Here is a 72089-nt window from a genome sequence, read left to right as displayed (position 1 = left end):
GTGTCTGCAGAAATTCAAAATCTCCCTTATCCTCTAGTCACTTTGGTCATAGCTGTGCCATCGAGCCTGTGACATAGCGATCAGATATCAGTGGGCCTCACACAATCCAAAAGTGTCCAGTGTCCAAAAGTGTGTGCAGAGATTCAAAATCTCCCTTATCCTCTAGTCACTTTGGTCACAGCTGTGCCATCGAGCCTGTGACATAGCGCTCAGATATTCATTAGGCCTCACACAATCCAAAAGTGTCCAGTGTCCAAAAGTGTCTGCAGAAATTCAAAATCTCCCTTATCCTCTAGTCACTTTGGTCACAGCTGTGCCATCGAGCCTGTCATATAGCGCTCAGATATTCATTGGGCCTCACACAATCCAAAAGTGTCCAGTGTCCAAAAGTATGTGCAGAGATTCAAAATCTCCCTTATCCTCTAGTCACTTTGGTCACAGCTGTGCCATCGAGCCTGTCACATAGCGCTAGATATTCATTGGGCCTCACACAATCCAAAAGTGTCCAGTGTTCAAAAGTGTGTGCAGAGATTAAAAATCTCCCTTATCCTCTAGTCACTTTGGTCACAGCTGTGCCATTGAGCCTGTGACATAGCGCTCAGATATCAGTGGGCCTCACACAATCCAAAAGTGTCCAGTGTCCAAAAGTGTGTGCAGAGATTCAAAATCTCCCTTATCCTCTAGTCACTTTTGTCACAGCTGTGCCATCGAGCCTGTCACATAGCGCTCAGATATTCATTGGGCCTCACACAATCCAAAAGTGTCCAGTGTCCAAAAGTGTCTGCAGAAATTCAAAATCTCCCTTATCCTCTAGTCACTTTGGTCACAGCTGTGCCATCGAGCCTGTCACATAGCGCTCAGATATTCATTCGGCCTCATACAATCCAAAAGTGTCCAGTGTCCAAAAGTGTGTGCAGAGATTCAAAATCTCCCTTATCTTCTAGTCACTTTGGTCACAGCTGTGCCATCGAGCCTGTCACATAGCGCTCAGATATTCATTGGGCCTCACACAATCCAAAAGTGTCCAGTGTCCAAAAGTGTGTGCAGAGATTCAAAATCTCCCTTATCCTTTAGTCACTTTGGTCACAGCTGTGCCATCAAGCCTGTCACATAGCGCTCAGATATCAGTGGGCCTCACACAATCCAAAAGTGTCCAGTGTCCAAAAGTGTGTGCAGAGATTCAAAATCTCCCTTATCCTCTAGTCACTTTGGTCACAGCTGTGCCATCGAGCCTGTCACATAGCGCTCAGATATTCATTGGGCCTCACACAATCCAAAAGTGTCCAGTGTCCAAAAGTGTGTGCAGAGATTCAAAATCTCCCTTGTCCTCTAGTCACTTTGGTCACAGCTGTGCCATTGAGCCTGTCACATAGCGCTCAGATATTCATTGGGCCTCACATAATCCAAAAGTGTCCAGTGTCTAAAAGTGTGTGCAGAGATTCAAAATCTCCCTTATCCTCTAGTCACTTTGGTCACAGCTGTGCCATCGAGCCTGTCACATAGCGCTCAGATATCAGTGGGCCTCACACTATCCAAAAGTGTCCAGTGTCCAAAAGTGTGTGCAGAGATTCAAAATCTCCCTTATCCTCTAGTCACTTTGGTCACAGCTGTGCCATCGAGCCTGTCACATAGCGCTCAGATATTCATTGGGCCTCACACAATCCAAAAGTGTCCAGTGTCCAAAAGTGTGTGTAGAGATTCAAAATCTCCCTTATCCTCTAGTCACTTTGGTCACAGCTGTGCCATCGAGCCTGTGACATAGCGCTCAGATATCAGTGGGCCTCACACAATCCAAAAGTGTCCAGTGTCCAAAAGTGTGTGCAGAGATTCAAAATCTCCCTTATCCTCTAGTCACTTTGGTCACAGCTGTGCCATCGAGCCTGTGACATAGCGCTCAGATATCAGTGGGCCTCACACAATCCAAAAGTGTCCAGTGTCCAAAAGTGTGTGCAGAGATTCAAAATCTCCCTTATCCTCTAGTCACTTTGGTCACAGCTGTGCCATCGAGCCTGTGACATAGCGCTCAGATATCAGTGGGCCTCACACAATCCAAAAGTGTCCAGTGTCCAAAAGTGTGTGCAGAAATTCAAAATCTCCCTTATCCTCTAGTCACTTTGGTCACAGCTGTGCCATAGAGCCTGTCACATAGCGCTCAGATATTCATTGGGCCTCACACAATCCAAAAGTGTCCAGTGTCCAAAAGTGTGTGCAGAGATTCAAAATCTCCCTTATCCTCTAGTCACTTTGGTCACAGCTGTGCCATCGAGCCTGTCACATAGCGCTAAGATATGCATTGGGCCTCACACAATCCAAAAGTGTCCAGTGTCCAAAAGTGTGTGCAGAGTTTCAAAATCTCCCTTATCCTCTAGTCACTTTGGTCACAGCTGTGCCATCGAGCCTGTCACATAGCGATCAGATATCAGTGGGCCTCACACAATCCAAAAGTGTCCAGTGTCCAAAAGTGTGTGCAGAGATTCAAAATCTCCCTTATCCTCTAGTCACTTTGGTCACAGCTGTGCCATCGAGCCTGTCACATAGCGCTCAGATATCAGTGGGCCTCACACAATCCAAAAGTGTCCAGTGTCCACAAGTGTCTGCAGAAATTCAAAATCTCCCCTGTCCTATAGACACCTTGTACCTTGTTTTACATTACTATATAGTTTGTTGGATTTTGTCTACATTTCTACCAAAAATGAGGAAGGCTGGTGGAAGAGGCCGTGGAATTGGGCGGGGGTTGGCAGCTGGTAATGATGGTGTTGGTGGTGGATCTGATGGTAGTGGCAAGAGCAAAATAGGACCGAATGCAGGAGGTGTTGAGCCTGTGTCATCGTCTGGCTACATAAGGCCTCGAACGCTTAGTTTTCTAGGAGTTGGCAAACCGCTTTTAAAGCCAGAGCATCAGGAAAAAGTTTTGTCTTACATTGCTGACTCAGCCTCCAGCTCTATCGCCTCCTCTCCTTCAGTTGTAAAAAGTAAAAGCACTGAGTCGTCATTGGAGCCTCATGTTCATGAACCACACCTTTCCTTGTGTCCTTCACCCCAACCAAGATTGAAGGATGACGCAGGCCATACTACTGATTACTCCATGGAGCTGTTTTCACATACCATGCCTGGATTATCAAGTCAAATGGTGAATTACCCAGGCCAAGATGAATCTGACATGGAGTGCACTGATGCACAGCCGCTGATGGATGATTCTGCTGGTACATTCACTCAGAGCACTACATTGTCCTCGCAGTGTACAGAGCCAGATTCTGACCCTGATGAGACTCAGGTGCCCCTTCCCGCACACTATACCACCATACACGGTGACACAGAGGAAGGTGCACATGACATAGAAGAGGAGGTGATGGATGACCCAGTTGTTGACCCAGATTTTCATCCATTGGGGGAAGAGGGTGCTGCTTCCAATAGCTCAGATGAGGAGCATCCACAGCAGACATCGACATCGCAACAGCTGTTATCTGGCAGGCCCGTAGCACTCCAAAGACAGGTTCCAAACATCAAAATAGTTGCTGGACAGCTTGTCCAGAGGGTCAAAAGATCACAGCGTGCTAGGCCGCAAAATGTCTGCCAAAGTAGGAAGACTGCAGTGTGGCACTTTTTTGAACAAAATCCTCATGATCAGGCCAAGGTTATCTGTAAGAAGTGCGCAAAGACCTTTAGCCGAGGGAAAAATCTGAAAAATTTGAATACCAGTTGCATGCTTAGACATTTAACCAGCATGCACTTGCAAGCGTGGACACAACATCAAACCTCAAGTGCCACATGTGCAACTGATCACAACGAAGGTAGTCAGCAACGCTACATTGTTTCCCCCACTGTAAGCCCACCGGTTAGCACAGCAGCAAATGTTGAGGTGTCGTTGCAAGGCCACAGCAGTCAGGGAATCCCACTGTTATATCAACGAAAGACTGATTCTAGGCCATCAGAAAGAACACCAACTCCATCACCATCATCAACCCTCTCTCAGTCCGCCCTGTCCACCGCTACTTCCACCATATGCAGCTCTCAAGTCCAGCTCACCCTCCCAGACACTATGAGTAGGTCAAGAAAGTACTCAGTCTCTCATCCGCGTACACTGGGTTTGAACGCCCACATTGCCAAACTAATCTCGTTTGAGATGATGCCCTTTCGGTTGGTGGAAAGCACAGCTTTCCGCGAACTCATGGCCTATGCAGTACCACGCTATGACCTACCCAGTCGCCACTTCTTCTCTCGCAAAGCCATCCGAGCCCTCCACCATCATGTGAAAGACCGCATTGTCCATGCACTCAAGCAGTCAGTGAGCGGAAAGGTGCACCTCACAACTGATGCATGGTCCAGTCGGCATGGCCAGGGCCGTTACGTGTCCATCACTGCGCACTGGGTTAATGTGGTGGATGCAGGGTCCACAGGGGACAGCGGTGGTGGGACAGTGCTGCCTAGCCCACGGTATAGGAAATAGTTGGCTGTAGGCGTTCGACCCTCCTCCTCCTCCTCCTCCAGAAGCGAAAGCTCGTCCACAGAGCGCAGTCGTACGAGCACTCCATCTGCAGCTGCCACTGTTGCACACGATGTGTCCCCCTATCGAGCAGCTAGTGGAAAGCGTCAGCAGGCTGTGTTGCAGATGATGTGTTTGGGCAACAGACACACCGCCGAGGTGCTGGCCGAGTACTTGAAGCGACAAACTGAGTCATGGCTGGGCAGTGTACATCTTGAGGCAGGCAAGGTAGTTAGTGATAACGGCCGTAATTTTGTGGCAGCCATAGCCCTTTCAAAACTCAGCCACATACCTTGCTTGGCTCACACCTTGAACCTGGTGGTGCAGTGCTTCCTCAAAAATTATCCGGAGTTAACAGCCCTGCTCCAGAAGGTGCGAAGACTGTGCGTGCACATCCGCCTGTCACCTGTACACTCCGTTCGTATGCAGAAGCTGCAGCGATTGCTCCACCTTCCCAACCACCGCCTCATTATCGACATTGCAAAAAGGTGGAACTCCACCCTGCACATGGTGGAGAGGCTGTGCGAGCACAGGCAGGCCATAATGCATTTGTGGGAGGATACACGGCCAGGCACTTTGAGAGCAGACATGGAGTTGACAGGTGTGCAGTGGTCGAAGCTGAAAGACCTCTGTAAAGTCCTTCAGTGTTTTGAGGAATGCACACGGCTGGTAAGCACAGACGACGCCATCCTAAGCATGAGCATCCCACTTATGCGTCTGCTCATGCAAACTTTGACGCACCTTAAGGAGCAGGCGTCTGCAGCCAATGTTGATGAGGAGGAAGAGGAGGAGGGAATCCTTGATGACATTCAGCCATTGTCTGCTCAGGGACCTCTCCTGGACGAGGTGGAGGAAGAAGAGGAGGAGGAGGATGATGATGGGGATGATTACTTAGGGGAGGAGGATGCATCTCGTGGGGCAAGTGAAAATGTTGGCGTGGCAAGGTCTGGTACAGGGTTTGTGCGTGACTGGAAGGATGTGGATTTGCCAGAAAGTGCTCCTCCACCCAGCACTCGCAGTGCATCATTGACACCGGGAACATTGGCCCACATGTCAGATTATGCCTTGCAGATCCTAAAAAGGGACCCCCGCATTGCCAAAATGATGAACGATGATGACTACTGGTTGGCCAGCATCCTGGATCCACGCTATAAAGGCAAATTACAAAACATCATGCCACAGGAGAACCTTGACCTAATATTGGCTAATAAACAAGCAACTCTGGTAAATCGGTTGCTTGAGGCATTCCCAGCACACAGCAGCGGTGATGGTTCTCACACGAGCCGTACGGGCCAGGGGCAGCTTGCCAGAGGTGTTCGTGGTGCACACAGCAGAAGTGGCGTTGGAGACAGGGGTTTCATGACAATGTTGTGGACTGATTTTTCAAATACCGCTCACACAACTGGTAATACTGCATCGATGGAAAGTGACAGGAGACAGCAGTTGTCAACTATGGTTACAAACTTCTTTTCCTCCCATATCGATGTTCTCCCACACAGGTCATTCCCCTTTGACTATTGGGCCGCTAAACTGGACACCTGGCCTGAATTGGCCCAATATGCCTTACAGGAGCTCGCTTGCCCAGCTGCAAGTGTGCTATCGGAAAGAGTCTTCAGTGCAGCTGGATCAATCCTGACAGAAAAAAGGACCCGTCTGTCAACCCAAAATGTGGATGATCTAACCTTCATTAAAATGAACCATGCATGGGTTTCCAAGGATTTTGTCCCACCTTCCCCTGATGACACATAGGGTGACAGAAAAATGGCTTGCTTTGGTCCACCTCTTCCTGGGACTTCACCTATTTCGCCTTTTGCATCAGCTGAATGTCCAACATCAACATATGCCACTTTCTAAAACTCCCTAACTGTGCTGCCTCCCCCCCATGGCCGGGGTCACCACCTAGCGCACGACACCGTGCGAGTGCCGTTGCCCTGGACAGGTGGGTAGGCCGACTCTTGGGCGCGGGCACTGGCACAGGGACCCTCATAGTGCAATCAAGTGTCTCTGACGGTGGTGGTGCACACCCGCCGTCAGACACACTGCTGTACTATGAGGGGCCCAGTGCCAGTACCGACGCCCACGAGTGGGCCCCCCTCCTTGGCCAAGGCCCCAGCATTTGCAATCTTTACCTCTCCCTGCTCCTCCGCTGTGTAATCTGGGCCGTCAAATCCATACTGTGCCTGACACCGTCTGAGCCTGCCTCCTGATGTATAGACATATATTTTGAATGTGTACGCTATCCATACATGTTATCCAGGGATACGGTACCCTTTCTAACCTTTGTGCAATCACGTGCAATCCATACTGGGCCTAACACCGTCTGAGCCTGCCTCCTGAGACATATATTTTGAATGTGTACGCTATCCATACATGTTATCCGGGGAAACGGTACCCTTTCTAACCTTTGTGCAATCACGTGCAATCCATACTGGGCCTGACACGGTCTGAGCCTGCCTCCTGATGTATAGACATATATTTTGAATGTGTACGCTATCCATACATGTTATCTGGGGATACGGTACCCTTTCTAACCTTTGTGCAATCACGTGCAATCCATACTGGGCCTAACACCGTCTGAGCCTGCCTACTGAGACATATATTTTGAATGTGTACGCTATCCATACATGTTATCTATGGATACGGTACCCTTTCTAACCTTTGTGCAATCACGTGCAATCCATACTGGGCCTAACACCGTCTGAGCCTGCCTCCTGAGACATATATTTTGAATGTGTACGCTATCCATACATGTTATCCAGGGATACGGTACCCTTTCTAACCTTTGTGCAATCACGTGCAATCCATACTGGGCCTAACACCGTCTGAGCCTGCCTCCTGAGACATATATTTTGAATGTGTACGCTATCCATACATGTTATCTGGGGATACGGTACCCTTTCTAACATTTGTGCAATCACGTGTAATCCATACTGGGCGTGAGAACGGCTGGCGAGCTGTTAAGCAAGCTACAGCACCTGTGGTTTGCACACGTAAGTTTTTCATTTTTTCAGGAATGACGGTTAGGCCTAATTCCGGAACTGCGGTTGACCTGCACTTACTGGGAAATCATTGTTCGCGGGTAATAATTGTAATCAGTGATCCCCATCACTAACGTTGTTCAGCGGGTTATCTGCACCTGTAAGCGACAAACGCTGGCCTTTTCAGTGTAGCGCACATGCAGCCACGGACATGTAAGGGCATGACACACCAGTTATTGGCCAATCTCATGTGCCAGAGCCTCACGTGTCCCTCTAGTAAGCCAGACTCGGACCGCGGGGCATGACGGAGTCTCGTTCGTTAACAGAATTAAGCTTGCAATGTGTGCATCTGTTCTGTAGCTGGCATGGTTGAGGTTTCCCAGGTGGAGTCGGATTTAACCGTAGGCTCCACTCCTGGTGGTGCCCTTCTGGACATTCCTTTAAGGTTCAGCTTTGCAACCATACTGCCCACGAAAAACAAACACTTTGCCTTCATGAACGCTGTTTGGAGGGTCATGACTCGTGGGAATAACGCCGCCCAATCAGTTAACCTGCTAGAGAGATCCTTCGTTGCTCCCAAGCATGACATCACACTCCCTAGGAAGAAGGTAATGCCACTGTGGCGACCGTACTCCTGGGGGCGACACAAGTGCACTGATGCCCAGCCACTGCTCGATGAATCTGCTGGTACATTGACCCAGACCACTACATTCCCCTCGCACGCTACCCGGCCTGAATCTGACCCTGATGAAACTCAGGTTACCCTTCCCATATACAGTTCCATCTTACACGGTGACAAAGAGGAAGCTGCAGATGAAAGTGCAGGTTCGGCCCACCCGCCATCAGACACACCACCGTACTATCAGGGGCCCTGTGCCAGTGCCGTCGCCAACGAGTGGGCCCCCCTTGCTTGCCCAGGATCACAGCACTTGCAAAGTTGAAATACTGTACAGTGAGATGGAAGATGGGGACGACGAGGAGTCTAGACTAGTACAGGGATTCCCTAGCGAGGAGACTTATTTGATTGTTTTCAATGTTGGGACAGCAATTTTTGGGGAGCACTATACTCTGGAGAATGATAGATGGGGCCCACCATACACTGGAACATTCCAAAGGTGGACATCAGACACTGGAGCAGCATTTACAGGGCCCATTATACACTAGAGCATTAGAAATGGGGCCCATTATGTTTGGAGCATTATTTGGGCCCATAAGACAGTGGAGCTTCATCCATGGGGACCAACATATACTGTAGCATTATGTGGAGCTCATCATATACTGTTTCAAACATTGTATGGGACCAATGATTCTGTATGGAGAAATAGATGGGCCTCGTCATGAGATGTAAAAAGTGAGGTATTTTTCATTGTACTATACCGCTATTTCTCTGCCGTATCGGAGCATGATGAGTTGTGGTATGTGTTAAAGGGGCGCTCTTTCGCCCAGGGCACATGAAAACCTGCAGCCAGCCCTCCCCCCACAACTTTAGCCAAATAACCCCCATTTTTCAGTGCGTAACTTGTATTATGAAGTTAATTAAGGTTGACAAGCTTAAGTAAGAAGAATTGATGCTTTTGGCATTCAAATGGGCACTGTAGGTGTGTTTCTCTTTGTGCAGAGCTTCCTCCACTGCCTCTACCCACATGGCTGCTTTGAAAAGCACTACCAGCAACACTTGCGGGGGGAATGGAGAACATGATGGCCTGCACAAGTGTTTCTTGGTACTCCCGCATTTTTCGCTCCCGGTTCAACTGTGGTATGAGGCTTTGTAAGTTGTCCCTTTAGCGAGGATCTAGGAGGGTGTACACCCAATAATCAGCTGTGTGGAGAATGTTGGTGATGCGGCGGTCATTTAACAAGCACTGCAGCATGAAATCAACCATGTGCTGCAGACAGCCAACTGGACCGGAAACACTGTCCCCAGCTTGAGGCAGCATCTCTGCCTGCTCAGCATCACCCCACCCTCGCTGTACACACTGACTACTAGAGCCTTGTGTACCTCCCTCCTCTGGAGAGATGTGTTCCTCCTCCTCCATTGACTCCTCGTCATCCTCCTCACTAAGTGTCCCCTGCCTGGGCCTTTGTGTGGAAGCACGTTGCGCAGACTTGCCAGAAGCAGATGGCATTTCTGACTGCTCATCCTCAACCTCTTCAGAAACCTCCTCACTTAGTGCTTGTAAGGTTTTTTGAAGCAGACAGATGAGGGGGACAGTCATGCTGATTAGTGCATCATTTGCACTGGCCATCCGCGTGGAGTCATCGAAGGCACGCAAAACTTGGCAGATGTCCCTCATAGTGGCCCACTCAGTGGTGGTGAAGTGTGTCCGGCGCACAGTGCGACTTGTTTGCGCCTGATGCAGCTGGTACTCCATTACTGCTGCCTGCTGCTCACACAACCGCTCCAACATATGTAACGTTGAATTCCACCTGGTGGGGAGGTCACATATGATGCGATGTTCTGGCAGGCGGAATCGGCGTTGCAGAGATGCAATGCGCGATCTTGCCATGCTGGAACGCCGCAAGTGAGCACACTCTAGGCGAACCTTGTGCAGCAGTGCATCAAGATCAGGATAGTCCCTCAGAAAGCTCTGCACGACCAAATTGAGCACGTGTGCCAGACATGGTATGTGAGTGAGGTTGCCTAGGCCCAGAGCTGCCACTAGATTTCGGCCATTGTCACTCACTACCAAACCTGGCAGGAGATTCGCTGGCACAAACCACACATCGCCCTCCTGCTTGATGGCATTCCAGAGCTCCTGTGCTGTGTGGCTCCGATTCCCCAAAGAAATTAATTTAAGGACGGCCTGTTGACGTTTGGCCACACCTGTGCTCATATCTGGCCTAGCAGGCTCACGCAGTGCTGATTCCGAGGAACTAGAGTAGGAGGCGGACTCAATATGTACAGACTGCATTCCTGCAATCCTTGGAGTTGGCAGAATACGTACAGAGCCACTCTCCAGATCTGTACCCGGCTCCACAACATTGACCCAATGGGCAGTGAGGGAAAGGTATCATCCCTGTCAATGGCTACTGGTCCACGCATCAGTGGTCAGGTGGACCTTGCTACTGACGGCATTTAGTAGCGCATTTTTAATTTTTCCCTCCACATGCTTTTGCAGGGCAGGGACGGCTTGCCTGCTGAAATAAAAGTGGCTGGGCACATTGTATTGTGGAACTGCCAATGACATAAAGTTCCGGAAGGTGTCAGTCTCCACCAGCCTGAATGACAGCATCTCAAGGGCCAGTAGTTTGGAAATGCCGGCATTCAGAGCCAGTGCTCGGGGATGGTTTGCTGAGTATGGCCGCTTTTTCTCCCATGCCTGTGCTACCGATTGCTGGTGAGTGGCCTGGGAGTGTGCTGATGACTGCGAACGTGGTTCAGTGGGTGGAATTTCACTGGGTCTCTGGACAACAGTGGCAGTGGTTCTTCCATGGCGTTCCAGTGAGGAAGCCGAACCAGCTGTGTGTGAACTGGAGGAAGAGGCCCCAACACGAGCTGAAGAGGTGGTAGGTGCTGCTGAAGGTTGGCCTACATCTTCAGTGTGTCTGTAACTCCACCTCGTGCTTGGTACGCACATGTTTCCACATATTTGTGGTATTGAGGTTGCTCACTTTTTTCCCTCGTTTCACTTTCTGATGACACAGCTTGCATTTGACAAAGCAAATGTCATCTGCAACTGTGTCAAAAAAAGACCACGCACTGCAAGTCCTGGGAGCGCCCGTTTTGTGTTTTGGAAGAGGATTGCTCCTCACGGGTGCCAAAGTGGAGGCTACAGGCAACAAAGTCTGCCCCCGCCCTCTCCCTCCTCTTTTGGCCGTTCGGGAATCTCTTCCTCAGAGCTGCTCCCACCACCTTCCTGTGGCTGATGCCATGATGGGTCAAGGACCTCATCATCTCCTCTCCCCTCTTCAAGCACCGGCTGGTCCTGGGTTGTCTCGCCAGCACCGTACGCACCAGAAATTGGCAACTGAGTCTCATCATCATCAGATGAGCACTGAGGTGTGCTGACAATAGGCACTGGCCCACCCGCCTCTTCAGATTCAGAGTGACAAAGCAGTTGCGCATCACTGCATACTACCTCTTCTTCACGCTCTAGAATGCTGCTTGGCTGGCCACCTCTTTCCAAGCCAACAGATTCTGAGAACAGAAGTAAAGATTGAGATGGCTCCTGTCCAGGGCTCTCAGACTGCCTGGGCAATTTGGCAGGTGGTGAAGAGACAGATGGTTGCTCTTCAGTGCTCTGGCCTTGGGAGGATGCGGAAGTCATTGAAGTGGATGCGTTAGCTGCCATCCATCCGACAACGGCTTCAATTTGTTCGTCACGCAGCAGTGGGGTACGGCGAGGTCCTACAAAGCTGCGCATGAAGGACTGTTGCCTGGTAAAAGTGGGGGATCCTGGGTCACTGGTGGCCGCAGCAGACACCGAATCCCCACATCCTCTCCCTGCTGAATCCCCCCGTCCTCTCCCTGCTGAAACTCCACGGCCACGACCACGTGCCTTACTCCCTGCCTTCTTCATCTTGGTAGACTGATAAAGATAGGCAGAAAAGTAAAAAGGGGTGGCTTAGTGTTCTTATTCCTGAACACCTGCTAACCAGTATAAGAAACACTAATTTGGCTAAGAGTGTGTGTACTACACTTTAATATGATCTAATGTGGCCTAGACAACTGTAAAGTGGAGTGTTTGGTGAACTTTATTTCCTTTTTTTTTTGGGGGGGGGAAGAAAAGGATGTGACCAAAGTTTGAAAGCTATAGTATCACAAACTTTTTGGAGCGATTACAATGCAGGAAGCTAACCTACAATGCAATTGATGAGGCTCCAAAAAATAGGGTGATACTAGTCTGGCTGGCCCTGAAGGGCACAAGACACCAAAAAGGCTCCTCTATCTAATCCTATATAGTGTTTGCAACCAACCAATGACAATGGATGCGGTTGGAAGCACACTAATTTAGGAAAAAAAATCTGGCTATATTAGCTGCAAAAAAAGGACTATGTATGAGGCAGTGACGCACGCTGAGCAGACTACAGCTAGCGGTGGCTGTAGAACACACTGCAACGTGAGCTGCACTCACACACAGAGAGACCTATCAGACAGCCAAAAACAGTGCAGAGAAATGGGCTATAGCACTGAAAGGCTGCTGAAAGGCTCCGCTGTCCACTCCTTTAGTGTTTGCAACCAACGTATATGGATACATATGGAAGGACACTATACAGGAGAAAAAAAAGCAGCAATAAAAGAAAAGTGTGTATGAGGCAGAGACACACGCTGGGCGGCCTACAAGCAGACGTGCCTGCAGGACACACTACACAGCGTGGGTCTGCACTCACACAGCCCTTGCAGACAGCTATTAAAACAGCGCTGCTGGGCTACAAAAATGCTACAGTTGTGGATTATGTAGCCTGGGTATAGCAATAGATATTTTGGATGATCGCTATTTCTAACTGTCCCTCACAGTCTTCAACAGCAGCCTGTCCCTAACTGAATTCACAGCAGAGTGACCAGAAATGGCGGCTGCAGCGGTTTTTATAGTGCATCATGACATCATTTCAGCAGCCAATCACAGCCATGCCAGTAGTTAACATGCCTACATGCCTAACAGGATGTGCCCACACTTCTGAGGATCCCCATTGGCTGAATCAAATCGAGCGGGCTCCTAGCATTATGGGAACTTCCGATTCCGGTATTCAATATGAAAAAAGTATCGGAACTAAGTATCGGAATTCCGATACAGCTAATATCGGCCGATACCCAATACTTGCGGTAACGGAATGCTCAACACTAGTTATCATCAATGGGAACCATTCACGGTTCAAAGCTTTTCCCTCTTCATAATGTGGATTTGGAGTCAGTCAGCTCCAAAAACATCCTTAAAAATAATCTGAAAATGCTGAGAAGACTGAACATAATCATTTCCAATTAAAAAAGACTTGATGTTCTTTTGATCAGGCTTTGGAGCGTCTATTAACCATCTCAAATTTCCAAAAATGTCCAGCGGTTAACTGAAATTACCATATCAATCTTCAGTTGTTTTTCACTTTGAAAAGCTCCATATCTATAATACAAGTCAACGATAAGGTTCGAAAGACCCTATAAAGGGCCCTGATTGACTTTTGTGTGCTACAAAAAAAGCCACAAAACACATTCAAAAGACGCCGAAAAGAATTTTTAGAAAAACACCACCAAAAATGTTTACAAAGCACTTTGGGAAATTCTGAAAACATGAGAAAAGATGGCTTAGGCCTGTTTCACACTTCCGTTTTTGTGTCCGCCAAACGGATCCGTTTCCGTTTTTTTGACGGAAACTGATGCAAACGGATCCGTTTTTTTCAAAACGGATCCGTTTTTTTGACGGATCCGCGGTAACCGCTAATGGAAGTCTATGGGACAAAAAAAACGGATCCTGAAAAAAAATGGCGGATCCGTTTTTTTACGGAAATCAACGGATTTTGACGGATTTGAAAAAACGGAAGTGTGAAACAGGCCTTAGAGAGAAATCGAAAACACTTCCTGAATCCATTTTGGCTTCAAATCCTTGTCAGATTCACCCACTTGAAAAGAGTGTTATGTGAATATTGACTCAAGTCACAGAGTATGAGATGGCTTGGTATGACATAGACAATAAGTTATATTTCCTGAAGCTAATTTTAATTTTTGCTAGTACTACTTGATTGATAGCTTTGACCATGGGATTCAAAGTGGTCATTCCATGAATCCTTGAATTCTTTTTTTGTCTTTTATTATGTGGATTTTGAATTGCTTGTTTCATCATAAACATTGGGCAACATCGATCTGAGTGCAAGTGGAAAAATCGAAATGTGTGCCCAGGTTCCACTGAGATTTGAACTCAGATCACTGGATTCAAAGTCCAGAATGCTAACCATTACACCATGGAACCAACCATGACACAGTCATGGCTGCGGCTTGTTGTGCTGAATAAAGCATATTAAATCGTGAACGATGGCGAAAACAGGCTCCAAAGCTGCAGTGCAAATCTGCAATCATACACAATGGTAATTTGATATCTTATAACCTTTTATTCCACAAATTTACCAAGATTTCCACAATATCACAGCTAGGACAGTTTGAAATGTTGATGAACAGTGGCTAGTAAAAAGATTGCTGTATCTGTTACTTGCAAAAAGTGTGAAAAAAATAAATTGCAAGAATTATGCTGTTAGAAAACTGTTCATCCAGTAGACGATAAAGATTAGCATTGCATGGTAAAAGGCTTCATCTGAGAGATAATTTAAGGTTTGTGCAAATAAAAGTGCATGTCCCAGTCCATTAGCCAGGACAGCGGTCTGTGGCTGCTGGACAAGATCAAGAGAAAAACCTCTTACCTGATGGCACCCACGGTGCTTCTTTTGATTAGCGGCAAGTCGCACATGTAATGTTGCTCCAGAATAGATTATCTAAAGAACAATCAAAGATAAAGTCAGTTTTGTCCTAGAGACTCGCTCCATCACAGATCACTGACATGGGGAATAGACTAGTAAACATGCAACTTGAACATCAAAGATAACATGTCAAATAGTTATTGAAACTTAAACAGTAGGATTTGTACCTGCGCAAGGAGACCCCAATGGATTTCTAGTCTATCGCTTTAACCACTCGGCCACGACTACTTGGATATTAAACTGTTATGAGTTTCACACACATTTTCTAATAGCACCATGATCAAGCTCAGTGATCAACCCTTTGGAAGACATCTCAGAAAATGAAAAGAAAATACAAGGTCTCAGTAAAATGCAAAAATCTGATTTAAAGTCATCATCAGTGGGAACCACTCACAGTTCAAAGCTTTTCCCTCATCATAATGTGGATTTGAAGTCAGTCAACTCTAAAAACATCCTTAAAAATAATCTGAAAATGCTGAGAAGACTGAACATAATCATTTCCAAGTAAAAATAGCCTTGATGTTCGTTTGATCAGGCTTTGGAGCATCTATTAACCATCTCAAGTTTCCAAAAATGTCCAGCGGTTAACTGAAATTACCATATCAAACTTCAGCTGTTTTTCACTTTGAACAGCTCCATACCTATAATACAAGTCAATGGTAAGGTTCGAAAGACCCTATAAAGGGTCCTGATTGACTTTTGTGTGCTACAAAAAAGCCACAAAACATTCAAAAGACGCCGAAAAGAATTTTTAGAAAAACACCACCAAAAATGTTTGCAAAGCACTTTAGGAAATTCTGAAAAACACTAGAAAAATCAAAAAAACCTCATGAAGCCATTTTGGCTTCAAATCCTTGTCAGATTCACCCACTTGGAAAGAGTGTTATGTGAATATGGACTCAAGTCACAGAGTATGGGATTGCTTGGTATGACATAGACAATGAGTTTTGTTTCCTGAAGCTAATTTTAATTTTTGCTAATCCTTCTTGATTGATAGCTTTGACCATGGGATTCCATGAATCCCTGAACTCTTAATTTTGTCTTTTATTATGTGGATTTTAAATTGCTTGTTTCATCATAAACATTGGGCATCGTCGATCTCAATGGAAGGTGTAAAAAATCGAAATGTGTGCCCAGGTTCCACTGAGAGTTGAACTCAAATGACTGGATTCAAAGCCGAGAATGCTAACCATTACACCATGTAACCAACCATGACACAGTCATGGCTGCGGCTTGTTGTGCTGAATAAAGCATATTAAATCGTGAACGATGGCGAAAACAGGCTCCAAAGCTGCAGTGCAAATCTGCAATCATACACAATGGTAAATTGATATCTTATAACCTTTCATTTCACAAATTAACCAACATTTCCACGATATCACAGCTAGGACAGTTTGAAATGTTGATGAAAAGTGGCTAGTAAAAAGATTGCTGTATCTGTTACTTGGAAAAAGTGTGAAAATAATAAATTGCAAAACTTATACTGTTAGAAAACTGTTCATCCAGTAGTCGATAAAGATTAGCATTGCGTGGTAAAAGGCTTCATCTGAGAGATAATTTAACCCCTTCCTGACATCCGACGCACTATCCCATCCATGGGACCCGGGACCCTATGCCCATGGACGGGATAGTACGTCTACCGCGATCAGCGGCGCCCACGTGGTGAGCGCCGCTGATCGCAGCCGGGTGTCAGCTGATTATCAGAGCTGACACCCGGCACAATGTGTCAGGGGCGGTCACGGTCCGCCCCCGACACGATAACCCCTTGCACACCGCGATCAAACATGATCGCGGTGTACCGGGGGTTAAAGGGAAGTATCGGCAGGGAGGGGGCTCCCTCCGTGCTTCCCTGAGCCCCCCACGGCAGCGCAATGTGCAGCGCTGCTGCTGGGGGCTCCTTTCCTGCAGGCCCCCGAATCCAAGATGGCTACGGGGGCCTTCGGGGGCCTGCAAGAAACAAGCTGTGACACAGCATCATCAGCAAAAAAATAAAAAAGTTATAGCTCGCAGAATAAAGCGATGCAAAAATAATTATTTTTTATATAAAATAGTTTTCATTGCATAAAACCGACAAAACATAAAAAAAGACCTAAATGAGGTATCGCTGTAACCGTACTGACCCGAAGAATAAAACCGCTTTATCAATTTTACCGCACGCGGAACGGTGTAAACGCACCCCCCCAAAAGAAATTCATGAAACGCTGGTTTTTGTTCATTCTGCGTCCCAAAAATCGGAATAAAAAGCGATAAAAAAAGTCACGTGCCCGAAAATGGTACCAATAAAAACTTCAACTCGTCCCGCAAAAAATAAGACCTCACATGACTCGGTGGGTCAAAATACGGAAAAATTATAGTTCTCAATATGTAGTGATGCAAAAACTATTTTTACAATAAAAAGCGTCTTTTAGCGTGCGACAGCTGCCAAATATAAAAACCGCCATAAATAGTAAATCAAACCCCCCATTATCACCCCCTTAGTTAGGGAAAAATAATAAAATAAAAAAAAGTATTTATTTCCATTTTTCCATTAGGGTTAGGGCTAGGGTTAGGGTTAGGGCTAGGGGTAGGGTTAGGGTTAGGGTTAGGGTTAGGGCTAGGGCTAGGGTTAGGGCTAGGGTTAGGGCTGAGATTAGGGTTAGGGGTGTGTTGGGGTTCCGGTTGGAGTTAGAATTGGGGTTTCAACTGTTTGGGCACATCAGGGGCTCTCCAAATGCAACATGGCGTCTGATCTCAATTCCAGCCATTTCTGAGTTGAAAAAGTCAAATGGTGCTCCTTCCCTTCCAAGCTCTGCCATGCACCCAAACAGTGTTTTACCCCCACATGTAGGGTATCAGCCTACTCAGGACAAATTGCAAAAAAAATTTTCGGTCCAATTTCTCCTGTTACCCTTAGGAAAATAAAAAATTGGGGGCAAAAATATCATTTTTGTGGAAAAAAATGATTTTTTTTATTTTCACGTCCGAGCGTTATAAACTTCTGTGAAGCACTTGGGGGTTCAAAGTGCTCACCACACATCTAGATAAGTTCCGTGGGGGGTCTAGTGTCCAAAATGGGGTCACTTGTGGGGAGTTTCAATAGTTTAGGTAGATCAGGGGCTCTCCAAACGCACATGACACCCGCAGACCATTCCATCAAAGTCTGCATTCCAAAACGTCACTGCTTCCCTTCCGAGCCCCGACGTGTGTCCATACAGTAGTTTTCTCCCACATATGGGGTGTCAGCGTACGCATGACAAATTGGACAACAACTTTTGGGGTCCAATTTCTCCTGTTACCCTTGGGAAAATGAAAAAATTGGAGACTAATTGATCATGTTGTGGAAAAAATACGATTTTTTTATTTTCATGCCCGGGCATTATAAACTTCTGTGAAGCCCTTGGGGGTTCAAAGTGCTCACCACACATCTAGATAAGTTCCTTAGGGGGTCTCGTTTCCAAAATGGGGTTATTTGTGGGGGTTTCCACTGTTTAGGTACATTAGGGGCTCTCCAAAGGCAACATGACACCCGCAGACAATTCCATCAAAGTCTTCATTCCAAAATGTCACTACTTCCCTTCCGAGCCCCGACGTGTGCCCATACAGTAGTTTTCTCCCACATATTGGGTAACAGCATACTCAGGACAAATTGGACAACAACTTTTGGGGTCCAATTTCTCCTGGTACCCTTGGGAAAATAAAAAAATGGTGACTAAAAGATCATGTTTGTGGAAAAAATACAAATTTTTTATTTTCACGCCCTGACGTTATAAACTTCTGTGAAGCACTGGGGGGTTCAAAGTGCTCACCACACATCTAGATAAGTTACTTGGGGGGTCTAGTTTAAAAAATGGTGTCATTTGTGGGGGGTTTCCACTGTTTAGGTACATCAGGGGTTTTCCAATCGCGACAGGTGTCCGATCTCAATTCCAGCCAAAAACGTCAAATGGCGCTGCTTCCCTTCCGAGCTCTGCCATGCGCTCAAATAGTGGTTTACCCCCACATGTGGGGTATCAGCGTACTCAGGACAAATTGCACAATAACTTTTAGGGTCCTGTTACCCTTGGAAAAATAAGAATTGAGGGTGAAAAGATCATTTTTGTGGAAAAAATATGATTTTTTAATTGTACGGCTTTATGGCTTTATGTTATAAACTTCTGTGAAGCCGTTGGGGGTTCAAAGTTCTCACCACACATCTAGATAAGTTCCTTAGGGGGTCTAGTTTCCAAAATGGTGTCATTTGTGGGGGGTTTCCACTGTTTTGGTACATCAGGGGTTTTCCAATCGCGACATGGTGTCCGATCTCAATTCCAGGAAAAAACGTCAAATGGCTCTGCTTCCCTTCCGAGCTCTGCCATGCGCCCAAATAGTGGTTTACCCCCACATGTGGGGTATCAGCGTACTCAGGACAAATTGCACAATAACTTTCAGGGTCCTGTTACCCTTGGCAAAATAAAAATTGGGGTGAAAAGATCATTTTTGTGGAAAAAATATGATTTTTTAATTGCACCGCTGTACGTTATAAACTTCTGTGAAGCCCTTGTGGGTTCAAAGTTCTCACCACATATCTAGATAAGTTCCTTGGGGGGTCTAGTTTCCAAAATGGGGTCACTTGTAGGGGGTTTCCACTGTTTAGGTACATCAGGGACTCTCCAAACGTGACATGGCGTCCGATCTGAATTCCAGCCAATTTTGCATTGAAAAAGTAAAACGGCGCTCCTTCCATTCTGAGCTCTGCCATGCGCCGAAACAGTCATTCCCCCCCACATATCAGGTATCAGCGTACGCAGGACAAATTGCACAATAACTTTTGCAGTCCAATTTCTCCTGTTACCCTTGGTAAAATAAAAAAAATTGAACCTGAAGTATTTTTTTTTGTGAAAAAAGTTAGATGTTCATTTTTTATTAAATATTCAAAAAAATTCCTGTGATGCACCTAAAGGGTTAATAAACTTCTTGAATGTGGTTTTGAGCACCTTATGGGGTGCAGTTTTTAGAATGTTGTCATTTTTGGGTATTTTCTATCATATAAACCCCTCGAAGTGGCTTTAAATGTAATGTGGTCATAAAAATAAAATGGTGTTGTAAAAATGAGAAATCGCTGATCAACTTTTAACCCTTATAACTTCCTAACAAAAAAAAAATTTTTGTTCCAAAATTGTGCTGATGTAAAGTAAACATGAGGAAAATGTTAGTTATCAAGTTTTTTGCGAGCCGTATCTCTGTGATTTAAAGGCATAAAAATTCAAAGTTGGAAAATTTCAAAATTTTCAAAATTTTCGCCAAATTTCCATTTTTCTCACAAATAAACGCAAGTTATTTGAATGAATTTTACCACTAACATGAAGTACAATATGTCACGAGAAAACAATGTCAGAATCACCGGGATCCATGGAAGCGTTCCAGAGTTATGACCTCATAAAGGTACAGTGGTCAGAATTGTAAAAATTGGCCCGGTCATGAACGTGCAAACCACCCTTGGGGGTGAAGGGGTTAAGGTTTGTGCAAATCAAAGCAAATGTCCCAGTCCATCAGCCAGGACAGCGGTCTGTGGCTGCTGGACAAGATCAAGAGAAAAACCTCTTACCTGATGGCACCCACGGTGCTTCTTTTGATAAGCGGCAAGTCGCACATGTAATGTTGCTCCAGAATAGATTATCTAAAGAACAGTCAAAGATAAAGTCAGTTTGGTCCTAGAGACTCGCTCCATCACAGATCACTGTCATGGGGAATAGACTAGTAAACATGCAAATTGAACAACAAAGACAAAAGGTCAAAAAGATAATGAAACATAGACGTAGTCGGCAGGATTTGAACCTGTGCGGGGAGACCCCAATGGATTTCTAGTCCATCGCCTTAACCACTCGGCCACAACTACTCAGACGTCAAGCTGTTATGAGTTTCACACACGTTTTCTAATAGCTCCATGATCAAGCTCAGTGATCAACCCTCTGGAAGACATCTCAGAAAATGAAAAGAAAATACAAGGTCTCAGTAAAATGCAAAAATCTGATTTAAAGTTATCATCAATGGGAACCATTCACAGTTTAAAGCTTTTCCCTCTTCATAATGTGGATTTGGAGTCAGTCAGCTCCAAAAACATCTTTAAAAATAATCCAAAAATGCTGAGAAGACTGAACATAATCATTTCCAAGTAAAAAAGACTTGATGTTCATTTGATCAGGCTTTGGAGCATCTATTAACCATCTCAAGTTTCCAAAAATGTCCAGCGGTTAACTGAAATTACCATATCAATCTTCAGCTGTTTTTCACTTTGAACAGCTCCATACCTATAATACAAGTCAACGGTAAGGTTCGAAAGACCCTATAAAGGGTCCTGATTGACTTTTGTGTGCTACAAAAAAAGCCACAAAACACATTCAAAAGACGCCGAAAAGAATTTTTAGAAAAACACCACCAAAAATGTTTATAAGGCACTTTAGGAAATTCTGGAAAACACAAGAAAAGATGGCTTAGAGAAAAATGAAAAACACTTCCTGAAGCCATTTTGGCTTCAAATCCTTGTCAGATTCACCCACTTGGAAAGAGTGTTATGTGAATTTTGACTCAAGTCACAGAGTATGAAATTGCTTGGTATGACATAGACAATGAGTGATATAGACAATTTTAATTTTTGCTAATCCTCCTTGATTGACAGCTAAGACCATGGTATTCCACAAATCCTTGAACCCTTTTTTTGTCTTTTATTATGTGGATTTTAAATTGCTTGTTTCATCATAAACATTGGGCATCGTCGATCTGAGTGCAGATGGAAAAATCGAAATGTGTGCCCAGGTTCCACTGAGATTTGAACTCAGATCACTGGATTCAAAGTCCAGAGTGCTAACCATTACACCATGGAACCAACCATGACACAGTCATGGCTGCGGCTTGTTGTGCTGAATAAAGCATATGAAATCGTGAACGATGGCGAAAACAGGCTCCAAAGCTGCAGTGCAAATCTGCAATCATACACAATGGTAAATTGATATCTTATAACCTTTCATTCCACAAATTTACCAACATTTCCACGATATCAAAGCTAGCGCAGTTTGAAATGTTGATGAAAAGTGGCTAGTAAAAAGATTGCTGTATCTGTTACTTGGAAAAAGTGTGAAAAAAATAAATTGCAAAACTTATACTGTTAGAAAACTGTTCATCCAGTAGTCGATAAAGATTAGCATTGCATGGTAAAAGGCTTCATCTGAGAGATAATTTAATGTTTGTGCAAATCAAAGGGCATGTCCCAGTCCATTAGCCAGGACAGCGGTCTGTGGCTGCTGGACAAGATCAAGAGAAAAACCTCTTACCTGATGGCACCCACGGTGCTTCTTTTGATTAGCGGCAAGTCGCACATGTAATGTTGCTCCAGAATAGATTATCTAAAGAGCAGTCAAAGATAAAGTCAGTTTGGTCCTAGAAACTCGCTCCATCACAGATCACTGTCATGGGGAATAGACTAGTAAACATGCAAATTGAACAACAAAGATAAAAGGTCAAAAAGTAATTGAAACATAGAGGTAGTCGGCAGGATTTGAACCTGCGCGGGGAGACCCCAATGGATTTCAAGTCCATTGCCTTAACCACTCAGCCACAGCTACTCAGATGTCAAGCTGTTATGAGTTTCACACACGTTTTCTAATAGCACCATGATCACGCTCAGTGATCAACCCTCTGGAAGACATCTCAGAAAATGAAAAGAAAATACAAGGTCTCAGTAAAATGCAAAAATCTGATTTAAAGTCATCATCAATGGGAACCATTCACAGTTTAAAGCTTTTCCCTCTTCATAATGTGGATTTGGAGTCAGTCAGCTCCAAAAACATCCTCAAAAATAATCCGAAAATGCTGAGAAGACTGAACATAATCATTTCCAAGTAAAAAAGACTTGATGTTCATTTGATCAGGCTTTGGAGCGTCTATTAACCATCTCAAGTTTCCAAAAATGTCCAGCGGTTAACTGAAATTACCATATCAATCTTCAGCTGTTTTTCACTTTGAACAGCTCCATACCTATAATACAAGTCAAGGGTAAGGTTCGAAAGAACCTATAAAGGGTCCTGATTGACTTTTGTGTGCTACAAAAAAAGCCACAAAACACATTCAAAAGACGCCGAAAAGAATTTTTAGAAAAACACCACCAAAAATGTTTATAAGGCACTTTAGGAAATTCTGGAAAACACAAGAAAAGATGGCTTAGAGAAAAATCAAAAACACTTCCTGAAGCCATTTTGGCTTCAAATCCTTGTCAGATTCACCCACTTGGAAAGAGTGTTATGTGAATATTGACTCAAGTCACAGAGTATGAGATTGCTTGGTATGACATAGACAATGAGTTTTGTTTCCAGAAGCTAATTTTACATTTTGCTTATCCTACTTGATTGATAGCTTTTGCAAAAATCTGATTTAAAGTCATCATTAGTGTTGAGAGATACCGTTCGATACCCAAAAGTATCGTATCGGATGGTATCGCCCGATACGAAAAAAATATGGGGTATCGCCGATTCCAATACCGGAAGTCCCAATCAAGTCAATGGGACTTCTGGTATCGGAATTAAAAAAAGCCCTTTATTTCCTTGTTGGCTAATTCTACATAATTGAAAACAAATAAGAATCATGTAGAATGTATTGGTGGAGGAGACAATAAAGGCATAGTGGTTTATTCAAATTACATGGCATAGCATTAATTCCAATTTTTTTTTTCAAGACGTTCGGAGTTAAAAAGATATTGACTATGTTAACCTTTTTTTTATATTTTGTCAGATATGTATGTTTCACAACTTCCATGCTCTTCACCTTCTTTTGTACTTCTCCCACACTTTCTCCTTCATGATCCGCAGCAGTAGCATTTTTTCATCAACTTTTTCTTCACCTTATTCATCTTCTTCTTCTTCATCTTCTTCCCATTAATATTTTTTTCCATTCTTCATATTCTTCTTATTCAGCTATTATTAACTTTAATATGCTATTTCTTCATCTTCTTCCTATTCTTCTTTGTCTTCATTTTCTTATGATGACAGGCATTCCTGTAGTACTTATCTATAAAAGTTATAAGACTACACCTTACGTTCTGCCTGTCACTAAAGATTTACAACAGGATTTGTCCGCGTTCAGTTTGGCCTGCAGCAGCAGGCATTTTCCAGGGGCACCACGAGGAGGAACGGACTCACCCCCATTTGCTGCTTAGTCTTCTTCTGCTTATAATTTTGATTTCTTCTATGCTGATTTTTAGTCTTATGCTTAATGTTCTTCTGCTTTCTGTTCTTCTGCTTTTGCTTCTTCTGCTTCTTGTTCTTCTGTCTTTTGTTCTGTATCTTGGTGGTTGTCTTCATGTTCTTTGTCCTCTTGGTCTTATTATTTAGGGTCATATTTCTGGTCTTCTTTGGTGTGGTCTTCAGGGTCATCGTCATCAGGGTCGTCATCATGGAGATCAATAAGGATTACCAAAGACAATTTCACAAAGCTTGATCTTGGAAATGTAGCAGAAGGTACAAGAAGGCTGAGAAACTGGCGAGAACCAGCAGACAGTGCTGGCACCCGGATGGGTAGCAGAAGGAACAAGAGCCAATGGCACTACCGTGGACCAACTGATGGTGCTGGACCACGGTTACTAAGCAGAAGGTACCTGTGCTAAAAAGCACTACCAAGGACCAGCTGACGGTGCTGGACCTCGGATACCGAGATGGAGGCACCTAGGCCAAAGGCTGTGGCGAGAACCAGCAGACAGTGCTGGCACCCGGATGGGTAGCAGAAGGAACAAGAGCCAATGGCACTACCGAGGACCAACTGACGGTGCTGGACCACAGTTACTAAGCAGAAGGTACCTGTGCTAAAAAGCACTACCAAGGACCAGCTGATGGTGCTGGACCTCGGATACCGAGATCCGGCACCTAGGCCAAAGGCTGTGGCGAGAACCAGCAGACAGTGCTGGCACCCGGATGGGTAGTAGAAGGAACAAGAGCCAATGGCGCTACCGAGGACCAACTGACGGTGCTGGACCACGGTTACTAAGCAGAAGGTACCTGTGCTAAAAAGCACTACCAAGGACCAGCTGACGGTGCTGGACTTCGGATACCGAGATGGAGGCACCTAGGCCAAAGGCTCTGGCGAGAACCAGCAGATAGTGCTGGAACCCGGGTGGGTAGCAGGAGGTACCCATTCAAAGCAAAGTAGCCAGGCTGCAAGCCGGCCGCAGTTACCGAAACCCACAGTCCTACAGGGGGTCCATGTCCCATTGGCACTACGGATTCAGCCTTCAGTGCCAGTTCCCGCAGCCCACATAGGAGTCACCTAAACTGCAGGCACCGTAGAGTCGGCTAACCCGGCCGCAAGACGACAGGACAACGGATTGGTGGCATAGTGACCTTGACACTACCCGGAAACAGCAGGCATGCTGAAAATAGGCTGGGCAACAGGGAGTACCCGTGCCAAAGACACTGCTGAGAACCAGCTGACGGTGCTGGAACCCAGATGGGTAGCAAAAGCTACAAGAGCCAATGGCACTACCGAGGAACAGCTGACGTTGCGGGACCACGGTTACTAGGCAGGAGGTACCTGTGCTAGCAAGCACTACCAAGGACCAGCTGACGGTGCTGGACTTTGGATACCGAGATGGAGGCACCTAGGCCAAAGGCTGTGGCGAGAACCAGCAGACAGTGCTGGATCCCGGGTGGGTAGCAGAAGGTACCCATTCAAAGCAAAGTAGCCAGGCCGCAAGCCGGCCGCAGTTACCAAAAACCACAGTCCTACAGGGGGTCCATGTCCCATTGGCACTACAGATCCAGCCTTCAGTGCCAGTTCCCGCAGCCCACATAGGAGCCACCTAAACTGGAGGCACCGTAGAGTCGGCTAACCCGGCCGCAAGACGACAGGACAACGGATTGGTGGCATGGTGACCTTGACACTACCCGGAAACAGCAGGCGTGCTGAAAACAGGCTGGGCAACAGGGAGTACCCGTGTCAAAGACACTGCCGAGAACCAGCTGACAGTGCTGGAACCCAGATGGGTAGCAAAAGCTACAAGAGCCAATGGCACTACCGAGGAACAGCTGACGGTGCTGGACCACGGTTACTAGGCAGGAGGTACCTGTGCTAGAAAGCACTACCAAGGACCAGCTGACGGTGCTGGACTTCAGATACCGAGATGGAGGCAACTAGGCCAAAGGCTCTGGCGAGAACCAGCAGACAGTGCTGGAACCCGGGTGGGTAGCAGAAGGTACCCATTCAAAGCAAAGTAGCCAGGCCGCAAGCCGGCCGCAGTTACCGAAACCCACAGTCCTACAGGGGGTCCATGTCCCATTGGCACTACGGATCCAGCCTTCAGTGCCAGTTCCCGCAGCCCACATAGGAGTCACCTAAACTGCAGGCACCGTAGAGTCGGCAAACCCGGCCGCAAGACGACAGGACAACGGATTGGTGGCATAGTGACCTTGACACTACCCGGAAACAGCTGGCGTGCTGGAACCAGGCTGGGCAGCAGGGAGTACCCGTGCCAAAGACACTGCCAAGCACCAACTAGCGTTTTTGGAGCCCAGGGAGAACGAGGGTGCAGGCCGAGGCCTACTTGGTGGCAGTTTTTGATTGTTTGTAGGCTACAACAGACTGTCAACGTGCTCCAATTAGGCATCTGTCTTCCAGGATTTCACGTGACCACCAACACCGCCAGTTTATGCGTACAGCAGTCATCTGCCCAATCCACACGTGTTCCTGTGTTACTGGGGTTCTGTAATGTCAACAGATCCCCTGATGTGTGTCTGCCACTGTCTCCTGCTCTGTCCACATTCCCACCGCTTGCAGTGGGAAGGTGGACAGCACAGGAGACAGTGGTGGACACATATTGGGGGATCTGCTGATGTTACAGAACCCCAGTAACAGAGGAACACGTGTGGAATGCGTGGACGGCAACTGTGAGCAGGAACTGGCGGGGTTGGAGGTCAGGGGAAATACTAGAGACAGAGTGGAGACAGAGGCCAAATCAGAGAATGTTTAAATCTGAAGTAGTTACAATTTGGAGGCAGCAGCAGTTTGCCCTCCACACAGCAGGGGATCAGCTGACGTTACCGAACACCACTTACACATGAACGAGTGTGTTTTTCTGTGTGGACAGCACTTCCGAGCAACAACTGGCGTTGTTGGAGCCCAGAGACAATCATGGTGCAGGCCGAGGCCTACTAGGAGCCAGGTGTAAATCGGAGTTATTTTGACATTGGAGGCAGTAGGAGAGTTTGCCGTACACACAGCAGGGGATCAGCTGACGTTACTGACCCCCACTTTCACATGAACAAGTGTTTTTTTCTGTGTGGACAGCACTTCCGAGCAACAACTGACGATGTTGGAGCCCAGGGATAGTCATTTTGTAGGTTGAGGCCTACTTGGAGGCAGTTTAAGATAAGACGTTGTTTGAATTTGGAGGCAGCAGCAGTTTGCCCTCCACACAGCAGGGGATCAGCTGACGTTACCGAACCCCACTTTCACATGAACAAGTGTGTTTTTATGTTTGGACAGCACTTCCTATCACCAACTAGCGTTGTTGAAGCCCAGGGACAATCAGGGTGCAGGCCGAGGCCTACTAGGAGCCAGGTGTAAAGCTGAGGTATTTTGACTTTGGAGAGAGCAGGACACTTTGCCCTCCACACAGCAGGGGATCAGCTGATGTTACCGAACCCCACTTTCACATGAACGAGTGTTTTTTTTCTGTGTGGACAGCACTTCCGAACAACAACTGATGATGTTGGAGCCCAGGGATAGTCATTTTGTGGGCTGAGGCCTACATGGAGGCAGTTTAAGGTAAGACGTTGTTTGAATTTGGAGGCAGCAGGAGAGTTTGCCGTACACACAGCAGGGGATCAGCTGACGTTACCGAACCCCACTTACACATGAGCGAGTGTTTTGTCTGTGCGGACAGCACTTCTGAGCACCAACTGATGGTGTCTGAGCCCAGGGAAAATCAGGTAGTAGGCCGAGGCCTACTTGGTGGCAGTTTGCGATTGTTTCTAGACTACTACTAACTGTCAACGTACTCCAATTAGGCCTCTGTCTTCACTCTGTTTCAAGTATTTCCTCTGGCTTCCAACCACGCCAGTTGCTGCTCTGAAATGCCGTCTGCACAACCCACACTTGTTCCTGTGTTACTGGGGTTCTGTACCAGCAGCTTCTCCCTAGAGGTGAGTCAGGCAATGTCTCCTGCTCTGTCCACATTTCCACTAAAAGTAGTGGGAATGTAGACAAAGCAGGAGACATTGCCGTGCTCACCTCTGGAGATGAGCAGATGTTACAGGACCCAGGTAACACAGGAACAAGTGTGGATTGTGCAGACGGCACTTGATAGCAGAAACAGGCGGTGTAGGCCGGAGGAAATACTCAAAACAGAGTGGAGACAGAGGGCAAATCAGAGAACATATTAAATCAGAGGTAGTCAGAAGTTGTAGGCAGCAGAAGAGTTTGCCGTACACACAGCAGGGGATCAGCTGACGTTACCGAACCCCACTTACACATGAGCGAGTGTTTTGTCTGTGCGGACAGCACTTCTGAGCACCAACTGGCGGTGTCGGAGCCCAGGGAAAATCAGGTAGTAGGCCGAGGCCTACTTGGAGCCAGGTGTAAATCTGAGGTTGTTTGACTGTGGAGGGAGCAGGACACTTTGCCATACACACAGCAGGGGATTAGCTGACGTTACCGAACCCCACTTACACGTGAGCGAGTGTTTTGTCTGTGTGGACAGCACTTCTGAGCAACAACGGGCATTGCTGTAGCCCAGGAAATAAAGTTCAGGTCATAGAAACATGAACACAACAGGAGACCTGGATCCTGTTGCTAGCCAATTATTTATTCTGGAAGAGGACTGGCAAATTCAGGTGAGATCCAGGCCTTGTTCATTTTCAGAAAAGTGAGCCGGTCAACATTATCGGCGGATAGTTGCGTGCGACGGTCTGTTACCACACCACCTGCAGCACTAAAGACACGTTCCGATAATACACTGGCAGCAGGGCAAGCCAGCACCTCCAATGCATACTGGCTAAGCTCTGGCCATGTATCCAGCTTAGAGACCCAATACTTGAACGGGGAAGAGCCGTCTGGGAGAACACTAACAGGGCAAGACAAGTAGTCTGTCACCATCTGACGGAAACGTTGCCTCCTGCTGACTGGAGCCGTCTGTGATGGTGTAGCCATTTGTGGCGGTCCCACAAAACTTTTCCACATTTGGGCCATACTGGCCTTGCCTTGTCCTGCGGCACTGCCTTTGCTACCTCTTTGTGCAGAGCTTCCTCCACTGCCTCTACCCACATGGCTGCTTTGAAAAGCACTACCAGCAACACTTGCGGGGGGAATGGAGAACATGATGGCCTGCACAAGTGTTTCTTGGTACTCCCGCATTTTTCGCTCCCGGTTCAACTGTGGTATGAGGCTTTGTAAGTTGTCCCGGTAGCGAGGATCTAGGAGGGTGTACACCCAATAATCAGCTGTGTGGAGAATGTTGGCGATGCGGCGGTCATTTAACAAGCACTGCAGCATGAAATCAACCATGTGCTGCAGACTGCCAACTGGACCGGAAACACTGTCCCCAGCTTGAGGCAGCATCTCTGCCTGCTCAGCATCACCCCACCCTCGCTGTACACACTGACTACTAGAGCCTTGTGTACCTCCCTCCTCTGGAGAGATGTGTTCCTCCTCCTCCATTGACTCCTCGTCATCCTCCTCACTAAGTGTCCCCTGCCTGGGCCTTTGTGTGGAAGCACATTGCGCAGACTTGCCAGAAGCAGATGGCATTTCTGACTGCTCATCCTCGACCTCTTCAGAAACCTACTCACTTAGTGCTTGTAAGGTTTTTTGAAGCAGACAGATGAGGGGGACAGTCATGCTGATTAGTGCATCATCTGCACTGGCCATCTGCGTGGAGTCATCGAAGGCATGCAAAACTTGGCAGATGTCCCTCATAGTGGCCCACTCAGTGGTGGTGAAGTGTGTCCGGCGCACAGTGCGACTTGTTTGCGCCTGATGCAGCTGGTACTCCATTACTGCTGCCTGCTGCTCACACAACCGCTCCAACATATGTAACGTTGAATTCCACCTGGTGGGGAGGTCACATATGATGATTCTATGATGCGATGTTCTGGCAGGCGGAATCGGCGTTGCAGAGATGCAATGCGCGATCTTGCCATGCTGGAACGCCGCAAGTGAGCACACTCTAGGCGAACCTTGTGCAGCAGTGCATCAAGATCCGGATAGTCCCTCAGAAAGCTCTGCACGACCAAAATGAGCACGTGTGCCAGACATGGTATGTGAATGAGGTTGCCTAGGCCCAGAGCTGCCACTAGATTTCGGCCATTGTCACTCACTACCAAACCTGGCTGGAGATTCGCTGGCACAAACCACACATCGCCCTCCTGCTTGATGGCATTCCAGAGCTCCTGTGCTGTGTGGCTCCGATTCCCCAAAGAAATTAATTTAAGGATGGCCTGTTGACATTTGGCCACACCTGTGCTCATATCTGGCCTAGCAGGCTCACGCAGTGCTGATTCCGAGGAACTAGAATAGGAGGAGGACTCAATATGTACAGACTGCATTCCTGCAATCCTTGGAGTTGGCAGAATACGTACAGAGCCACTCTCCAGATCTGTACCCGGCTCCACAACATTGACCCAATGGGCAGTGAGGGAAAGGTATCGTCCCTGTCCATGGCTACTGGTCCACGCATCGGTGGTCAGGTGGACCTTGCTACTGACGGCATTTAGTAGCGCATTTTTAATTTTTCCCTCAACATGCTTTTGCAGGGCAGGGACGGCTTGCCTGCTGAAATAAAAGTGGCTGGGCACATTGTATTGTGGAACTGCCAATGACATAAAGTTCTGGAAGGTGTCAGTCTCCACCAGCCTGAATGACAGCATCTCAAGGGCCAGTATTTTGGCAATGCCGGCATTCAGAGCCAGTGCTCGGGGATGGTTTGCCGAGTATGGCCGCTTTTTCTCCCATGCCTGTGCTACCGATTGCTGGTGAGTGGCCTGGGAATGTGCTGATGACTGCGAACGTGGTTCAGTGGGTGGAATTTCACTGGGTCTCTGGACAACAGTGGCAGTGGTTCTTCCATGGCGATCCAGTGAGGAAGCCGAACCAGCTGTGTGTGAGCTGGAGGAAGAGGCCCCAACACGAGCTGAAGAGGTGGTAGGTGCTGCTGAGGTTGGCCTACATCTTCAGTGTGTCTGTGTAACTCCACCTCGTGCTTGGTACGCACATGTTTCCACATATTTGTGGTATTGAGGTTGCTCACATTTTTCCCTCGTTTCACTTTCTGATGACACAGCTTGCATTTGACAAAGCAAATGTCATCTGCAACTGTGTCAAAAAAAGACCACGCACTGCAAGTCCTGGGAGCGCCCGTTTTGTGTTTTGGAAGAGGATTGCTCGTCACGGGTGCCGAAGTGGAGGCTACAGGCAACCAAGTCTGCCCCCGCCCTCTCCCTCCTCTTTTGGCCGTTCGGGGAATCTCTTCCTCAGAGCTGCTCCCACCACCTTCCTGTGGCTGACGCCATGATGGGTCAAGGACCTCATCATCTCCTCTCCCCTCTTCAAGCACCGGCTGGTCCTGGGTTGTCTCACCAGCACCGTACGCACCAGAAATTGGCAACTGAGTCTCATCATCATCAGATGAGCACTGAGGTGTGCTGACAATAGGCACTGGCCCACCCGCCTCCCTCTTCAGATTCAGAGGGACAAAGCAGTTGCGCATCACTGCATACTCCCTCTTCTTCACGCTCTAGAATGCTGCTTGGCTGGCCACCTCTTTCCAAGCCAACAGATTCTGAGAACAGAAGTAAAGATTGAGATGGCTCCTGTCCAGGGCTCTCAGACTGCATGGGCAATTTGGCAGGTGGTGAAGAGACAGATGGTTGCTCTTCAGTGCTCTGGCCTTGGGAGGATGCGGAAGTCATTGAAGTGGATGCGTTAGCTGCCATCCATCCGACAACGGCTACAATTTGTTCGTCACGCAGCAGTGGGGTATGGCGAGGTCCTACAAAGCTGTGCATGAAGGACTGTTGCCTGGTAAAAGTGGGGGATGCCGGGTCACTGGTGGCCGCAGCAGGCACCGAATCCCCACGTTCTCTCCCTGCTGAATCCCCACGTCCTCTCCCTGCTGAAACTCCACGGCCACGACCACGTGCCTTACTCCCTGCCTTCTTCATCTTGGTAGACTGATAAAGATAGGCAGAAAAGTTAAAAACGGGGTGGCTTAGTGTTCTTATTCCTGAACACCTGCTAACCAGTATAAGAAACACTAATTTGGCTAAGAGTGTGTGTACTACATTTTAATATGATTTAATGTGGCCTAGACAACTGTAAAGTGGAGTGTTTAGTGAACTTTATTTCCTTTTTTTTTGGGGGGGAAGAAAAGGATGTGACCAAAGTTTGAAAGCTATAGTATCACAAACGTTTTGGAGCGATTACAATGCAGGAAGCTAACCTACAATGCAATTGATGAGGCTCCAAAAAATAGGGTGATACTAGTCTGGCTGGCCCTGAAGGGCACAAGCCAGCAAAAAGGCTCCTCTATCTAATCCTATATAGTGTTTGCAACCAACCAATGACAATGGATGCGGTTGGAAGCACACTAATATAGGAGCAAAAATCTGGCTACATTAGCTGCAAAAAAAGGACTATGTATGAGGCAGTGACGCACGCTGAGCGGACTACAGCTAGCGGTGGCTGTAGAACACACTGCAATGTGAGCTGCACTCACACACAGAGAGACCTATCAGACAGCCAAAAACAGTGCAGAGAAATGGGCTATAGCACTGAAAGGCTGCTGAAAGGCTCCGCTGTCCACTCCTTTAGTGTTTGCAACCAACGTATATGGATACGTATGGAAGGACACTATACAGGAGAAAAAAAAAGCAGCAATAAAAGAAAAGTGTGTATGAGGCAGAGACACACGCTGGTCGGCCTACAAGCAGACGTGCCTGCAGGACACACTACACAGCGTGGGTCTGCACTCACACAGCCCTTGCAGACAGCTATTAAAACAGCGCTGCTGGGCTACAAAAATGCTACAGTTGTGGATTATGTAGCCTGGGTATAGCAATAGATATTTTGGATGATCACTATTTCTAACTGTCCCTCACAGTCTTCAACAGCAGCCTGTCCCTAACTGAATTCACAGCAGAGTGACCAGAAATGGCGGCTGCAGCGGTTTTTATAGTGCATCATGACATCATTTCAGCAGCCAATCACAGCCATGACAGTAGTTAACATGCCTACATGCCTAACAGGATGTGCCCACACTTCTGAGGATCCCCATTGGCTGAATCAAATCGAGCGGGCTCCTAGCATTATGGGAACTTCCGATTCCGGTATTCGATATGAAAAAAGTATCGGAACTAAGTATCGGAATTCCGATACAGCTAATATCGGCCGATACCCAATACTTGCGGTATCGGAATGCTCAACACTAGTCATCATCAATGGAAACCATTCACGGTTCAAAGCTTTTCCCTCTTCATAATGTGGATTTGGAGTCAGTCAGCTCCAAAAACATCCTTAAAAATAATCTGAAAATGCTGAGAAGACTGAACATAATCATTTCCAATTAAAAAAGACTTGATGTTCATTTGATCAGGCTTTGGAGCGTCTATTAACCATCTCAAATTTCCAAAAATGTCCAGCGGTTAACTGAAATTATCATACCAATCTTAAGTTGTTTTTCACTTTGAAAAGCTCCATATCTATAATACAAGTAAGCGGTAAGGTTCGAAAGACCCTATAAAGGGCCCTGATTGACTTTTGTGTGCTACAAAAAAAGCCACAAAACACATTCAAAAGACGCCGAAAAGAATTTTTAGAAAAACACCACCAAAAATGTTTACAAAGCACTTTAGGAAATTCTGAAAACACGAGAAAAGATGGCTTAGAGAGAAATCGAAAACACTTCCTGAAGCCATTTTGGCTTCAAATCCTTGTCAGATTCACCCACTTGGAAAGAGTGTTATGTGAATATTGACTCAAGTCACAGAGTATGAGATGGCTTGGTATGACATAGACAATGAGTTTTGTTTCCTGAAGCTAATTTTAATTTTTGCTAATACTACTTGTTTGATAGCTTTGACCATGGGATTCAAAGTGGTCATTCCATGAATCCTTGAATTCTTTTTTTGTCTTTTATTATGTGGCTTTTAAATTGCTTGTTTCATCATAAACATTGGGCATCGTCGATCTGAGTGCAAGTGGAAAAATCGAAATGTGTGCCCAGGTTCCACTGAGATTTGAACTCAGATCACTGGATTCAAAGTCCAGAGTGCTAACCATTACACCATGGAACCAACCATGATACACAATCATGGTTGAGGCTTGTTTTGCTGAATAAAGCATATTAAATCGTGAACGATGGCGAAAACAGGCTCCAAAGCTGTAGTGCAAATCTGCAATCATACACAATGGTAAATTGTATCTTATAACCTTTTATTCCACAAATTTACCAAGATTTCCACGATATCACAGCTAGGACAGTTTGAAATGTTGATGAAAAGTGGCTAGTAAAAAGATTGCTGTATCTGTTACTTGCAAAAAGTGTGAAAAAAATAAATTGCAAGAATTATGCTGTTAGAAAACTGTTCATCCAGTAGACGATAAAGATTAGCATTGTGTGGTAAAAGGCTTCATCTGAGAGATAATTTAAGGTTTGTGCAAATCAAAGTGCATGTCCCAGTCCATTAGCCAGGACAGCGGTCTGTGGCTGCTGGACAAGATCAAGAGAAAAACCTCTTACCTGATGGCACCCACGGTGCTTCTTTTGATTAGCGGCAAGTCGCACATGTAATGTTGCTCCAGAATAGATTATCTAAAGAACAGTCAAAGATAAAGTCAGTTTGGTCCTAAAAACTCGCTCCATCACAGATCACTGTCATGGGGAATAGACTAGTAAACATGCAAATTGAACATCAAAGATAATAGGTCAAAAAGTTAGTGAAACATAGACGCAGTCAGCAGGATTTGTACCTGCGCGGAGAGACCCCAATGGATTTCTAGTCCATCGCTTTAACCACGCGGCCACGACTACTCAGACGTCAAGCTGTTATGAGTTTCACACACGTTTTCTAATAGCACCATGATCAAGCTCAGTGATCAACCCTCTGGAAGACATCTCAGAAAATGAAAAGAAAATACAAGGTCTCAGTAAAATGCAAAAATCTGATTTAAAGTCATCATCAGTGGGAACCACTCACAGTTCAAAGCTTTTCCCTCATCATAATGTGGATTTGAAGTCAGTCAACTCCAAAAACATCCTTAAAAATAATCTGAAAATGCTGAGAAGACTGACCATAATCATTTCCAAGTAAAAATAGCCTTGATGTTCGTTTGATCAGGCTTTGGAGCGTCTATTAACCATCTCAAGTTTCCAAAAATGTCCAGCGGTTAACTGAAATTACCATATCAAACTTCAGCTGTTTTTCACTTTGAACAGCTCCATACCTATAATACAAGTCAAGGGTAAGGTTCGAAAGACCCTATAAAGGGTCCTGATTGACTTTTGTGTGCTACAAAAAAGCCACAAAACACATTCAAAAGACGCCGAAAAGAATTTTTAGAAAAACACCACCAAAAATGTTTACAAAGCACTTTAGGAAATTCTGAAAAACACGAGAAAAATCAAAAAAACTTCATGAAGCCATTTTGGCTTCAAATCCTTGTCAGATTCACCCACTTGGAAAGAGTGTTATGTGAATATGGACTCAAGTCACAGAGTATGGGATTGCTTGGTATGACATAGACAATGAGTTTTGTTTCCTGAAGCTAAATTTAATTTTTGCTAATCCTTCTTGATTGATAGCTTTGACCATGGGATTCAAAGTGGTCATTCCATGAATCCCTGAACTCTTAATTTTGTCTTTTATTATGTGGATTTTAAATTGCTTGTTTCATCATAAACATTGGGCATCGTCGATCTCAATGGAAGGTGTAAAAAATCGAAATGTGTGCCCAGGTTCCACTGAGAGTTGAACTCAAATCACTGGATTCAAAGCCAAGAATGCTAACCATTACACCATGTAACCAACCATGACACAGTCATGGCTGCGGCTTGTTGTGCTGAATAAAGCATATTAAATCGTGAACGATGGCGAAAACAGGCTCCAAAGCTGCATTGCAAAACTGCAATCATACACAATGGTAAATTGATATCTTATAACCTTTCATTCCACAAATTTACCAACATTTCCACGATATCACAGCTAGGACAGTTTGAAATGTTGATGAAAAGTGGCTAGTAAAAAGATTGCTGTATCTGTTACTTGGAAAAAGTGTGAAAAAAATAAATTGCAAAACTTATACTGTTAGAAAACTGTTCATCCAGTAGTCGATAAAGATTAGCATTGCATGGTAAAAGGCTTCATCTGAGAGATAATTTAACCCCTTCCTGACATCCGACGCACTATCCCATCCATGGGACCCGGGACCCTATGCCCATGGACGGGATAGTACGTCTACCGCGATCAGCGGCGCCCACGTGGTGAGCGCCGCTGATCGCAGCCGGGTGTCAGCTGATTATCAGAGCTGACACCCGGCACAATGTGTCAGGGGTGGTCACGGACCGCCCCCGACACGATAACCCCTTGCACACCGCGATCAAACATGATCGCGGTGTACCGGGGGTTAAAGGGAAGTATCGGCAGGGAGGGGGCTCCCTCTGTGCTTCCCTGAGCCCCCCCACGGCAGCGCAATGTGCAGCGCTGCTGCTGAGGGCTCCTTTCCTGCAGGCCCCCGAATCCAAGATGGCGACGGGGGCCTTCGGGGGCCTGCAAGAAACAAGCCGTGACACAGCATCATCAGCAAAAAAATAAAAAAGTTATAGCTCGCAGAATAAAGCGATGCAAAAATAATTATTTTTTATATAAAATAGTTTTCATTGCATAAAACCGACAAAACATAAAAAAAGACCTAAATGAGGTATCGCTGTAACCGTACTGACCCGAAGAATAAAACCGCTTTATCAATTTTACCGCACGCGGAACGGTGTAAACGCACCCCCCCAAAAGAAATTCATGAAACGCTGGTTTTTGTTCATTCTGCGTCCCAAAAATCGGAATAAAAAGCGATAAAAAAGTCACATGCCCGAAAATGGTACCAATAAAAACGTTAACTCGTCCCGCAAAAAATAAGACCTCACATGACTCGGTGGGTCAAAATACGGAAAAATTATAGCTCTCAATATGTGGTGATGCAAAAACTATTTTTACAATAAAAAGCGTCTTTTAGCGTGCGACAGCTGCCAAATATAAAAACCGCCATAAATAGTAAATCAAACCCCCCATTATCACCCCCTTAGTTAGGGAAAAATAATAAAATAAAAAAAAGTATTTATTTCCATTTTTCCATTAGGGTTAGGGCTAGGGTTAGGGTTAGGGCTAGGGGTAGGGTTAGGGTTAGGGTTAGGGCTAGGGCTAGGGTTAGGGCTAGGGTTAGGGCTGAGATTAGGGTTAGGGGTGTGTTGGGGTTCCGGTTGGAGTTAGAATTGGGGGTTTCAACTGTTTGGGCACATCAGGGGCTCTCCAAATGCAACATGGCGTCTGATCTCAATTCCAGCCATTTCTGAGTTGAAAAAGTCAAATCGTGCTCCTTCCCTTCCAAGCTCTGCCATGCGCCCAAACAGTGTTTTACCCCCATATGTAGGGTATCAGCCTACTCAGGACAAATTGCAAAAAAAATTTTCGGTCCAATTTCTCCTGTTACCCTTAGGAAAATAAAAAATTGGGGGCAAAAATATCATTTTTGTGGAAAAAAATGATTTTTTTTATTTTCACGTCCGAGCGTTATAAACTTCTGTGAAGCACTTGGGGGTTCAAAGTGCTCACCACACATCTAGATAAGTTCCGTGGGGGGTCTAGTGTCCAAAATGGGGTCACTTGTGGGGAGTTTCAATAGTTTAGGTAGATCAGGGGCTCTCCAAACGCACATGACACCCGCAGACCATTCCATCAAAGTCTGCATTCCAAAACGTCACTGCTTCCCTTCCGAGCCCCGACGTGTGTCCATACAGTAGTTTTCTCCCACATATGGGGTGTTAGCGTACGCATGACAAATTGGACAACAACTTTTGGGGTCCAATTTCTCCTGTTACCCTTGGGAAAATGAAAAAATTGGGGACTAATTGATCATGTTGTGGAAAAAATACGATTTTTTTATTTTCATGCCCGGGCATTATAAACTTCTGTGAAGCCCTTGGGGGTGCAAAGTGCTCACCACACATCTAGAGAAGATCCTTAGGGGGTCTCATTTCCAAAATGGGGTCATTTGTAGGGGTTTCCACTGTTTAGGTACATTAGGAGCTCTCCAAAGGCAACATGACACCCGCAGACCATTCCATCAAAGTCTGCATTCCAAAACGTCACTACTTCCCTTCCGAGCCCCGACGTGTGCCCATACAGTAGTTTTCTCCCACATATGGGGTAACAGCATACTCAGGACAAATTGGACAACAACTTTTGGGGTCCAATTTCTCCTGGTACCCTTGGGAAAATAAAAAAATGGTGACTAAAAGATCATGTTTGTGGAAAAAATACAAATTTTTTATTTTCACGCCCTGGCGTTATAAACTTCTGTGAAGCACTGGGGGGTTCAAAGTGCTCACCACACATCTAGATAAGTTCCTTGGGGGGTCTAGTTTAAAAAATGGTGTCATTTGTGGGGGTTTCCACTGTTTAGGTACATCAGGGGTTTTCCAATCGCGACATGGTGTCCGATCTCAATTCCAGCCAAAAACGTCAAATGGCGCTGCTTCCCTTCCGAGCTCTGCCATGCGCACAAATAGTGGTTTACCCCCACATGTGGGGTATCAGCGTACTCAGGACAAATTGCACAATAACTTTTAGGGTTCTGTTACCCTTGGAAAAATAAGAATTGAGGGTGAAAAGATCATTTTTGTGGAAAAAATATGATTTTTTAATTGTACGGCTTTATGTTATAAACTTCTGTGAAGCCGTTGGGGGTTCAAAATTCTCACCACACATCTAGATAAGTTCCTTAGGGGTCTAGTTTCCAAAATGGTGTCATTTGTGGGGGGTTTCCACTGTTTTGGTACATCAGGGGTTTTCCAATCGCGACATGGTGTCCGATCTCAATTCCAGCCAAAAACGTCAAATGGCGCTGCTTCCCTTCCGAGCTCTGCCATGCGCCCAAATAGTGGTTTACCCCCACATGTGGGGTATCAGCGTACGCAGGACAAATTGCACAATAACTTTTAGGGTCCTGTTACCCTTGGCAAAATAAAAATTGGGGTGAAAAGATCATTTTTGTGGAAAAAATATGATTTTTTAATTGCACCGCTGTACGTTATAAACTTCTGTGAAGCCCTTGTGGGTTCAAAGTTCTTACCACATATCTAGATAAGTTCCTTGGGGGGGTCTAGTTTCCAAAATGGGGTCACTTGTAGGGGGTTTCCACTGTTTAGGTACATCAGGGACTCTCCAAACGTGACATGGCCTCCGATCTGAATTCCAGCCAATTTTGCATTGAAAAAGTCAAACGGCGCTCCTTCCATTCTGAGCTCTGCAATGCGCCGAAACAGTCATTCCCCCCCGATATATAAGGTATCAGCGTACTCAGGACAAATTGCACAATAACTTTTGCAGTCCAATTTCTCCTGTTACCCTTGGTAAAATAAAAAAAATTGAACCTGAAGTATTTTTTTTTGTGAAAAAAGTTAGATGTTCATTTTTTTTTAAATATTCAAAAAAATTCCTGTGATGCACCTAAAGGGTTAATAAACTTCTTGAATGTGGTTTTGAGCACCTTAAGGGGTGCAGTTTTTAGAATGGTGTCACTTTTGGGTATTTCCTATCATATAAACCCCTCAAAGTGGCTTTAAATGTAATGTGCTCATAAAAATAAAATGGTGTTGTAAAAATGAGAAATCGCTGGTCAACTTTTAACCCTTATAACTTCCTAACAAAAAAAAAATTTTGGTTCCAAAATTGGGCTGATGTAAAGTAAAAAAAAACCTCCAAAAAAATATTTTGGGATCAAAGACAAAAAAGAAACCAAGGTAGCGACAGAAAAAATGATCCCTAAAACTTCACTTTTAATCAATATTTAAAATCTGGACAATCCCAGTTCATAAGGACTAGGGTAATATTTAAACAGACACCAGACAAAAATAGCAATAGATACTCCAGGCCACTACACTCGCCCTAATGGGCCCTGGCAATCCCTGCCTAGCCGCGGAGGTTGGCACCCTAGTTGTAGACGATAGTGGCGTCCCCGCTCAACGTCGGTGACCCTAATACACCCTAAGAGACCCTAGTCCACGGCGAGGATACACAAAAAAACACAAACACACAGTAACCACCCGAAAAAACCCCTGGTGGAGAGACTGTATAACGTCTCTAAGATGTTTTACTTATCTCGTACTAGAATCATGGGCATATAGACCCATCCCAAATAATATCTCGTAGTCAAAAATACTGATATATAGCAGCTTATAATGACTTATCTCGTAATAAAAAAGGCTTATGCTGCAAGAAATGACAGACCTGATATAGCCCCCCCAAAAAAAGGGAAAAAAGAAAAAACGTTTATACAGTAAGAAGTGCAGCCACAAGGATGCACAATCCAAGCACTTCAGGTTACATAACCAGTATCTAGGAGGGAGAAACGCGTCGGGCTGGGCCTCATATCTTCTGATGGCTGATAAGTATTATTAATTTCATAACGCTGACAGACCTATTGTTTGATGGATGGCAAAATGTTTTTGTATTAGGGCAACCTGGCAATCAGGGATTGTTTTTTGTTGCCACCATTGTCTATATGTAGGACTATTATGTCCATTATTTAAAAAGCGTTGTGTATATTATTTTTATGCCACTAACTTTTATCTGGTGGATAATTCTTGTGGTTATGTAACCTGAAGTGCTTGGATTGTGCATCCTTGTGGCTGAACTTCTTACTGTATAAACGTTTTTTCTTTTTTCCTTTTTTTGGGGGGGGCTATATCAGGTCTGTCATTTCTTGCAGCATAAGCCTTTTTTATTACGAGATAAGTCATTATAAGCTGCTATATATCAGTATTTTTGACTACGAGATATTATTTGGGATGAGTCTATATGCCCATGATTCTAGTACGAGATAAGTAAAACATCTTAGAGACGTTATACAGTCTCTCCACCAGGGGTTTTTTCGGGTGGTTACTGTGTGTTTGTGTTTTTTTGTGTATCCTCGCCGTGGACTAGGGTCTCTTAGGGTGTATTAGGGTCACCGACGTTGAGCGGGGGCGCCACTATCGTCTACAACTAGGGTGCCAACCTCCGTGGCTAGGCAGGGATTGCCAGGGCCCATTAGGGCGAGTATAGTGGCCTGGAGTATCTATTACTATTTTTGTCTGGTGTCTGTTTAAATATTACCCTAGTCCTTATGAACTGGGATTGTCCAGATTTTAAATATTGATTAAAAGTGAAGTTTTAGGGATCATTTTTTCTGTCGCTGATGTAAAGTAAACATGTGGGAAATGTTAGTTATCAAGTTTTTTGCGAGCCGTATCTCTGTGATTTAAGGGCATAAAAATTCAAAGTTGGAAAATTGCGAAATTTTCAAAATTTTCGCCAAATTTCCGTTTTTCTCACAAATAAACGCAAGTTATTTGAATGAAATTTTACCACTAACATGAAGTACAATATGTCATGAGATAACAGTGTCAGAATCACTGGGATCCATGGAAGCGTTCCAGAGTCATGACCTCATAAAGGTACAGTGGTCAGAATTGTAAAAATTGGCCCGTCATCAACATGCAAACCACCCTTGGGGGTGAAGGGGTTAAGGTTTGTGCAAATCAAAGCACATGTCCCAGTCCATCAGCCAGGACAGCGGTCTGTGGCTGCTGGACAAGATCAAGAGAAAAACCTCTTACCTGATGGCACCCACGGTGCTTCTTTTGATTAGCGGCAGGTCGCACATGTAATGCTGCTCCAGAATAGATTATCTAAAGAACAGTCAAAGATAAAGTCAGTTTGGTCCTGGAAACTCGCTCCATAACAGATCACTGTCATGGGGAATAGACTAGTAAACATGCAAATTGAACAACAAAGATAAAAGGTCAAAAAGTTATTGAAACATAGACGTAGTCAGCAGGACTTGAACCTGCGCGGGGAGACCCCAAGGGATTGCAAGTCCATCGCCTTAACCACTCAGCCACGACTACTCAGATATCAAGCTCTTATGAGTTTCACACACGTTTTCTAATAGCACCATGATCAAGCTCAGTGATCAACCCTCTGGAAGACATCTCAGAAAATGAAAAGAAAATAAAAGGTCTCAGTAAAATGCAAAAATCTGATTTAAAGTCATCATCAATGGGAACCATTCACAGGTTAAAGCTTTTCCCTCTTCATAATGTGGATTTGGAGACAGTCAGCTCCAAAAACATCCTTAAAAATAATCTGAAAATGCTGAGAAGACTGAACATAATCATTTCCAAGTAAAAAAGACTTGATGTTCATTTGATCAGGCTTTGGAGCGTCTATTAACCATCTCAGGTTTCCAAAAATGTCCAGCGGTTAACTGAAATTACCATATCAATCTTCAGATGTTTTTCACTTTGAACAGCTCCATACCTATAATACAAGTTAACTGTAAGGTTCGAAAGACCCTATAAAGGGTCCTGATTGACTTTTGTGTGCTACAAAAAAAGCCACAAAACACATTCAAAAGACGGCGCAAAAAATTTTTTAGAAAAACACCACCAAAAATGTTTATAAGGCACTTTAGGAAATTCTGAAAAACACGAGAAAAGATGGCTTAGAGAAAAATCGAAAACACTTCCTGAAGCCATTTTGGCTTCAAATCCTTGTCAGATTCACCCACTTGGAAAGAGTGTTATGTGAGTATTGACTCAAGTCACAGAGTATGAGATTGCTTGGTATGACATAGACAATGAGTGATATAGACAATTTTAATTTTTGCTAATCCTACTTGATTGACAGCTTTGACCATGGTATTCCATGAATCCTTGAACTCTTTTTTTGTCTTTTATTATGTGGATTTTAAATGTGTTTCATTATTAGTGAACTATTATTCTTCTTCATATTCAACTTCTTCAGCTTCTTCCTTTTCTTCTTCATCATATTCTTATTTGTGTCAGGCATTCCTGCAGTTGTTATCTATAAAAGTTTGAAGATTCCGTTCAGCCTGTGACAACAGACTTACAACAGGATTTGTCCGCGTTCAGTTTGGCCTGCAGCAGCAGGCTTTTTCCAGGGGCACCACGAGGAGGAACGGACTCACCCCCATACACTGCTTAGTCTTCTTCTGCTTATAAATTAGATAATATAATTTGCTCTTATTTTTAGTCTTATGCTTAATGTTCTTCTGCTTTTGGTTTTTATGCTTCTTGGTCTTCTGTCTCTTGTTGTTCTGCATCTTGGTGGTTGTCTTCCTGTTCTTTGTCCTCTTGGTCATCTTCTTCAGGGTCATCTTTGAGGTATTCTTCTGTGGGGTCTTCAGGGTCGTCGCCTTCAGGGTCATTGTCAGGGAGATCCAGAGTGAGAATCAAAAACCATTTCCACAAGCTTGAACTTGGAAAAGCAGCAGAAAGTGCAAGAAGGCTGAGGAACTGCCGAGAACCAGCTGACGGTACTGGAACCCGGAGGGGCAGCAGAATGAACAAGAGCCAATGGCACAACCGTGGACCAGCTGACAGTGCTGGAACACGGTTACTAAGCAGGAGGTACCTGTGCTCCAAAGCACTACCAAGGACCAGCAGACGTTGCTGGAACTCGGATACCAAGAAGGAGGCACCTAGGCCAAAGGCACTGCCGAGAACCAGCTGATGGTGCTGGAACCCGGATGGGTAGCAGAAGCTGCAAGAGCAAGTGACATTAGCGAGGACCAGCTGACGGTGCTGGAACCCGGAGGGGCAGCTGAAGGAACAAGAGCCAATGGGACAACCGTGGACCAGCTGACGGTGCTGGAACACGGTTACTAAGCAGGAGGTACCTGTGCTCCAAAGCACTACCAAGGACCACCAGACGTTGCTGGAACTCGGATACCAAGAAGGAGGCACCTAGGCCAAAGGCACTGCCGAGAACCAGCTGACGGTACTGGAACCCGGAGGGGCAGCAGAATGAGCAAGAGTCAATGGCACAACCGTGGACCAGCTGATGGTGCTGGAACCCGGAGGGGCAGTTGAAGGATCAAGAGCCAATGGGACAACCGTGGATCAGCTGACGGTGCTGGAAGACGGTTTCTAAGCAGGAGGTACCTGTGCTAAAAAGCACTACCAAGGATCAGCAGACACTGCTGGGACTCGGACACTGAGAAGGAGGCACCTAGTCCAAAGGCACTGCCGAGAACCAGCTGACGGTGCTGGAACCAGGATGGGTAGCACAAGGTACCCATAATAAACAAAGTTGCAAGGCCGCGAGCAGGACGCAGTTACCGAAACCCACAGACCAACAGGGGGTGCCTGTCCTATTGGCACTACGGAACCAGCCTTTATTACCAGAACCCGCAGCCCACATAGGAAGTACCGAAACTGCAGGCACCATAGACTCAGCTAACCTGACCGCAACACGACAGGACAACGTATTGGTGGCAAAGTGACGTTGACACTACCCGGAAACAGTTGGCGTGATGGAACCAGGCTGGGCAGGAGGGAGTACCCGTGCCAAAGACACTGCCGAGAACCAGCTGACGGTGCTGGAACCCGGATGGGTAGCAGAAGCTACAATACTCTATGGCGCTACCGAGAACCAGCTGACGGTGCTGGAACCCAGAGTGGCAGCAGAAGGAACAAGAGCCAATGGCACAACTGTGGACCAGCTGACGGTGCTGGAACACGGTTTCTAAGCAGGAGGTACCTGTGCTAAAAAGCACTACCAAGGACCAGCAGACGTTGCTGGAACTCGGATACCGAGAAGGAGGCACCTAGGCCAAAGGCACTGCCGAGAACCAGCTGACGGAGCTTGAACCCGGATGGGTAGCGGAAGGTACCCATGAAAAAAACAAATTTGCAAGGCCGTGAGCCGGCCGCAGTTACCGAAACCCATAGTCCTACAGGGGGTGCTTGTCCTATTGGCACTACGGAACCAGCCTTTATTACCAGAACCTGCAGCCCACATAGGAAGCACCAAAACTGCAGGCACCATAGACTCAGCTAACCCGACCGCAACACGACAGGACAATGTATCGGTGGCAAAGTGACGTTGACACTACCCGGAAACAGCAGGCGGTCTGGAACCAGGTTGGGCAGGAGTGAGTACCCGTGCAAAAGACACTGCCGAGAACCAGCTGACGGTGCTGGAACCCGGATGGGTAGCAGAAGCTACAATACTCTATGATACTACTGAGAACCAGCTGACGGTGCTGGAACCCAGAGTGGCAGCAGAAGGAACAAGAGCCAATGGCACAACCGTGGACCAGCTGATGGTGCTGGAACACAGTTTCTAAGCAGGAGCTACCTGTGCTCCAAAGCACTACCAAAGACCAGCAGACGTTGCTGGAACTCAGATACCGAGAAGGAGGCTCCTCAGCCAAAGGCACTACCGAGAACCAGCTGACGGTGCTGGAACCCGGATGGGTAGCAGAAGCTGCAAGAGCCAATGGAACTAGCGAGGACCAGCTGATGGTGCTGGAACCCGGAGGGGCAGCAGAAGGAACAAGAGCCAATGGGACAACCGTGGACCAGCTGGCGGTGCTGGAACACGGTTACTAAGCAGGAGCTACCTGTGCTCCAAAGCACTACCAAGGACCGGCAGATGTTGCTGGAACTCGGATACCAAGAAGGAGTCACCTAGGCCAAAGGCACTGCCGAGAACCAGCTGACGGTACTGGAACCCGGAGGGGCAGAAGAATGAACAAGAGCCAATGGCACAACCGTGGACCAGCTGATGGTGCTGGAACCCGGAGGGGCAGCAGAAGGAACAAGAGCCAATGGCACAACCGTGGACCAGCTGGCGGTGCTGGAACACGGTTACTAAGCAGTAGGTACCTGTGCTCCAAAGCACTACCAAGGACCAGCAGACGTTGCTGGAACTCGGATACCAAGAAGGAGGCACCTAGGCCAAAGGCACTGCTGAGAACCAGCTGATGGTGCTGGAACCCGGATGGGTAGCAGAAGCTGCAAGAGCAAGTGACACTAAGGAGGACCAGCTGACGGTGCTGGAACCCGGAGGGGCAGCAGAAGGAACAAGAGCCAATGGCACAACCGTGGACCAGCTGACGGTGCTGGAACACGGTTACTAAGCAGGAGGTACCTGTGCTAAAAAGCACTACCAAGGATCAGCAGACACTGCTGGGACACGGACACTGCGAAGGAGGCACCTAGTCCAAAGGCACTACCGAGAACCAGCTGACGGTGCTGGAACCCGGATGGGTAGCAGAAGCTGCAAGAGCCAATGGAACTAGTGAGGACCAGCTGATGGTGCTGGAACCCGGAGGGGCAGCAGAAGGAACAAGAGCCAATGGGACAACCGTGGACCAGCTGGCGGTGCTGGAACACGGTTACTAAGCAGGAGGTACCTGTGCTCCAAAGCACTACCAAGGACCAGCAGACGTTGCTGGAACTCGGATACCAAGAAGGAGGCACCTAGGCCAAAGGCACAACCGTGGACCAGCTGACGGTGCTGGAACACGGTTACTAAGCAGGAGGTACCTGTGCTAAAAAGCACTACCAAGGATCAGCAGACACTGCTGGGACACGGACACTGCGAAGGAGGCACCTAGTCCAAAGGCACTACCGAGAACCAGCTGACGGTGCTGGAACCCGGATGGGTAGCAGAAGCTGCAAGAGCCAATGGAACTAGTGAGGACCAGCTGATGGTGCTGGAACCCGGAGGGGCAGCAGAAGGAACAAGAGCCAATGGGACAACCGTGGACCAGCTGGCGGTGCTGGAACACGGTTACTAAGCAGGAGGTACCTGTGCTCCAAAGCACTACCAAGGACCGGCAGACATTGCTGGAACTCGGATACCAAGAAGGAGTCACCTAGGCCAAAGGCACTGCCGAGAACCAGCTGACGGTACTGGAACCCGGAGGGGCAGCAGAATGAACAAGAGCCAATGGCACAACCGTGGACCAGCTGACGGTGTTGGAACACGGTTACTAAGCAGGAGGTACCTGTGCTCCAAAGCACTACCAAGGACCAGCAGACGTTGCTGGAACTCGGATACCAAGAAGGAGGCACCTAGGCCAAAGGCACAACCGTGGACCAGCTGACGGTGCTGGAACACGGTTACTAAGCAGGAGGTACCTGTGCTAAAAAGCACTACCAAGGATCAGCAGACACTGCTGGGACTCGGACACTGAGAAGGAGGCACCTAGTCCAAAGGCACTGCCGAGAACCAGCTGACGGTGCTGGAACCAGGATGAGTAGCACAAGGTACCCATAATAAACAAAGTTGCAAGGCCGCGAGCAGGACGCAGTTACCGAAACCCACAGACCAACAGGGGGTGCCTGTCCTATTGGCACTACGGAACCAGCCTTTATTACCAGAACCCGCAGCCCACATAGGAAGTACCGAAACTGCAGGCACTATAGACTCGGCTAACACGACCGCAACATGACAGGACAACGTATTGGTGGCAAAGTGACGTTGACACTACCCGGAAACAGTTGGCGTGATGGAACCAGGCTGGGCAGGAGGGAGTACCCGTGCCAAAGACACTGCCGAGAACCAGCTGACGGTGCTGGAACCCGGATGGGTAGCAGAAGCTACAATACTCTATGGCACTACCGAGAACCAGCTGACGGTGCTGGAACGCAGAGTGGCAGTAGAAGGAACAAGAGCCAATGGCACAACCGTGGACCAGCTGACGGTGCTGGAACATGGTTTCTAAGCAGGAGGTACCTGTGCTAAAAAGCACTACCAAGGACCAGCAGACGTTGCTGGAACTCGGATACCGAGAAGGAGGCACCTAGGCCAAAGGCACTGCCGAGAACCAGCTGACGGTGCTGGAACCCGGATGGGTAGTGGAAGGTACCCATGAAAAAAACAAAGTTGCAAGGCCGTGAGCCGGCCGCAGTTACCGAAACCCACAGTCCTACAGGGGGTGCTTGTCCTATTGGCATAACGGAACCAGCCTTTATTACCAGAACCCGCAGCCCACATAGGAAGCACCAAAACTGCAGACACCATAGACTCGGCTAACCCGACCGCAACACGACAGGACAACGTATCGGTGGCAAAGTGATGTTGACACTACCCGGAAACAGCAGGTGGGCTGGAACCAGGCTGGGCAGGAGGGAGTACCCATGCCAAAGACACTTCTGAGCTGCAACTGGCGATGTTGGAGCCCAGGGGTCAATCATGCAGCAGGCTGAGGCCTACTTGGAGCAAGTTTTATATTGGTTGCACACAACTACTGATTTTAACCGGGCTCCACTTAGGCCCTGGCTCTACTGTCTCTAGTATTTCCCCTGGCCTCCAACCCCGCCAGTCGCTGCTCTGAAGTGGCGTCTGAACAATCCACTCTTGTTCCTGTGTTACTGTGGCTCAGGCACGTCAGTTGATCCACTGATGTGTGTCCGGCAAGGTCTCCTGCTCTGTCCACATTCCCACTACTAGTAATGGGAATGGGGACAGAGCGGGAGACATTGCCGGACACACATCAGTGGATCAACTGACATGCCTGAGCCACAGTAACACAGGAACAAGAGTGGATTGTGCAGACACCACTTCAGAGCAGCGACTGGCGGGGTTGGAGGCCAGGGGAAATACTAGAGACAGTAGAGCCAGAGACCTAAGTGGAGCACGGTTAAAAATCAGTAGTAGTGTGACTGTGTAGGCAGCAGGAGACTTTGCCATCCACACAGCAGGGGAACAGCTGGCGTTACTGAACCCCACAGACACCGGAGCGAGTGTTTCAATCTGTGCGGACGGCACTTCCAAGCTACAACTGGCTGTGTTGTAGCCCAGGATCAATGCTCCGAGCAGGCTGAGGCCTACTTGGAGCGAGGAGAAACTACGATGTAGTGTGACTGTGTAGGCAGCAGGAGACTTTGCCATCCACACAGCAGGGGAACAGCTGACGTTACTGAACCCCACAGACACCGGAGCGAGAGTTTCAATCTGTGCGGACGGCACTTCCAGGCTACAACTGGCTGTGTTGTATCCCAGTATCAATGCTCCGAGCAGGCTGAGGCATCTACACAGCAGGGGAAAAGCTGGCATTACTGAACCCCACTAAGACAGGAGCTAGTGTGTTTTGCTCTGTGAAGACGGCACTTCTGAACACCAACTGGCATTGTTGGAGCCCAGGATGAAGCATGGAGCAGGCTGAGGCCTGATTGTGTTGGTGTAAAATAATGCTTATCCTGTAAAATACTCAGGACTAGTTACCAGATAAAAATATAGTGGTTTATTTGGATTCTTCCATCAAAGAAAGGTTATTACAGAAAAACAGGTGAATAAAAATAGGTGAAAGAGAGATTGTTCATTAGTTCATTGCAAAACAACATGTATTCTTCATTCTCTGAGATCCCACATGGCAAATGGCCTCTGTCTCTCTTAGGCTTCTTCGTAATAAAGTAACATACCAGCTGTTCAGTTATGTCATCTTGCGTCTGTGTCTCATGATGGTGAGGGAAGAAGACAGCGACCTCTACAGTTAGCCATGAATTATATACGTCTCTTGAAGCACGTGATCTCGGTATATATGGAGTTTGACATTTACCTCAAGGCTAAACTTAAATATGTAGTGAGCTGACATTTCTACCATGAGCCAAGCTTAAAAATAGCCTATGTCATATAAGCTAAAGCAATCTACAGAACTGGGTGTAATAAGAAATATTTAATGAATTATTAATATTTAACAGTTGGCAAGTGGAGGCAGCAGGAGACATTGCCGCCTACACAGCAGGGGAACAACCGGGATTTACTGAACCCCACTAACACAGGAGCAAGTGTGTTTTGCTCTGTGAAGACGGCACTTCTGAACACCAACTGGCGATGTTGGAGCCCAGGATGAAGCATGGAGCAGGCTGAGGCCTGATGGTGTTGGCATGTGGAGGCAGCAGGAGACATTTCCATCCACACAGCAGGGGAACAGCTGGCATTACTGAACCCCACTAACACAGGAGCTAGTGTGTTTTGCTCTGTGAAGACGGCACTTCTGAACACCAACTGGCGATGCTGAAGCCCAGGATGAGGCATGGAGCAGGCTGAGGCCTGATGGTGTTGGCATGTGGAGGCAGCAGGAGACTTTGCCGTCTACACAGCAGGGGAACACCTGGCATTACTGAACCCCATTATCACAGGAGCTAGTGTGTTTTGCTCTGTGAAGATGGCACTCCTGAACACCAACTGGCGTTGTTGGAGCCCAGGATGAGGCATGGAGCAGGCTGAGGCCTGATGATGTTGGCATGTGGAGGCAGCAGGAGACTTTGCCGTCTACACAGCAGGGGAACACCTGGCATTACTGAACCCCATTATCACAGGAGCTAGTGTGTTTTGCTCTGTGAAGACGGCACTTCTGAACACCAACTGGCGTTGATGGAGCCCAGGATCAATCATGCAGCAGGCAGAGGCCAACTTGCAGCAAGTTTTATATAGGTTGTAGACTACTACTGATTGTAACCGTGCTTCACTATGGCTTCTGGCTCCACTGTCTCTAGAATTTCCCCCGGCCTCCAACCCGGCCAGTTGCTGCTCTGAAGTGGCGTCTGCACAATCCACACTTGTTCCTGAGTTACTGAGGCTCAGTCACGTCAGTTAATCCCCTGATGTGTGTCCGGCAAGGTCTCCTGCTCTGTCCACATTCCCACTACTTGTGTACCTCCCTCCTCTGGAGAGATGTCTTCCTCCTCCATTGACTCCTCCTCATCCTCCTCACAAAGTGTCCCCTGCCTAGGCCTTTGTGAGGAAGCACGTAGCGCAGACTGTCCAGAAGCAGATGGCATTTGGGACTCCCCATCCTCCACCTCTTCCAAAACCACATCCCTTAGTGCTTGCAGTGTTTTTTGAAGCAGGTAGATAAGGGGTCAGTCATGCTGACTAGTGCATCATCTGCACTTGCCATCCGCGTGGAATCATCGAAGGCACGGAAAACGAGGCAGATGTCCTTCATAGATGCCCACTCAGTGGTGCTGAAGTGTGACAGGCGCACAGTGTGACTTGTTTGCGCCTGATGCAGCTGGTACTCCATGACTGCTGCCTGCTGCTCACACAACCGCTCCAACATATGTAACGTAGAAATCCACCTGGTGGGTAGGTCACATATGATGCGATGTTCCGGAAGGCGTAATCGGCGCTGCAGAGCAGCAAGGCGCGACCTTGCTGTGCTGGAACGCCGCAAGTGAGCGCACTCTATGCGGACCTCGTGCAGCAGTGCATCAAGATCCAGATAGTCCCTCAGAAAGCTCTGCACGACCAAGTTGAGCACATGTGCCAGACATGGGATGTGAGTGAGGTTGCCAAGTCCAAGTGCTGCCACCAGATTTCGGCCATTGTCACACACTACCAAGCCCGGCTGGAGATTCGCTGGCACAAACCACACGTCGCTCTCCTGCTTGATGGCATTCCAGAGCTCCTGCGCTGTGAAGCTTCAATTCCCCAAAGAAATTAATTTCAGTACGGCCTGTTGACGTTTGGCCACGGCTGTGCTCATATCGGTCATAACAGGCTCCTGCTGCACTGTTTCAGAGGAACTTGAGTAGGAGGAGGAGTCAATGTGTACAGACTGGATTCCTGCAATCCGTGGAGTTGGCAGAATACGTAGAGCGCCACTCTCCAGATCTGTACCCGGCTCCACAACATTGATCCAATGGGCAGTGAGGGAAAGGTATTGTCCCTGTCCATGGTTACTGGTCCACACATCGGTGGTTAGGTGGACCTTGCTACTGACGGCGTTTAGTAGCGCATGTTTTATGTTTGCCTCCACATGTTTCTGCAGGGCAGGGACGGCTCGCCTGCTGAAATAAAAGCGGCTGGGCACGGTGTATTGTGGGACTGCTAATGCCATGAAGTCCCGGAAGGTGTCAGTCTCCACCAGCCTGAATGACAGCATTTCAAGTGCCAGTAGTTTGGCAATGCCAGCATTCAGAGCCTGTGCTCGGGGATGGTTTGCCGAGTATGGCCGCCTTTTCTCCCATGCCTGTGCTACCAATGGCTGTCGAGTGGCCTGGGAGTGTGAGGATGACTTGGAACGTGGTGCTGTGGGTGGAATGTCACAGGGTCTCCGGACAACAGTGCCAGAGGTTGTTCCTTGGCAATCCTGTGAGGAAGCCGAACCAGCTGTGTGTGAGCTGGAGGAAGAGGCCCCAACACGAGCTGAAGAGGTGGTAGGTGGTGCTGTACGCACATGTCTCCACATATTAGTGGTTTTGAGGTTGCTGACATTTTTCCCTTTTTTGACTCTCTGATGACACAGCTTGCATTTGACAAAGCAAATGTCATCTGCAACTGTGTCAAAAAAGGACCACGCACTGCAAGTCTTGGGAGCGCCCGTTTTGCCTTTTGAAAGTGGAATGCTCCTAACGGGTGCCAAAGTGGAGGCTACAGGCAACCAAGTCTGCCCCCTCCCTCTCCTTCCAGTTTTTGCCGTTCGGGGAATCTCTTCCTCAGAGCTGCTCCCACCACCTTCCTGTTCCTCACGCCTTGATGGGTCAAGGACCTCATCATCTACACTTCCCTCTTCAAACACCTGCTTCTCCTGGGTTGTCTCTCCAGCACCGTACGCAACAGAAAGTGGCACCTGTGTCTCATCATCATCTGATGCATATTGAGGTGTGCTGACCATAGGCACTGGCCCACCCGCCTCTTCAGATTCAGAGGGACAAAGAAGTTGCGCATCACTGCATACTCCCTCATCACATTCTGGAATGCTGCTTGGCTGGCCCCCTCTTTCCAAACCAACAGATTCCGAGAACAGAAGTAGAGACTGTGATGGCTCCTGTCCTGGGCTCTCTGACTGCCTGGGCACTTTGGCAGGTGGTGAAGAGACAGATGGTTGCTCTTCGGTGCTCTGGCCCTGAGAGGATGTGGAAGTAATTGAAGTCGATGCGTTAGCTGCCAACCATCCGACAACGGCTTCAATTTGTTCCTCCTGCAGCAGTGGGGTACGGTGAGGTCCTACAAAGCTGCGCATAAAGGACTGTTGCCTGCTAAAACTGGGGATGCTTACTCACTGGTGCCAACAGCAGGCACAGAATCCCCATGTCCTCTCCCTGCAGAATCCCCACGTCCTCTCCCTGCAGAATCCCCACGTCCTCTCCCTGCTGAAACTCCACGCCCACGTGCCTTACTCCCTGCCTTCTTCATCTTGCTAGACTGAGAAAGATAGGCAGAAAAGTACAAAGGGGGGCCTTAGTGTGCTTATTCCTGAAGAGCTGGTTACAGGTTTAAGAAACACTAATTTATGAAGTGTGTGTGTGGACTACACTTTAATGGGAGCTAATGTGGCCTACACAACTTTCAAATGTAGTGTTTGGTGAACTTTGTTTTTTTTTTTTGTGGAAAAAAAATAAAAGGATGTGACCAAAGATTGGAAAGTGAGAGTATCACCAACTTTCTAGAGCTATTACAATGTAGGCAGGTAACCTACAATGCAAAAGATGAGGCTCCCAAAAAATTGGGTAATACTAATCTGGCTGCAGCTGAATGGCACAAGCCAGAAAAAAGGCTCCTCTATCTAATCCTATATAGTGTTTGCAACCAACCATAGTAGATGGATATGGATGGATGCACACAAATATGTGTGAGGCAGTGACGCACGCTGAGCGGCCTACAACCAGACATAGCTGCAGGACACACTACTCAGTGTGAGCTGCACTCACACAAAGTCAGAGACCTCTCAGACAGCCGTGAACAGTGCAGCTAAGTGGGCAATAGCACTGACAGGCTACAGAAAGGCTCCGCTGTGTACTCCTAGAGTGTTTTCAACCACCGTATATGGATACGGATGGATGTACACTAATAGGAGAAAAAATGAGCTGCAATAAAAGAAAAATGTGTGTCAGTGACACGCTGAGTGGCCTACAACCAGACGTAGCTGCAGGACACACTACTCAGCGTGAGCTGCACTCACACACAGTCAGAGACCTCTCAGACAGCCGTGAACACTGCAGCTAAGTGGGGAATAGCACTGACAAGCTGCAGAAAGGCTCCGCTGTGTACTTCTAGATTGTTTGCAACCACGTATATGGATACGGATGGATGCACACTAATAGGAGAAAAAATGAGCTGCAATAAAAGAAAAATGTGTGAGTCAGTGACACGCTGAGTGGCCTACAACCAGACGTAGCTGCAGGACACACTACTCAGCGTGAGCTGCACTCACACACAGTCGGAGACCTCTCAGACAGCTGTGAACAGTGCAGCTAAGTGGGCACAAGCACTGAAAGGCTGTAGAAAGGCTCCGCTGTCTACTACTAGTGTTTGCAACCAACGTATATGGATACGGATGGAAGCACACTAGATAGAATTTTTTAAAAATAAGCAGCTCAAAAAGAAAAATATGTTTGAGGCAGCAGTGAGGCACGACGGGTGGCCTACAACCAGACGTGGCTGCAGGACCCACTCCACAGCATGAGCTGCACTCATACAGCCCTTGCAGACAGCTGTCAACACTGCTGATAGGGAAAAGAAAGCTACAGTGGTGGTTTATGTAGCCTGGGTAAAGCACAATATTGTTTTGAGAATCGCTGTTTCTAACTGTCCCTCACAGTCTTCAACAGCAGCCTGTCCCTAACTGAATTCACAGCAGAGTGTCCAGAAATGGCGGCGGCAGTGGCTATTATAGTGCATCATGACATCATTTCAGCAGCCAATCACAGCCATGCCAATAGTTAACATGCCTACATGCCTAACAGGATGTGCCCACACTTCTGAGGATTCCCATTGGCTGAATCAAAGCGAGCGGGCTGATAGCATTATGGGAACTTCCGATTCCGGTATCCGATATGAAAAAAGTATCGGAACTCAGTATCGGAATTCCGATACAGCTAATATCGACCGATACCCGATACTTGCGGTATCGGAAAGCTCAACACCAGTGGTGACCCATTCCGTGGCCCTGGGCATCCATGCAAAGGAGTGAATTACGTTTATAGGTGAATGATACGTGACGCCACCTGTGGTTTCTGAGTAGATTGACCAGCGCTGCAGTGGCGCTTCTCTGGGACAGAAGTTGTGGTGCAGCTAAGATGAAGAAGCCCTACACAGGTATGGCCATTGTCGCAGGGGACATGAAAGAGTTGGTAGATGGTGTGCAGTGCAGGATGTAGCAGAGCCATGCGCCAGGCGCTGGAGAAAGAGGACAGACACAGTCGTGCAGTTCCTTTACCTGGACTTGGTAAGTGCCGTCCAGGACCCAGAGTACAGATGGAGAAGGAGTTGGTCAGCCTGGAAGCCAATTTGGAATTCTCTCTCTGCAGATAGGTAGTGTGGCCTCCGTTCTAGCGCTTATCTGAGGTACTCGAAATGCTGAGTTCAATGAAGTTCCCCCCTGTTGACTCACTCTTGGAACTTTCTCGTATGGCAGGCAGCCGTAGTCTTTTCCTTCTGGCTCCCACACGTCACTGCTGGGGCCTCTGAGCCTTAGTTGGGTACAGAGCATTTACAGCTGCTACTTCTACCGGTTTCTGCTGCAGGACCGTCAGTGTCCCTACAAACTCGGAGACCGGAATCCAGACCATGCGCTCAAGCTAGGAGTGAGCCTTAACTCTGCTCATCCTCCAGCTCCCCTTCTCACGTCCACACACTTCCCCTTCCCTTCACAGACTGCCCTAACTTACCTCCTCCCGACCACAGACAGCAGCTCCTCAGCAGTCAGGTTCAGAGGTCTCCCTGCTGGCCTGGAGTGGGAAATGTGTTGTGTGTTGGTTTAACTGCTAGAGAGATCCTTCGTTGCTCCCAAGCATGACTTCACACTCCCTAGGAGGAAGGTAATGCCACTGTGGCGACCGTACTCCTGGGGGCGCCGCAAGTGCACTGAGGCCCAGCCACTGCTAGATGATTCTGCTGGTACATTGACCCAGACCACTACATTCCCCTCGCACACTACACAGCCTGAATGTGACCCAGATGAAACTCAGGTTACCCTTCCCATATACTGTACCACCTTACACGGTGACAAAAAGGAAGGTGCAGCTGAAAGTGCAGGTTCGGCCCACCCGCCATCAGACACACCGTCATACTATGAGGGGCCCTGTGCCAGTGCCATCACCAGCGAGTGGGCCCCCCCTGCTTGCTCTGGATCACAGCACTTGCAAAGTTGAAATACTTACCTCTCCCTGCTCCACCGCCATGACGTCTTCCGCGTTTCCTGACAGTGATATTCTGATCAGAGAGCGCAATGACATCACGTCTGTACGCCCAGACTAGTACAGGGATTCCCTAGCGAGGAAACTTATTTGAGGAGACTTATTTAATTGTTTTCAATGCTGGGACAGCATTTTTTGGGGAGCACTATACTCTGGAAAATGATATATGGGGCCCACCATACACTGGAGCATTCCAAAGGTGGACATCAGACACTGGAGCAGCATTTACAGGGCACATTATACACTAGAGCATTAGAAATGGGGCCCATTATATATAGAGCATTAGTTGGGCCCATAAGACAGTGCAGCTTCATCCATGGGGACCAACATATACTGTAGCATTATGTGGAGCTCATCATATACTGTTTCAAACATTATATGGGACCAATGATTCTGTATGGTGAAGTATATGGGCCTCATTACTCTGTATAGTGCACTATGCGGTGGCCATAATACTGTATGGAGTAAGATACTGTCTGTTTTTGGAGCTATTGGAGAATTTAAAATGGTTATCAGTCATGAGATGTAAAAAGTGAAGTATTTTTCATTGTACTATACCGCTATTTCTCTGCCGTATCGGAGAATCATGAGTTGTGGTATGTGTTAAAGGGGCGCTCTTTGGCCCAGGGCACATGAAAACCTGGAGCCAGCCCTACCCCCCCACAAATTTAGCCAAATAACTCCCATTTTCCAGTGCGTAACTAGTATTATGAAGTAAATTAAGGTTGAAAAGCTTCAGTAATAAGATTTGATGTTTTTGGCATTCAAAAGGGCACTGTTTCCTGGCCTCCACTCCCTGCTGACTTTGCTTTCCCATTGACTTGCATTGGGTTTCGTGTTTCAGTCGGCCTTCGACTTTTCACAAAAATCTGCCGATTTCGTTCGATCCGACTTTTGCGAAAGTCGGCTTTCATGAAACTCGACTCGACCCAAAAAAAGGCAAAGTCGCTCAACTCTAGTCGTGAAGAGGTAAAATCTCGTGAAGTTGGTGAGCGAAGAGCTGAAGAAGACAGTCACCCGGTCGGGTCAACTGTAGTGAGGGAAGTGTCCGTGGTAAAGTCAGAGCCTTCGGTCCAGGAAGAGAGCAAGACCACGAGCTTCAAGTCTGTGATTGATGTACCAGAAGACATGCAAGAAGCCTGTGCTGAGGAAGGTGTGTATGAGGCTTTCAAAGAGGCGGTCAAAGCATGTAAGGTGCACTGGGCACCTGAGACTCGGCAGTTGGTGATAATATCAGCCAGGGAAGATACAGCAAACTGGGTAGTTGTCCTGAAAGAGATGCATTTACAATGTCTCCACGCCAAACAGCTGGTTAGGAGAAGTAATATGAAAGCTGCTCGACGCCTAAAGTTAGGAAGGGAGGCTATGGATCGGCTGGGTTTGCGGAAAGATGTGATTCCGGTACCCAAAAGTCTGATTGAGAGAATGACTGGATGACTCAGGAAGGTAATGCAAGACCTTGTGAATATTTCCAGTGTGGTGAGGGTGAGGATCCCTTCTGATGATGAAGACCAGGTATCCAATGGAGAGGGTAGGATTCCCATCATGGTGGTTGGCTCTGTGGAAAGCCTGAGAGACTTTTGGAAGCTCTTGGAGTATCTAGTGGGGTACCTGCAAGAGATTGGCAGTTGAGACTGGACCATCTGCGGATCAATAAAGAGGTACGGAACACCAGGTAGCGGACGCCTTCAACCCAAGATGTAAGGACCCGAAGGGTTCCTCCAAGTAGTGACATGGCAGGTGGCCGAAGAATGTCAGCAAGTGGCAGTTTGACGGGCCGTACGAGGCTGAGAGACCTTAGGTCATGTGAGACGCTGAATGGGTCAGTCTCAGGCCAGGCAGTAGGCTCGATTAAGAGTTATGACGGCACCAACCGGGAGAGCCAGTCAGTGAGAGAAAGGAGTGTGGTGACTTAACAGTGTCTGATGATGCAGACAGACCATGACTGGAGGGTCAAAGACAACGACCGGTATTCTGACCGTTGGGGAGGCCTAATGTAGAGATGAGTTCGTATGATGGACGGAGACGGATCTCTCGACCTGTGGGGCAAGGTGTAATGAGTGCCCAGTCTCGAGATCCTGGTGTAATAATGTGTGTTCAACCCCACAAGTTTGAACAGAGGGGGAGGTATGTGGTGTAGTGACCACTGTGTCCGCTAGGGGGCACTGTGTGGATGTCCTAGGAGAGAGGATGAATGGCAGAATCCTGAATGACCATTATGTATCTCAAGGTGGGTGGCCTTGAGATGGAGACATGTGTGCGTTCATCAGCAGTGATACTGCAGACACGCTGTTTCAATGTGTCAGGGAGAAGTCTCCAGGTAGCTGGGGAGACGGGCGAACCCAGTTACCTACAAATCCACCCAGTGATGTGTCTGAAAATGCCTGTAGTAAAAGACTATGTGAGTGTGTGAAGGACCTGTGATGAGGTCATAGCCATGTGACCCGGTGGGCGTGGCTATGGACCATATAAGGTGGCCAGGGTAGGTCACATGAGTGAATGCTGGGACCTGTTGGTCTGTTGTGGAAGGTCCCATCTGAGAGAGATGGGGCTGTCTTCCTGACAGCAAGTGAATGCTGTGTTAATGGCTGCACGTGCCTGATAGTTCCCTGGAGGGAAAGGACGTCTGCATTATGGAGAAACATCCATGAGGGAACCCTGACGGGTGAGATAACTGTGAGGCTGAAGAGCCTGCGTATGGAACACTGCATACCCTGTGTGACCACAGGGATTACAGATCTGAACTCTGTCATGGACGCTAAGTTGTTTATATGAACTTTATGTTGCTGCTGTGGCTTATGATGCCTGACTAAACCGCATGGACAGTTTTGGCTTTATGGAAAACCTGTGCCGGATGTGATTTATTAAAGAGGGGGAGACAGGGCGCTTCCAATGCATAGGTCTGTATGGAAAGTAGATGAGTGCACAGCAAATGTTAGGCTCACCTGATAGGGTTGTGAGAGTCACAACACCTATAATCGCATAAAACAGCTGCAGCAGTCTGCACGAGGTCCAAGGACTTGGTACAAAGAGAAGGCTGGTAGTGCAATAAGAGACTGCGCTGCTGTGGTAGAATTCAAGATATCTTTATTGCCAACGCGTTTCCTGAGCCAGTCCCAGCTCACTTCATCAGGGCATGTCCTGATGAAGTGAGCTTGGACTGGCTCAGGAAACGCATTGGCAATAAAGATATCTTGAATTCTACCACAGCAGCGCAGTCTCTTATTGCACTACCAGCCTTCTCTTTGGATGTGATTTATTGGCTGCTAAGCGAGTATCCCCTACCCGAATGACAGCGCTACCTTACAAGGGATATATTGTACAGTTTCAACATTATAAATCTACGTATATATTTGAGGAGGCAGAAACAAATGCTGTCATGGCCAGTATGGATTCGGCAACAATCTAAAAAGTCAAAAAAGGGTACAGTATCACCAGATCCAAGGTATATATAGTATAGTTTCAACATTCAAAATCTCTGTATTTATTTCAGGAGGCAGACACAGACGCTCTGAGGCCCAGTATGGATTACACAACAATATAAAAAGCAGTAAAAGGGGAATGGATCCCAAGCATACTGCTGTATACAGTGTTGGGGTCATTTGGCGATCTACATATATATTTCAAGAGTAACACACAGCCTCTCACAGGCTCAGTATGGATTACACAAGAATATAAAAACTTGAAAAAGGATAATGTTTTACAATCGTTCAGCTGCATACAGTGTTGGTGTAATTTTAAATCTCCTTATATTTTAACAGAGTAAGACGCAAACTCTCACAGGTTCAGTATGGATTACACCAGAATATAAAAATGAGAACAAGGGAAATGTATTTGAAACGTACACCAGTATACAGTGTTGGAGAACTTTGAAATCTTTGTTTTTATTTCAGTGTCAGTTGGCCAGTCCAGACTCTCCGCTAGAGGAAGGTAGATGGATAAAAGTACAGACGTAAAGTCGAGTGATTTTAGATGTTTTTGAATTATTAATCATGGGAAAACCTGAGGTGATGCTAACCCTCAATAACCTTAACTGTGGATACAGCTAAAATGCAAATTAGTGAACAAAGGGTTGCTGTATCGCAGTAGCGTTGATCCCATCACAGTAACTCGTCTCCATCAAATTATGATCACAGGGAGAGATGTAGACATGGTCCTCACTGCCTATCATGATCTGTCTGGTCACTTTGGAGTGCAAGACACACAAGCCACAGGCAGTAGGTGATTCTATGGGATTGCCATGAGAGGAGACATTGAAAAATGGTGGCAGGAATGTCACACGTCTGTGACTATGAAAAATGTGAAAGGTAATCATAAAGCACCACTGCATCAGATTGGGAGTTGACGTCCATTACAATTGGTAGCCATTGGTAATCTGAAGGTAGAGGCCAGCAGCACAGGACATAGCTACATCTTAACCATCATCAATCAGTACACCAAATTTGTAGAGGCCGTTGCTATGACGGATTTAACTGGCCAGACAACACAGCGGTGGAGCATGGAGAGGTAAGTATTGCAAGTGCTGTGTCCCTGAGCAAGCAGGGGGGACCCACTCGCGGGCGCCGGTACTGGCATAAGGGCCCCTCATAGTACGCCAGTGTGTCTGATGGCGAGTGGGCCCCCTCACCATCAGAGACACTTTATTGTACTATGAGAGGCCCTGTGCCAGTCCCGTCGCACAAGGGTGGGGCCACACACCTGTTCAGGGCAACAGCACTTGCCCGGGTGTGGCAGGTGTTGACCCTGGGCCTGGGGTGGGGGGGCAGCCCATTTCGGGTGGTTTAAAAAATGGCATATGTTGATGTGTAGGCTGGACTTTCAGCTGCTGCAAATGGAGGAATTGGAGAAGTCAGAGGAAGAGGAGGACAAAAGCGAGCCTTTTTTTGCCAACCTATGTGCTATCAGGGGAAGGTGGGACAAAATCTTTTGAAACCCATGCATGGTTCATTTTAATGAGGGTTAGATCATCAACATTTTGGGTCGACAGACGGGTCCTTTTTTCTGTCAGGATTGATCCAGCAGCACTGAAGACTCATTCAGATAGCACACTACCAGCGGGGCAAGCGAGCTCCTGTAAGGCATATTGTGCCAATTCAGGCCATGTGTCAGGTTTTGAGGCCCAATAATCAAAGGGGAATAACCTGTGAGGGAGAACCTCGATATGGGAGGCGATGCAGTTTTTAACCATAGTTGACAACTGCTGTCTCCTGTCACTTGCAATCGATTCTGTATTAGCTGTCGTGTGCGCGGGACTTGAGAAATCAGACCACAAAATAATCAGGAAACCCCTGTCTACAGGCTGTGTGCACGACGAACACCTCTTCCATTTTGCCCACTACAGCTCGTGGGCGAACCAGCTCTGCTGCTGTGTGCTGGGAATGCCTCAAACAACCTGTTTACCAGAGTTGCTTGTTTGTTAGCCAATATTAGCTCTAGGCTCTCCTGTGGCATGATATTGTGTAATTTGCCTTTATAGCGTGGATCGAGGATGCTGGCCAACCAGTAGTCGTCATTAGAGTTGAGCAAAACGGGTCGGTCAAATTCATAAGTCGCCCACTTTAGCTAAAGTCGGGTTTCATGAAGCGAAACCCGACCATAGCGTGAGGTTGGCCATGAGGTTGGCGACCAGAGCGCCAAAGTCACGTTTCAAATGATGCTTCCAGCGCCCTTTTTCAGCCAATGATGGAGGACGCACACTGTGGGCAACACGATGACATGGGCATCGGTCACCACCATCTTTGAGAAGGGCATGCAAGTGATTGGCTTGATTTGTGTGGCGTCACAGGGGCTCTAAAAGGGCGTGCATGCCAACCGCCATCTTACTTCTGCCGATCTTAGCATAAGGAGAGGTTGCTGCTGCTGATTCTGAATAAGGAAGAGCATTAGGCAGGGAAGAAGACCAAAAAAACTGCTTCTGTTGTTAGCGATTTTCACTGCACAACACAACAGTTTGTGTGCAGTGACAGGGGAGGCTAAACTTTTTGCTCTGTTGGTTATTAGGCTGCCTTATAAGGCTCCCTGATAGCTGCATTGCTGTTTGCACACTGCTGTGCTAACTGCTTTTTTAAAAGCAAAAATACTTTTCTTCCTCTTTTCTGCACAGCTACCATACATTCATTTTTCCACACTTTTATGTGCAGCAGTCCTGCTTATTAGGCTGCCTGCTGACATACTTGGACTGAGAGCATCATTGTCAGCCTCCTAAAATCTCTAGGGAGCTTCCAATACACACCTTGTACTTTGTCATACACCAGCCAATTTCAGCCTGTTAAGTTAAGGTGTAATCTATAGTGGGCCTGAGATAATAGTTCAGCCTCCTAAAATCTCTAGGGAGCTTCCAATTCTCCCCAATACTATATACACTCCTTGTACCTTGTCATACAATCAGCCAATTTCAGCCTGTTAAATTGAGGTGTAATTTATAGTGGGCCTGAGATAATAGTTCAACCTCCTAAAATCTCTAGGGAGATTCAAATTCTCCCCAATACAATATACACCTTGTACCTTGTTTTACAGTACCATATAGCTGGTGGTATTTAGGGTACATTATTCCAAAAATGAGGAAGTATGGTGGAAGAGGCCGTGGAAGTGGGCGGGGGTTGTCAGCTAGTACTGATGGTGGTGGGGGTGGTGGTGCATCAGCAGGTAGTGGCAAAAGCACAATAGCACCTGAGGCAGGAGGTGTTGAGCCTGCGTCATCGTCTGGCTCCACAAGGCCTTGAAGGCTCCCTTTTCTGGGAGTAGGTAAACTGCTTTTAAAGCCGGAGCTTCAGGAACAAGTTTTGGCTTACATTGCTGACACAGCCTCCAGCTCTATCGCCTCCTCTTCTGAAGTTTCAAAAAATAAAAGCACTGAGTCCTCAGTGGAGGCTCCTGGTCAGGAACAACACATTTCCTTGTGTCCTTCACCCCTACCAAAAGTGAAGGATGTGGCAGGCAACACTAAAGATTACTCCATGGAGCTCTTTTCACATACCATGCCTGGGTTATCAAGTCAAATCGTGAATTCACCTGTCCAAGATGAATCGGACATGAAGTGCACTGATGCACAGCCACTGCTAGATTTTTCTGCTGGTACATTCACTCAGAGCACTACATTGTCCTCGCAGTGTACTGAGCCAGAATCTGACCCTGATGAAACTCAGGTGCCCCTTCCCGCATACTATACCACCTTACACGGTGACACAGAGGAAGGTGCACATGAAATTGAAGAGGAGGTGATGGATGACCCAGTTGTTGACACAGATTGGCATCCATTGGGGGAAGTGGGTGCCGCTGCCAATAGCTCAGAAGAGGAGGAGGAGGATCCGCAGCATGCATCGATATCGCAACAGATGTTATCTGGCAGGCCTGTAGCAGTCCAAAAACGGTTTACAAAAACCGAAAGGGTTGCAGGACAGCTTGGCCAGATGGTCAAATTAGCACAGCGTGCAAGGCCTTAAAATGTCTTCCATAGTAGTAAGAGTACAGTGTGGCACTTTTTTTTAACAAAATACTAATGATCGGGCAAAGGTTATGTGTAAGAAGTGCGCAAAGACTTTTAGTCGAGGGAAAAATCTGAGAAATTTGAATATACCAGTTGTATACTTAGACATTTAAACACCATGCACTTGAAAGCGTGGACGAACTACCAAACCTCACGTACCACATGTGCACCTGCTCCGAATGAAGGTAGTCAACAATGCTACATCGCTTCCCCCACTGTAAGCCCACCGATTAGCACACCACCACCAGCAAATGTTGATGTGTCGTCACAAGGGCAAAGCAGTCATGGAATCATAAAATTATTTCTACGAAAGACTGAATCTAGGCCATCAGCAACACCACCACCACCATCACCATCACCAACCCTCTCTCAGTCCTCCATGTCCACTGCCCATCACCATCACCAACCCTCTCTCAGTCCTCCATGTCCACCGCTAGTTCCACCATATGCAGCTCTCAAGTCCAGCTCACCCTACCAGAGACTCTGAGTAGGACAGGAAAGTACTCATCCTCTCATCCACGTACACTGGCTTTGAACGCCCACATTGCCAAACTAATCTCGTTAGAGATGATGCCCTACCGGTTGGTTGAAAGCAAAGATTTCCACGAGCTCATGGCCTACGCAGTACCAAGCTATGACCTACCCAGTCGGCACTTCATTTCTCGAAAAGCCATCCCAGCCCTCCACGTGCATGTGAAAGACGGAATTGTCCATGCACTCAAGCAATCAGTGAGTGGAAAAGTGCACCTCACAACAGATGCATGGTCCAGTAGGCATGGCCAGGGCCGTTACGTGTCCATCACTGCGCACTGGGTTAATGTGGTGGATGCAGGGTCCACAGGGGACAGCGGCAGTGGGACAGTGCTGCCTAGCCCACGGTATAGTAAACAGTTGGCTGTAGGCATTCGACCCTCCTTCTTCTCCTCCAGAAGCGAAAGCTCGTCCACAAAGCGCAGCCACACGAGCACTCCATCCGCAGCTGCCAGTGTTGCACACGAGGTGTCCCACTATCGAACAGCTAGTGGTAAGCATCAGCAGGCTGTGTTGAAGATGATGTGCTTGGGCGACAACAGACACACCGCGGAGGTACTGGCCGACTACTTGCAGCGACAAACTGAGTCATGGCTGGGCAGTCTACATCTTGAGGCAGGCAAGGTAGTTAGTGATAACGGCTGAAATTTTGTGGCAGCCATAGCCCTTTCAAAAGTCAGACACATACCTTGCCTGGCTCACACCTTGAACTTGGTGGTGCAGTGCTTCCTCAATAATTATCCAGAGTTAACACCCCTGCTCCATAAGGTGCGAAGACTGTGTTCGCACATCCGCCGGTCGCCCGTACACTCCAGTCGTATGCAGAAGCTGCAGCGATTGCTCCACTTTCCCAAGCACGCCTAATTATCGACGTTGCAACAAAGTGGAACTCCACCCTGCTCATGGTTCAGTGGCTGTGCGAACAGAGTCAGGCTGTAATTCATTTGTGGGAGGACACACGGGCATGCAGTTTGCAGGCAGACATGGAGTTGTCTGGTGTGCAGTGGTCGAAGCTGAAAGACCTCTGTAAAGTCCTTCAGTGTTTTGAGTAATGCACACAGCTGGTAAGCGCAGACGACACCATCATAAGCATGAGCATCCCACTTATGCGTCTGCTTATGCAAACTTTGACGCACATTAAGGAACAGGCGTCTGCAGCTGAGGAGGAGGAGGGAAGCCTTGATGACAGTCAGCCATTGTCTGCTCAGGGAAGTCTTGTGGACGAGGTGGAGGAAGAGGAGGAGGAGTAGGATGATGGGGATGATTATTTTGGGGAGGAGGATGCTTCTCAGGGGGCAAGAAAAAATGTTGGCGTGGCAAGATCAGGTACAGAGTTTGTGCGTGACTGGAGGGATGTGGATTTGCCAGAAAGTGCTCCTCCACCCAGCACTTGCAGTGCATCATTGACACCTGGAACATGGGCCCACATGTCTGATTATTAGTGTTGAGCATTCCGATACCTCAAGTATCGGGTATCGGCCGATATTAGCTGTATCGGAATTCCGATACTTAGTTCCGATACTTTTTTCATATCGAATACCAGAATCGGAAGTTCCCATAATGCTAGGAGCCCGCTCGATTTGATTCAGCCAATGGGGATCCTCAGAAGTGTGGGCATATCCTGTTAGGCATGTAGGCATGTTAACTACTGGCATGGCTGTGATTGGCTGCTGAAATGATGTCATGATGCACTATAAAAAGCGCTGCAGCCGCCATTTCTGGTCACTCTGCTGTGAATTCAGTTAGGGACAGGCTGCTGTTGAAGACTGTGAGGGACAGTTAGAAATAGCGATTCCACAAAACATATAGTGCTTAACCCAGGCTACATAAACCACCACTGTAGCTTGCTTTTCCCTAGCAGCGCTGTTTTCACAGCTGTCTGCAAGGGCTGTGTGAGTGCAGACCCACGCTGTGTAGTGTGTCCTGCAGGCACGTCTGCTTGTAGGCCAGCCAGCGTGTGTCTCTGCCTCATACACATTTTTCTTTTATTGCTGCTTTTTTTTTCTCCTGTATAGTGTGCTTCCATACGTATCCATATACGTTGGTTGCAAACACTAAAGGAGTGGACAGCGGAGCCTTTCAGCAGCCTTTCAGTGCTATAGCCCATTTCTCTGCACTGTTTTTGGCTGTCTGATAGGTCTCTCTGTGTGTGAGTGCAGCTCACGTTGCAGTGTGTTCTACAGCCACCGCTAGCTGTAGTCCGCTCAGCGTGCGTCACTGCCTCATACATAGTCCTTTTTTTGCAGCTAATTTAGCCAGATTTTTGCTCCTATATTAGTGTGCTTCCAACCGCATCCATTGTCATTGGTTGGTTGCAAACACTATATAGGATTAGATAGAGGAGCCTTTTTGCTGGCTTGTGCCCTTCAGTGCCAGCCAGGCTAGTATCACCCTACTTTTTGGAGCCTCATCAATTGCATTGTAGGTTAGCTTCCTGCATTGTAATCGCTCCAAAAAGTTTGTGATACTATAGCTTTCAAACTTTGGTCACATCCTTTCCTTTCCCCCCACCCAATAAAAAGGAAATAAAGTTCACCAAACACTCCACTTTACAGTTGTCTAGGCCACATTAGATCATATTAAAGTGTAGTACACACACTCTTAGCCAAATTAGTGTTTCTTATACTGGTTAGCAGGTGTTCAGGAATAAGAACACTAAGCCACCCCTTTTTTACTTTTCTGCCTATCTTTATCAGTCTACCAAGATGAAGAAGGCAGGGAGTAAGGCACGTGGTCGTGGCCGTGGAGTTTCAGCAGGGAGAGGACGTGGGGATTCGGTATCTGCTGCGGCCACCAGTGTCCCGGCATCCCCCACTTTTACCAGGCAACAGTCCTTCATGCGCAGCTTTGTAGGACCTCGCCGTACCCCACTGCTGCGTGACGAACAAATTGAAGCCGTTGTCGGATGGATGGCAGCTAACGCATCCACTTCAATGACTTCCGCATCCTCCCAAGGCCAGAGCACTGAAGAGCAACCATCTGTCTCTTCACCACCTGCCAAATTGCCCAGGCAGTCTGAGAGCCCTGGACAGGAGCCATCTCAATCTTTACTTCTGTTCTCAGAATCTGTTGGCTTGGAAAGAGGTGGCCAGCCAAGCAGCATTCTAGAGCGTGAAGAAGAGGGAGTATGCAGTGATGCGCAACTGCTTTGTCCCTCTGAATCTGAAGAGGCGGGTGGGCCAGTGCCTATGGTCAGCACACCTCAGTATGCATCAGATGATGATGAGACTCAGTTGCCAATTTCTGGTGCGTACGGTGCTGGCGAGACAACCCAGGACCAGCCGGTGCTTGAAGAGGGGAGTGGAGATGATGAGGTCCTTGACCCATCATGGCGTCAGCCACAGGAAGGTGGTGGGAGCAGCTCTGAGGAAGAGATTCCCCGAACGGCCAAAAGAGGAGGGAGAGGGCGGGGGCAGACTTGGTTGCCTGCAGCCTCCACTTTGGCACCCGTGAGGAGCAATCCTCTTCCAAAACACAAAACGGGCGCTCCCAGGACTTGCAGTGCGTGGTCTTTTTTTGACACAGTTGCAGATGACATTTGCTTTGTCAAATGCAAGCTGTGTCATCAGAAAGTGAAACGAGGGAAAAATGTGACCAACCTCAATACCACAAATATGTGGAAACATGTGCGTACCAAGCACGAGGTGGAGTTACACAGACACACTGAAGATGTAGGCCAACCTTCAGCAGCACCTACCACCTCTTCAGCTCGTGTTGGGGCCTCTTCCTCCAGCTCACACACAGCTGGTTCGGCTTCCTCACTGGAACGCCATGGAAGAACCACTGCCACTGTTGTCCAGAGACCCAGTGAAATTCCACCCACTGAACCACGTTCGCAGTCATCAGCACACTCCCAGGCCACTCAACAGCAATCGGTAGCACAGGCATGGGAGAAAAAGCGGCCATACTCGGCAAACCATCCCCGAGCACTGGCTCTGAATGCCGGCATTGCCAAACTACTGGCCCTTGAGATGCTGTCATTCAGGCTGGTGGAGACTGACACCTTCCGGAACTTTATGTCATTGGCAGTTCCACAATACAATGTGCCCAGCCGCTTTTATTTCAGCAGGCAAGCTGTCCCTGCCCTGCAAAAGCATGTGGAGGGAAAAATTAAAAATGCGCTACTAAATGCCGTCAGTAGCAAGGTCCACCTGACCACCGATGCGTGGACCAGTAGCCATGGACAGGGACGATACCTTTCCCTCACTGCCCATTGGGTCAATGTTGTGGAGCCGGGTACAGATCTGGAGAGTGGCTCTGTACGTATTCTGCCAACTCCAAGGATTGCAGGAATGCAGTCTGTACATATTGAGTCCTCCTACTACTCTAGTTCCTCGGAATCAGCACTGCGTGAGCCTGTTAGGCCAGATATGAGCACAGGTGTGGCCAAACGTCAACAGGCCGTCCTTAAATTAATTTCTTTGGGGAATCGCAGCCACACAGCACAGGAGCTCTGGAATGCCATCAAGCAGGAGAGCGATGTGTGGTTTGTGCCAGCGAATCTCCAGCCAGGTTTGGTAGTGAGTGACAATGGCCGAAATCTAGTGGCAGCTCTGGGCCTAGGCAACCTCACTCACATACCATGTCTGGCACACGTGCTCAATTTGGTCGTGCAGAGCTTTCTGAGGGACTATCCGGATCTTGATGCACTGCTGCACAAGGTTCGCCTAGAGTGTGCTCACTTGCGGCGTTCCAGCATGGCAAGATCGCGCATTGCATCTCTGCAACGCCGATTTCGCCTGCCAGAACATCGCATCATATGTGACCTCCCCACCAGGTGGAATTCAACGTTACATATGTTGGAGCGGTTGTGTGAGCAGCAGGCAGCAGTAATGGAGTACCAGCTGCATCAGGCGCAAACAAGTCGCACTGTGCGCCGGACACACTGCACCACCACTGAGTGGGCCACTATGAGGGACATCTGCCAAGTTTTGCGTGCCTTCGATGACTCCACGCGGATGGCCAGTGCAGATGATGCACTAATCAGCATGACTGTCCCCCTCATCTGTCTGCTTCAAAAAACCTTACAAGCACTAAGTGAGGAGGTTTTTGAAGAGGTCGAGGATGAGCAGTCAGAAATGCCATCTGCTTCTGGCAAGTCTGCGCAACGTGCTTCCACACAAAGGCCCAGGCAGGGGACACTTAGTGAGGAGGATGACGAGGAGTCAATGGAGGAGGAGGAACACATCTCTCCAGAGGAGGGAGGTACACAAGGCTCTAGTAGTCAGTGTGTACAGCGAGGGTGGGGTGATGCTGAGCAGGCAGAGATGCTGCCTCAAGCTGGGGACAGCGTTTCCGGTCCAGTTGGCAGTCTGCAGCACATGGTTGATTTCATGCTGCAGTGCTTGTTAAATGTCCGCCGCATCGCCAACATTCTCCGCACGGCTGATTATTGGGTGTACACCCTCCTAGATCCTCGCTACCGGGACAACTTACAAAGCCTCATACCACAGTTGAACCGGGAGCGAAAAATGCGGGAGTACCAAGAAACACTTGTGCAGGCCATCATGTTCTCCATTCCTCCCACAAGTGTTGCTGGTAGTGCTCTTCAAACCAGCCATGTGGGTAGAGGCAGTGGAGGAAGCTCTGCACAAAGAGGTAGCAGAGGCAGTGCCGCAGGACAAGGCAAGGCCAGTATGGCCCAAATGTGGAAAAGTTTTGTGGGACCGCCACAAACGGCTACACCATCACAGACGGCTCCAGTCAGCAGGAGGCAACGTTTCCGTCAGATGGTGACAGACTACTTGTCGTGCCCTGTTAGTGTTCTCCCAGACGGCTCTTCCCCGTTCAAGTATTGGGTCTCTAAGCTGGATACATGGCCAGAGCTTAGCCAGTATGCATTGGAGGTGCTGGCTTGCCCTGCTGCCAGTGTATTATCGGAACGTGTCTTTAGTGCTGCAGGTGGTGTGGTAACAGACTGTCACACACGACTATCCGCCGATAATGTTGACCGGCTTACTTTTGTGAAAATGAACAAGGCCTGGATCTCACCTGAATTTGCCAGTCCTCTTCCAGAATAAATAATTGGCTGGCAACAGGATCCAGGTCTCCTGTTGTGTTCATGTTTCTATGACCTGAACTTTATTTCCTGGGCTACAGCAACGCCCGTTGTTGCTCAGAAGTGCTGTCCGCACAGACAAAACACTCGCTCATGTGTAAGTGGGGTTCGGTAACGTCAGCTGATCCCCTGCTGTGTGTATGGCAAAGTGTCCTGCTCCCTCCACAGTCAAACAACCTCAGATTTACACCTGGCTCCAAGTAGGCCTCGGCCTACTACCTCATTTTCCCTGGGCTACAGCAACGCCCGTTGTTGCTCAGAAGTGGTGTCCGCACAGACAAAACACTCGCTCATGTGTAAGTGGGGTTCGGTAACGTCAGCTGATCCCCTGCTGTGTGTACGGCAAACTCTCCTGCTGCCTACAACTTCTGACTACCTCTGATTTAATATGTTCTCTGATTTGCCCTCTGTTTCCACTCTGTTTTGAGTATTTCCTCCGGCCTACAACACCGCCTGTTTCTGCTGTCAAGTGCCATCTGCACAATCCACACTTGTTCCTGTAATACCTGGGTCCTGTAACATCTGCTCATCTCCAGAGTTGAACACGGCAATGTCTCCTGCTTTGTCTACATTCCCACTACTTGTAGTGGAAATGTGGACAGAGCAGGAGACATTGCCTGACTCACCTCTAGGGAGAAGCTGCTGTTACAGAACCCCAGTAACACAGGAACAAGTGTGGGTTGTGCAGACGGCATTTCAGAGCAGTAACTGGCGTGGTTGGAAGCCAGAGGAAATACTCGAAACAGAGTGAAGACAGAGGCCTAATTGGAGTACGTTGACAGTTAGTAGTAGTCTAGAAACAATCGCAAACTGCCACCAAGTAGGCCTCGGCCCACTACCTGATTTTCCCTGGGCTCTGACACCGCCAGTTGGTGCTCAGAAGTGCTGTCCGCACAGACAAAACACTCGCTCATGTGTAAGTGGGGTTCGATAACGTCAGCTGATCCCCTGCTGTGTGTATGGCAAAGTGTCCTGCTCCCTCCACAGTCAAACAACCTCAGATTTACACCTGGCTCCAAGTAGGCCTCAGCCTACTACCTAATTTTCCCTGGGCTCCGACAACGCCAGTTGGTGCTCGGAAGTGCTGTCCGCATAGACAAAACACTCGCTCATGTGTAAGTGGGGTTCGGTAACGTCAGCTGATCCCCTGCTGTGTGTACGGCAAACTCTCCTGCTGCCTACAACTTCTGACTACCTCTGATTTAATATGTTCTCTGATTTGCCCTCTGTCTCCACTCTGTTTTGAGTATTTCCTCCGGCCTACAACACCGCCTGTTTCTGCTCTCAAGTGCCGTCTGCACAATCCACACTTGTTCCTGTGGTACCTGGGTCCTGTAACATCTGCTCATCTCCAGAGTTGAGTATGGCAATGTCTCCTGCTTTGTCTACATTCCCACTACTTGTAGTGGAAATGTGGACAGAGCAGGAGACATTGCCTGACTCACCTCTAGGGAGAAGCTGCTGTTACAGAACCCCAGTAACACAGGAACAAGTGTGGGTTGTGCAGATGGCATTTCAGAGCAGCAACTGGCATGGTTGGAAGCCAGCAGAAATACTCGAAACAGAGTGAAGACAGAGGCCTAATTGGAGTACGTTGACAGTTAGTAGTAGTCTAGAAACAATCGCAAACTGCCACCAAGTAGGCCTCGGCCTACTACCTGATTTTCCCTGGGCTCCGACACCGCCAGTTGGTGCTCAGAAGTGCTGTCCGCACAGACAAAACACTCGCTCATGTGTAAGTGGGGTTCGGTAACGTCATCTGATCCCCTGCTGTGTGTATGGCAAAGTGTCCTGCTCCCTCCACAGTCAAAAAACCTCAGATTTACACCTGGCTCCAAGTAGGCCTCGGCCTACTACCTCATTTTCCCTGGGCTCCGTCAACGCCAGTTGGTGCTCGGAAGTGCTGTCCACACAGAAAAACACACTCGTTCATGTGAAAGTGGGGTTCG

General features: G+C 47.5%; 6 non-coding genes across 6 annotated transcripts; all 6 read right to left on the bottom strand.

The window, feature by feature from the left end:
* Nucleotides 1-14288: 14288 nt before the first annotated feature.
* Nucleotides 14289-14360, bottom strand: TRNAQ-UUG (transfer RNA glutamine (anticodon UUG)). Its single transcript has one exon. It is a non-coding gene; the product is annotated as a tRNA-Gln (tRNA).
* A 6274-nt stretch (nucleotides 14361-20634) lies between these two features.
* Nucleotides 20635-20716, bottom strand: TRNAS-AGA (transfer RNA serine (anticodon AGA)). Its single transcript has one exon. It is a non-coding gene; the product is annotated as a tRNA-Ser (tRNA).
* A 915-nt stretch (nucleotides 20717-21631) lies between these two features.
* Nucleotides 21632-21703, bottom strand: TRNAQ-UUG (transfer RNA glutamine (anticodon UUG)). The gene has a single exon. It is a non-coding gene; the product is annotated as a tRNA-Gln (tRNA).
* A 654-nt stretch (nucleotides 21704-22357) lies between these two features.
* Nucleotides 22358-22439, bottom strand: TRNAS-UGA (transfer RNA serine (anticodon UGA)). The gene has a single exon. It is a non-coding gene; the product is annotated as a tRNA-Ser (tRNA).
* Nucleotides 22440-34073: 11634 nt separating this feature from the next.
* TRNAQ-UUG (transfer RNA glutamine (anticodon UUG)) lies at nucleotides 34074-34145 on the bottom strand. Its single transcript has one exon. It is a non-coding gene; the product is annotated as a tRNA-Gln (tRNA).
* A 7783-nt stretch (nucleotides 34146-41928) lies between these two features.
* Nucleotides 41929-42010, bottom strand: TRNAA-UGC (transfer RNA alanine (anticodon UGC)). Its single transcript has one exon. It is a non-coding gene; the product is annotated as a tRNA-Ala (tRNA).
* Between the last annotated feature and the right edge of the window lie 30079 nt (nucleotides 42011-72089).

The sequence above is a fragment of the Dendrobates tinctorius genome, unplaced genomic scaffold (assembly GCF_039654945.1).
Source record: "Dendrobates tinctorius isolate UK_male_01 unplaced genomic scaffold, ASM3965494v1 ptg000048l, whole genome shotgun sequence".
NCBI classification, from domain to species: domain Eukaryota; kingdom Metazoa; phylum Chordata; class Amphibia; order Anura; family Dendrobatidae; genus Dendrobates; species Dendrobates tinctorius.
Note: the sequence above shows the minus strand (reverse complement) of the source record. Positions and strands in the feature narration are given on the sequence as shown.